This window comes from Syzygium oleosum, unplaced genomic scaffold, assembly GCF_021117445.2.
Source record: "Syzygium oleosum isolate NSW1041296 unplaced genomic scaffold, Sole_v2.1 Sole_v2.29, whole genome shotgun sequence".
In the NCBI taxonomy this organism is placed as follows: Eukaryota; Viridiplantae; Streptophyta; class Magnoliopsida; order Myrtales; family Myrtaceae; genus Syzygium; species Syzygium oleosum.
In genome coordinates, this window is record NW_026607513.1 from 796,865 (window position 1) to 859,797 (window position 62,933).

General features: G+C 41.8%; 4 protein-coding genes, 2 long non-coding RNA genes and 1 pseudogene across 6 annotated transcripts; 6 read left to right on the forward strand and 1 right to left on the reverse strand.

The window, feature by feature from the left end:
* The first annotated feature begins 8,980 nt into the window (after positions 1–8,980).
* Positions 8,981–9,522, forward strand: LOC130135218 (uncharacterized). The gene is made up of 2 exons (XR_008814668.1): positions 8,981–9,092; positions 9,232–9,522. It is a non-coding gene; the product is annotated as an uncharacterized LOC130135218 (long non-coding RNA).
* A 7,003-nt stretch (positions 9,523–16,525) lies between these two features.
* LOC130135194 (uncharacterized) lies at positions 16,526–17,014 on the forward strand. Its single transcript, XM_056303740.1, has 2 exons — positions 16,526–16,663; positions 16,718–17,014. Exons 1-2 carry the CDS (start codon positions 16,526–16,528, stop codon positions 17,012–17,014), a joined length of 435 nt encoding a protein of 144 aa, XP_056159715.1.
* Positions 17,015–29,982: 12,968 nt separating this feature from the next.
* Positions 29,983–30,395, forward strand: LOC130135195 (defensin-like protein 37). Its single transcript, XM_056303741.1, has 2 exons — positions 29,983–30,054; positions 30,288–30,395. The coding sequence occupies exons 1-2, from the start codon at positions 29,983–29,985 to the stop codon at positions 30,393–30,395; spliced, it is 180 nt and encodes a 59-aa protein (XP_056159716.1).
* A 6,154-nt stretch (positions 30,396–36,549) lies between these two features.
* LOC115677961 (uncharacterized) lies at positions 36,550–37,636 on the forward strand. Its single transcript, XM_030601215.2, has 3 exons — positions 36,550–36,931; positions 37,030–37,203; positions 37,336–37,636. The coding sequence occupies exons 1-3, from the start codon at positions 36,622–36,624 to the stop codon at positions 37,395–37,397; spliced, it is 546 nt and encodes a 181-aa protein (XP_030457075.2). The 5' UTR covers positions 36,550–36,621; the 3' UTR covers positions 37,398–37,636.
* Positions 37,637–38,549: 913 nt separating this feature from the next.
* Positions 38,550–40,471, forward strand: LOC130135220 (uncharacterized). The gene is made up of 2 exons (XR_008814669.1): positions 38,550–38,657; positions 39,486–40,471. It is a non-coding gene; the product is annotated as an uncharacterized LOC130135220 (long non-coding RNA).
* Positions 40,472–46,529: 6,058 nt separating this feature from the next.
* On the reverse strand, positions 46,530–46,992 carry LOC115677785 (transcription factor DYT1-like). Its single transcript, XM_030601005.2, has 3 exons — positions 46,868–46,992; positions 46,760–46,769; positions 46,530–46,709 (listed from the first exon to the last, which is right to left on the reverse strand). The coding sequence occupies exons 1-3, from the start codon at positions 46,990–46,992 to the stop codon at positions 46,530–46,532; spliced, it is 315 nt and encodes a 104-aa protein (XP_030456865.2).
* A 3,885-nt stretch (positions 46,993–50,877) lies between these two features.
* LOC115677913 (pentatricopeptide repeat-containing protein At3g13160, mitochondrial-like) lies at positions 50,878–52,236 on the forward strand (annotated as a pseudogene).
* Positions 52,237–62,933: the final 10,697 nt, after the last annotated feature.

Here is a 62,933-nt window from a genome sequence, read left to right on the forward strand (position 1 = left end):
TAGCACTGAAGTGATCCAAAAAAACTTATGACACTTAAGTGATCGTTTTTCCTCCGACTTGGCACCAAAGTGATCCGAAAAAAGTTATGGCACCAAAGTGATCTCCGTACACAAGTTATGGCACTTATAGTGTCCTTTTGCCTATTAGTTTCCTTAACTCTCCTATAAGAAAAGCTGAAGTGAAAAGTATGATATTCTTTTTGCAATTTGTTTGACCATTGACAGTTGTTGCAGATTTTGCACATGGATAATGCCAAGACGACCAAAAAGAATGTTCGGAATATTAACAAAGTGCAGAGTGGAGATCGACTAGCTTGACAATCAATTCATGAACTGCCGGAGCTATTGCTGTCCAGGGCGGTTTTTCTTATGGAAATAGCTTTTGCATATAAAGACTAGACATCATTACTTAGTGATCCAATTAACAATTCTGATGTGCATATGGGAAAAATTCATTGCCAATGAGAGCTTCAGTTCCGTCTTCTTGTGCTGGGTCGCTTTATCTTAGGAGACTGTAGGTGCTTCAGAAATCTCTGGGTCGCTTTTTCTTAAGAGAATTTTAGATGCTTCAGAAAGCTCGTTGGTCGAAACCTGACCACGGCCACACTCTATGCTTTTGAGTTCTGGTTTCCGACGGTTCCCCAACACGAAGTTACTCCTGAATTTCCTTGTTATGCTACGAGTGTATATACTCGACAGGAGCTAAACAGTCTTGGTGAGCCATTCACCAAATTGATCAGCCATCTACGCAGACATTGTAATGTTCTACCTTGTGCTGTAAGTTGCCTTCATCGTGCCTATCGTTCATGTTGCAGATCTCAAGCTAAGCGATTTTTGGGGAAACAACCAACCTAACCTGATTAGTTGTCTGATGATTCGGTTCTGTCTGTGCGCAAAAAAAAAACAAAAAACAAAACAAAACAAACTCGACCCGGCCCGATCCGGCCTAGCCCGGGCCTTGAGGTCTGTGGTGAACAGGGTCTCAGATGGGTCTGGGCGGGTCAAGCATGACCCTGTAGGTTTCAGGTTGGGTCGGGTATCAAGAAAGCCCGACCCGATCCGGCCCATTGACACCTCTACTCTATATGGTATGGCCACACCTTCTAAATGAGATGGGGGTTGTAGTGGTGATCGTACTACCTATATATATATGTAGGGATTTGGTTTAATTTCATACAACCAATTACACCATCTTATCATAGCTTAAAGAAAAGTGAGAAGAGAAGGTTAGAAACATGGCCTTAGGAAGAGTTTGTTTATCCGTAGGCATTCTTTGCCTGATATCTCTCTGCTTCGCAGGTATGCTTTAGTTTGAGGAAAAAAAAAACACACACCCACTAGTGTCATCACTTTTGTACTTTTGTACGGCGCTAATTTGAAAGCCATATTTTTTCGATTGGTCATTTGAATACTATAACTTTTACGAGGCGCTCACTTGGCACTTGTGATGAATATCTTTGACAAATTATGATATTTAAGGGATAAGTTATAGCATTCAAGTGAACGTCGTACAAAATTTATGACAATTTCGTTGTCCTTATCCTATTTAGTTTCAGAAGCCTTTATTGAGTAATTCAGTCAAATCCAGTTAGACTTTGCTATGAGAAAACCGAAAGGACACAAGGATAAATAGAAAGCAGAGTTTTTCAAATTCAAATTCAAAATTTATTTTACAGTCTTGTTGTTTGGGCAAATTGTATACAAGTGCTCCGCGATTGGGTAAATTATACCCACATTAGTTCATGTCGTGATTTATTTGTTCGAACAAATTACAAGAACAAGATGAAGTTATGAAATTATTTCGATTCCGATAAGGCTAATAGCTGGAATTTGCAAATTCATGTCCCTATCATTTTGCTATGACATACCTATATATTGATTGCTGAAATTTCTTAAATTCTTGTATATTAGGAAAGTCATTTTCGAGGGAGATCAAGAAAGAGACGATTGGGAATGCGGACACGGGGTCATGTGTGGGGTATATTCCGGGGCCGTGTGCGGAGTTCACAGACTGCAACGGGTTCTGCATCCAACAAGGTCATCCAAAGGGAGGGTACTGCAATAGGGTCGGCACGTGCATTTGTAAATGTGCTTAGATGAAGGATCCGTTTGTTTCCTAGAAAATTATTTGATTTTCTTATGTTTAATTGTCATGTGCAAAAATAATGGAAGCTATTTCCAATCATTATTTTATCGGAAACTTGAAATACAGTTTTGAGAAGAAAAAACTCGCATATGATACCAGTAGCCTGGTTTGGGCGCCCGAGTCCTGGGTTGAGTCTGCCAAGGTCCTGGCTTGTACACCAGATTAAAAAATCGACAGAGTTTACTCGGACCCAATCGAGCCCGAGGCTATTGATTAACCGACTGAATGAACTTTGCTAATCGTTTGCTTTGCTTGAGTGCATGTTATGAGTAGTTGTATGAATGAATGAATGGATTACAAAACCGACACCAAGATGGTGGTTAAGAACATTGGAAGTGGTGGCCGGGAGTCCCTCATGGCGGTCCAAGGAGTTGGTGGTCCTTGGTGATTAGTTTTAGATTCAATTACCCTAGTTTAACGTTAATTAGGCTAGTGTAGTTAATGATTTTAGGTTTTTTTTTTCTTTTATTTGTCATACTCTAACTCTCAACTCCCTTTCAAACTTTTGTCTTACCTTTTGCAGGGCATGGGAGTCGAAACCCACATCTAAAACTACACTTCCCCACCCCTATCCCCCCCCCCCCCCCCCCCCGAGAAGATGGGGAATCGAACTCCCCACCTCCCCATTCCTAAGTAGGAAGGGTGATAAAATAATTAGCTTAGATTCTATTCGATACAACCAAGTTAGACTTAGAATTACTTTTAAATGGTTAGGAAATCTTAGATTGTAAGCGATAACGTAATTCTTTTATGCGGAAAAATTTTGAAATTCAGAATCTTAGATCTTTATGATTTTTCACAATAAGAAGGATAAAGACATAACTTTGTCTATAGTAATGCCCTTTAAAGATAATTGTTGCAGAAAACGGAAGAAATAAAGAAATATGATTTCTTTCCCTTAATCCATTTTTCTCTTAATGTATCTTATTTGATGGAGGATAAAATAAAACTTTCGTTCTTATCTTTTTTGGGTGGAGAGAGGACCAAACTCTATTTATACAGGCTATCAATTGGTGCCTTCTATTAAAGCATATTCCATTTTGTAAGAGTCGCACCTCTTCAAAGTAACTATAATTTCTCAATAGATTTGCACATTTTCATCTTTTTCATTGCCAATACGTTTTAACACTTAATTTATTAACTTTACCAAAAAAAAACACTTAATTTATTAAACCTTTAATTAATAATATCACGTGGGCCACAATTATTCTTACATAGATTAGCTAAACCATCATAATATGATTACATTTAGACTCACCCTAGATATGATTAGTCTCTAATTTCAAGCTCATGGGGATTCATGTCCCAAGGCATTGTCTATTCTTTGCCCAACTTAATATCGAGTTCTCATTTGGCCTTGTAATATTGTTATCCTGACTCTTATTAGGTTTTCCTTTCCCCCATTTACTTTCAAGCCATTTCATTGCTTGGTTGTTTTTTTTACCGCATCACATTTTAATACATTGTTTGTTAGTTTCTTTTCTATTTAGGTTATGTCTTGTTAAGAATTAAATAATAAAACCCTCAAATGTAAGAGTTTTTCTGATGTGGGCTTTAATTGAGATTTTAATTAACCATTTTGTGGGCTTGGTCTAATAAGGTCAGATATAAAGTTTCTTAATTAGTCTAATATGGGACTGGCTAGTACGGGCCGGGTAAGGCTCGGCTCGTGATAAGAGGGCCAGGCATAAAACTCTATAAATAGTGCTCAAGTCCCTCCTCTAGCCCTAATGCACAATTTATCTCACATAAAGGGCAAATGCCAACTGTGAGAGGCACTCTTATTGAGCTAGTGATATAGACGGTAATAGAGGAGAAGAATTTGCGTTGATGATTATCGCTATTCCACATCAAGAACGATGGATTTTAAATTAGGTGTGCAAATTCCTTTTACTCGATTAATGTGTTCTATGTTCTAGCTATGGTGATCTTGGGTGTAGTTTATTGCGACCAACATCAAGAACATTTTCATGATCACTTAGTGGCATCGATACCTATAGAATCACAATTGATAAAAACCATGAATGACCATTTGCATAAAAACTTTTCAATTTAGTGGTACCGAAAGGGCACTAATAGTAACATCAGCGTAATCAATTGCGTAGAAAATTAGACGAACCTCTCGCATCTCATTTGGTTTCTAGCCGAACCCAAATGGCTAGTGGTGACTCCTAGAAATCCATAAGCTTAAAAAAACTAAAAAATAGAGATAATGGCCTGGGAGAGCCAACGCTCTTAAATGATGGACCATTTGGACCGTCTTATGGGTAACGCCTCTAAATCCCTCGAAGTGTCCCCAACCTTTGTGGTTGTTTAATGAGCTTTGGGGAGGTTGCGACAAACACAATGAGCAAGGACAAGTTTACTCTTGTCTAAGCTCACAAACAAGTCTTTCCATGCTTCACGTCGGAAGGACTATTCGCCTTCTAAACAACGATGCACGTCACTCAATGTTTGGAGCACCGCACCTTTCGTCTGCAAAAATAAATTTTGCTGCCATATAAATAGAAGTCAATGATTGGGAAAGTATTCGCAAGCGACAATCAGTGAGTAATTTATGGACAGATGTGACATTCTGAAATTTTACCGACTTGGGATTTATGAAATGGATGATTTTATGAACGTATTTGTAGTTAGATCTTGCCCGGAACTGATCATTCCTGGGATACTAATCGTTAGGGAAAGGCTAATTGGGGATTTAAATTCGCGAGGCCAAAGAAACTCGATCGTGAATTGACTTTTGATCATAGAATTGTCGAGGTGACATTTTGAGCCAATGCAGGCCGATCCAAGGATAGTTAGGGATCAATTCGCCGCTGTAATATTAGTGGATTGCGGGTGATTCCGCTTGACCACGAGATGAACTGACGAATGACCCTAAACCTATACCAAACGATCGTGCTCGTCGAAACTAGCGATCGATCCTCGCGATTAAGTGACCACCGAGGTCGTCACGACCCGAGTGAACTTGAACGTGGCTTGATTCAGTATCGGCCACGGGTCAAAAGTGCGAATTTCCCCAAAAGCCACCCATTAGTCTGAGATATGCTCAAGTTACGTTATTTAAAATTTAGTCATTAATTAGAGACCAAGTTGGGCATTGAAAATTTAGAAAGTCACAACAGAACATTTGGACGACGTTGTTATTAGCCTGATCAGCCTTAGAATTGTCCGAATCCTTCAGAAAAATCAAATTTCGGCGAGAAATGGAAAATGACCGTTTTACCCCTGGAAGTTTGTTGAGGCCAAGTGTAAATGGAGAAGGGCATTTTGGTAATTTTACCCTCACTTTAGAAATGATAATTTTTGGACAATTTTGCCCTTAGATTTTTGTGAAATTCTCATTTTACCCTTAGATATTTTTGGAAAAGATTCGATCTCGGCCGTTGATCTCAAGATAAGAACGAATCATGGCCGTAGACTAAAAAGTAGAGAGAGGGGCAAGATGGTCATTTGACCAAAAGGGGGACAATTATTGGAGTATATTAAGCCATTTTCTCTCTCTCTCTCTCTCTCTCTCCTCATTCTTTCCCCCTCTCACGGCTCACTCTCTCTCTCTCCCCTCCCCTACCGACCGACCGCCTCCTCTCCCCCTTGGCCGTGCCGCTGCCGTGCCGGCCACCGTCCGCCATCGCCGATCGCCGCTGTTCAGCCCGACGGCCGCTGCCACCGCGTGGCCACCAGCTCATCACTCTCTCTCTTTTACTTGGACGCGCTTAGGATTCCAAGTAAGTTACAATCTAAACCCTATTTAGAATATCGGGTATTAACGGACTAGTTTAGACACGGTTTAGTCGGTTTTAGGGGCTGATGGAAGTGATTATAGATGGATTAGAGGAGAGCTTGATCCCTTGTTGTGTTCATGGATGTTCATGTGGCTGTTGGATGATAGTTTGGACATGTTGGAATGAGTTTTGGCAGTTGAAATTCGGTAGAAATCAATTAGGGTTTGAATCCTTGAGGTTTGGTGTGATTCTCGAATTCGTGGTTACTGTACCCGTCCGGTTTTCCATTTTTGTGGAGAATTGTGTGGGCCGAATTTGAGAAAGTTTTATTCATGAAAGTTGCTCCCAACATCTTGAAGTACAACATATTTTAAATTTGGAATTTTTGGAGGCCATTTGGGTCGCACGAAAACCCATTTTCAAACCGTATTAAAACTGCCCGGAATACTATTCATCCCGACCTTCTTGTCTTGTCGAATTTTTATAAAATTTTCCAGATCTATTTTCAATAAAATTTCTTCACAAAAGTTGTTGGGGACTTTCTTTTCTATGACATATAAAAATTTCAAAGCTTTTCAAGGTGATTTTGGTGTTGAAAGCAATGTATTTTGTGGACAAAACAGTCTGTTAGAGCGAACTGATTCTGGTCTAGTTTCGAGGGACGAAAAAGCATGGTTACAGATTAAACTGGATTTCGTGTTCTTCATAAGAAATGTTTATCAAGATGTTTTTTTATGATATATCCAAAATTTAGAATTTTTAGAGTTCGTTTACTATTTATTTTGATGGGATTTCGGTCACTGTGTAAACTGTCCAGATTTACTCTGATTCTATGGATGTTCATTTTTATGAGCGGAATGGTGGGGGTGTCGAGGTTGAATAGTTGCTGCCCTCATGACTGGAATTGATGCTTGAATGTGTGTTTGTATGTTCTAGGGACTGAATTGAAATGGTTGAATTAGGTGCCTTTGGGTGCATTTAATTAATGTTCGAGTATGTGAACGTGTGAGATTTGAGGCTTGTGATGTGCGTGTGATCACTAAAAAGCCCTGAGGCGTGTTTACGCGGGGTATAGATAAAATATGGCGTGTTGGCATATTCGCGTGATCACTTAATCCCTGAGGCGTGTTTACACGGGGAATTGAACGGCCTGAGGCATGTTTACGCGGGTCGTGATACAAATGTGGGGACGGAGGCGTGTTTACACGGGCCGTGGAAAGAGATTGAAAGTGAAATGTGTGATGTGGCAAGTGAGAATGTGATCGGGCCTGAGGCGTGTTTACGCAGGTCGCGATAGGAACGTGTGATGTGGCAAGTGGAAAGTGAGATCGGGCCTGAGGCGTGTTTACGCGGGTCGCGATAGGAACGTGTGATGTGGCAAGTGGAAAGTGAGATCGGGCCTGAGGCGTGTTTACGTGGGCCGAGGAAAAAGATGGAAAATGAAATTGGTGTGTTAGTGCATGAATGAGTGTGAAATATGGGGTTCGGAATTGTTGTGTGTACGACGTGTACTTTTGGGCATGAGAATGGCTTGAAATGTGCATGTGGTTTGAAATTTGTGTATTTGAGACTAATGTGCAGGTTGAGCCCAGGTAAGTCCATTTGTGTGTGATACGTATGTATTGAGTGATTGTGTGTTTGGACCTGTCTGGAGATACGTGGTAGCTTAAGTGGGATTTAGGCTGTCAACTTATTGAGAGTTGTCTCATGGTTGCGTAACCAAATTATTTCAGAACCCCGTCCTGAGTCATGAATCTACCGCCGTTGCCGCAGCATTTTGGTATCCCAATGCACATCGACCATGCAGTAGTAGAATACCCTATAGATAATCCGATCGAGATTGAGGTAGATTTTGAGTCGTCAGAGGAGCAAGTGAATCAGGGGGAGTCAGATTCAAGTTCGGAGGAGACCGACTCGGAGTGGACATCATCTAGAGTTTGTAGGGGTTAGCTGAGGGTAGGGTGATCATTTTTGAAGTACCCTTTTTGGAGTTAGTTTGCACCCAGACTACTGGTCTCTTTTGATGTTAGCGGTGTAAATTTTAGAAGCCGGTATGCTTAATAGTTTTATTGTGAATGTGGTGGGTGTATGAAGTGGTTGGTTGTTGTATATGATGGATTGTATTGGATATTGTAAAAATATCACAGTGTAATATAGTGCTTGGCGGGTGGTGATTTGTCTTTCCCTATTACCCCATGATTTTATTGTCAGGGTTTATGTTCTCGTTTCCGCCTTGTTCGAACTCTGATGTGTTGGGTTAGATCGGCGATGTTCCTGGGACGTCGCATTATTCGACCGAAGAGAGATGTTGCGTGCTCGATGGGGTTCGGGGCGTGACAACGGAGGAATGTATCCAGTATGATTGGAGACTTTATTGCACAATGTCTTCAAAGTGTAACCAAGTCACGCGGCCGTGAGCTACGACCTTAACTATAAGACAGAGGGGGGGGGGAGCGCGGTGCGGGTGTTGGCGCGTGGGTGTTGCGGCATCGTCGATAATGAGGGGCATCGGCCACGAGGTGGCTCTACACCTGAACCCCCCAAAAAATGAAAAATGAAGAATTCTGGGAAAGTTTATAAAAGGCAATATTCCATAAAATACATATTCAATGGAAATTGATTTAAGAACTTTCCAAATGACATGGAGAAACGTATCCAAACGCAGGCAATTTATATGGAAATAGTCTTATGCCCTCAAAGAATTCTCTGTCGCGCATATCTGGAAGGTACATATTCTATGGAATTTGATTTAAGAACTTTCCAAATGACTTGGGAAATCTCATCCAAACGGAGGCAATTTATGGAAATAATCTTACGCCTTTAAAGAATTCTCTGTCGGGCTTATATGGTCCATAATTATTCAATGGAATTTGATTTATGAACTTTCCAAATGACATGGAAAAACTTATCCAAACGGAGGCAATTTATGGAAATAATCTTACGCCTTTAAAGAATTCTCTGTCGGGCTTATATGGTCCATAATTAATCAATGGAATTTGATTTATGAACTTTCCAAATGACATGGTTTAACTTATCCAAACGGAGGTAATTTCCAAATGATCGAATTGCTTATATATGGGATGGGATTTTGTGTAATTTTCCACAGCCAACTATACCATCATAACCTAAAGAAAAGTGAGAAAAGAAGGTCATCAGAATGGCTTCCGGAAGGGTTTGTTTGTTCATAGGTCTTCTCTGCTTCATTTCTCTGTACTTCGCAGGTAATGCTAGCTTCTGCTTCATAAGCCTTCATTCGTTCTGTTTCAGTTTAGACCTCGGTTGAGACACATAAAGCGAACTGTTTAACTACTTGTTTGGGGGATGTCTTACGTTGATTTCTTGCGTTCTTGTGTATCTCAGAAACTTCAGTTGCGAGGGAGGTCCCGGAGCCACCAATTGAGCATAAGAACATTGGGCCGTGTTCACAGTTCGTGGACGGCTGCTACAAGACTTGCGTGGGAAGGGGGTATTATCTTGGAGGGAATTGCGTGACTGGCGATTCGGGGTCGTTCTGCATTTGTAGTGGTTAGTAGATGAAATCGCGTAAGTCTAAGCCAAGTAAAACTATTTGTTCTCGTGGTTCAAATAGTTATGAATAAATTCCCATCCTCCATTCAACTTTCTTCAATTAATAATGTCTGTTTGGTGCAACTTGACTCATAGCTTCCCTTACACTCCTACGTTCATGTTTCTTCTTTTCTCTTTATTAGTTGATGAAGGTTTTTACAAACTTTGCAATCTTGCAATGTGTACATGATATTGCTACAATCTAATCTATAGTTGTAGACTTATATCTTAACTGTTGGGATCCTATAAGCTCTCCCTTCCCGCAATTTAATGCCTATTCTTGGTATTACTTCAAGAAAGATGAACTATATTGGAGGCACAAATTTTAGTTCAATCTTCACAAGATCAATTTTGAAATCAAGAAATTTTCAAGTACACGACCATTCATAAACTATGAAAATGTCAATGTTGTGAAACGCTGTTGCCATTTTGACACCTGCGCGACCTCAAATTACAATTGCTTGTAATAATTGTTGTCGTGGCGAAGTAGTCCAAGAAAAATCAGAATTTTGATGAACTAAGGCAAGTGTAATGTTTTATAGCAACACGGATAGTAAATCTTCTCGTTTTATAAGCAACGGATCTTCTCGATTTGTAACATCGGAAACTGCTTAGTCTTCTTAATTGCTTGTGGTAGCAGGAGTTGCTACTACAAGAGAGAACTAGAAACATAAATGGCACCAGATTTACGTGATTCGATCTGAGTGTCGTCACCTAATCGAGAAGATGCAATGCCTAGCTCCGTGTGTTTCTTGGAAATTTGTTTGATTTTCTTATGTTTAATTGTCATGTGCAAAGATAATGGAAGTTATTTAATGGAAGTTATTTTCGATATTTTCTTTTATCGGAAACTATGAATTACAATTTCGAGAAAAGACTCGGTTACGATATCGGCAGACTGGTTAGGGAGCCTTGTTGGGGCTGCGAAGGTCCCGGTTCAGAGTGTTAGGACCCAGGTATAAATGGACTGCCACATTAGCGATTGCTGGCCAAAATTAGTCAAGAGAACTAGATTACATTGTCAAATCGTCAAAATGTTTAGGACTAAATTGAGTCAATTGTAAAATTTAGAATTGAATTGGCATCCGTATTATAGGTTTTAGATTTTTTTTGTAGTTATCCCGAAACTAGAATTGCAAACGTTCGCCTCCATATAGTGTTAAGATGATATGTCACGAGATCCATTTGCAATGCCTTCATTGCCAAACATATTATTCACGCAATCATATTTGCAATCCATCTACACATTATTGCCCTTCAAGTTGTCCTTGCTAGATTCATTTGTAGCGTGACGGTCCACATGGACTGGGTTTGGACATTCCCAATGGAGTTTCAGAATTCTAAGAAGAAATTAATAAACTGTGTTGACTAACCAAAGCATTTACATCTTCCTCCCATGACACCTTCCTGGGAATCAAACGCAGTGAAAAATAAAGAAGGAATTGTAAAACGCGCTCGCTCTCTATTCCGAACATGATATTTTGCGGGCATAGTACATATACTAAATTGTGGGTCATCTGATCTGGCGGGACTCACGTAAAATCCAGTGTTTTCAAAACCGGACCGGTCCAGCTGACTCTACCGGGTGCCGGTTACACCAGCCGAAGTCAGTCAGGGCAGTGTTGCCCTTACGTTGAAAATTGGAATTTCTGACTTTGTAAAATAAAGAAGATATTGCGTGGACCATAGTTTCAAGCTCGTGCACGGATGGATGAAAGGCAATTTAGAAATCATACAGATATGAAGTCAATTTATTTCTCATTTTTAGAAAGATTTATGAAGTTAAAGGCCATTAAAAGCTATTATCAGCTTTGCTGTGCCACAACGCTGTTATTTATGTGCATTTTGTTATGAATATTGGCTATGATATAACTTTAGCTCACCTCTTGAAATGGTCGGTTTGAGTCGTTTTACCGGTTGAACTAGTCGAACCGCATACAGATCACCTCTTTGGAGAACACAACTCGAACACAACATCACTTTAGTGATAGAAATCCGAACGAGACACTACACGACTTAACTTGAAACTATATAATGACATTAACAATTTCTTTTTAGTACGTCATAATATTTTTCTACTTGTAATTATTTATATTTTGACATCAAATTTAGTTTTTCTTTCTTCATATTCAAGAAAATTGATTATGTGGGTCATTTTATGATTTTGTCTCTCAATTTGAGCTTTGCAATAGGGAAACATAGAAGTCAAAAAAAAAAAAGGAGAGAGAAAGGAAACATAGAGTAAAAATTGAAACTGATTGAGGAAGTTTGGTGGTTTCCTCGAAATAATTTTTGTGGCTGACCTTTTTGACCGTCACACCATCATTCTAAGACGGTCATGCTAGCTGCTACCTTTTTGTTTTATGGGGAAGTGCATCCCATTAAATATTCAATGGTATTCTCTTCTATCTTCCACATTAATATCATTCAAGGCGTGATTCTATTGTTTATAGGTTTTGCCATAAAAGGAACTCAATGAGATCCTATTATTATACAAGATCTGCAATACATGTGAGGTGGCTGTTAAGGTGATGCTCGAATTGCCTAGTTTGGATTCTGTGTAATTCTTCACGACCAATACAATTATAATCTAAATAAGTGTGAGAAGAGAAGATCATCGAAATGGCTTCAGGAAGCGTTTCTTTATTCATAGGCAAGCTTTGCCTCATTTCTCTTTGCTTTGCAGGTAATGCTATATTTTGTTTCTTAAGCCTTCGTCAAGTTTGTTCTGCTTTAGTTTTGACCATGCTCGGTACCCCTATATGATCCGAAGGCTCAAGGGACGCTTTCTAAAAGGTCCTAAACTTATTGTACTTTCGTCATTTTAGTCGTAAACCTTATAATTTTATCAGTTGAGTCCTAAACCTTTTAAAAATTTGTCAATATAGTCCATTCGACCAATTTTAACCAGAAATTACTGACATAGATATTCGCCGTCCTATGTGGCATGATCGGCGTTGATGTCGACTAATTTTAATAATTATTTTAAATATTTTTTAATTTATTATTAATTTCTTATACTTTTCTTTTCTTTCCTTTCTTTTTTTTTTTCTCCTTCTTCCATTGTTGATTGCCCAGCCTTGTGGAAGGTCCCTCGTCAGGATCTAGCCAAGAACCACCACACCAACCTTGGGCGAGGCTCACCCTCGCTAAATGCAGCAAGGTTGAGCCTTGATGAAGGCTAGCAAGGGTGAGGCTTGACCTCACGTGAAACAGGCGAGGGGCGACCTCGCCGACCTTGGGCGAGCCTCGCTCATGCCAGATCCGGTGAGGTCAAGCCTCGCCCAAAGCTAGCTAGGCCTACCTTTGCCGGATTGAGCCTTGCTCGGTGTTGGTGAGGGTGACCTCGCTAAGGCTGGCAAGGGCGAGCCTCGCTAGTCGTAGCCTCTGGCCAGTTGTTGGCTATTGTTGAGGCTGGGCAATCAACATAGGAAGGAGGAAAAAAATAAAAAATTAATAAAAAAAGTTGAAATTTTTTTAAACAATAATGAAAATTTCGACATCAATACCACCCATGTCACGCAAGATGGCTAGCATTCACATCAACAATTTTCCGGCCAAAATACAAATTTTTAAAAAGCTTAGGACTCAATTTGTTACACCTCGAAACCTACCAGATCGGGGATGACACAGCCATCTTTCTACCTAAAGGACACTGCCTGAAAACCAAAGAACAAACTCCCAAAAATCCCCATGATATCGCTCTCGCTTTATTAGCTACTAATCAAGAAACCTGAAAATATAAGAGAAAGAGGGGGGTGAGCAACCACAGCTCAGTAAGTAGTTCATATCTCTTCTAAGCAAATCGAGCAACTACTATGCATGTATACATAAAGCTATACCAAAAACTCATAATCCAACTCTTTAATATATGTATATCAAACAAAATACGAGTCGTTTTATTTCCTCAAAACTTTATATAAGCCAGAAATATTCATTTAATCACCATAACAAAACAACATCAATGGTCAAGTCCTTGATCAATCTCTATTAAAAACCATGTCGTTGATTCCATTGACTAATCTGAAATCACACATCAATGATTTATTCTATTGATAAATCACATAGGTCAATTCCGTCGACCAATCTATTGCTCAATATCAAACCATGGTTATGATACAACGCCTTGTAACAAGGCTATCAAAATTCCCTCCTTGGCAAGGTCTCCATCTATAATGTGATATTCTTAAATCCAACTCACTTGAGATTTATGAAGTGAATAGTTTATGGACGTGCTTGTAGTTAGATCTCGCCCGGAATTGATCACTTCGGGAATACTAACCGTTAGGGAAAGGCTAATTAGGGATTTAAATTCGCGCGACCAAAAAACTCGATCGTGAACCGACTTTCGACCATCAAAATTGTCGAGGTGACATTTTGAGCCAATGAAGGCCGATCCAAGGATAGTCAGGGATCAATTCGCTGCTGTCATATTAGTGGATCGCGGGTGATTCCGCTTGACCACGAAATAAATTGACGAATGACCCAAACCTATACCAAACGATCGTGCTAGTCGGATCTAGCGATCGATCCTCGCGATTAAGTGACAACCGAGGTCGTCACGACCCGAGTGAACTTGTACGTGTCTTGATTTAGCATCGGCCACAGGTCAATAACGCGAATTTCCCCAAAAGCCACCCGTTAGTACGAGATATGCGCAAGTTACGTTATTCAGAACTCATGCATTAATTAGAGACCAAGTTGGGCATTGGAAATTTGGAAAGTCACGACGGATCATTTGGACGATGTTGTCATTTGCTCGGTTAGCCTCGGATTTGTCCGAATCCTTCAGAAAAATTGAATTTCGGCGAGAAATGGAAAATGACCATTTTACCCCTGGAGATTTGTTAAGGCCAATGTAATTTGGGAAGGGCATTTTGGTAATTTCTCCCTAGCCTTAGAATTAGAGATTTTTGGACAATTTTGCCCTTCAACTTTTTGAGAAATTCCCAAATTGCCCTTGGATATTTTGGAAAAGATTTGATCTCGGCCGTCGATCCCAAGATAAGATCGAATCTAGGCCGTTGATTTGGATTGTGAGAGAGAGGCATGATAGTCTTTTGGTAATTCAATTATTGGCCTAGGACTATTTAGGCCAAATTTCTCTCTCTCCTCACTCTCTCACCTCCTCTCTCGGCTCACTCTCCCTCTCCCCCTCACCGACTGACCGCCCCTCCCCCTTGCTGCGCCGTCGCTCGCCAACCACCGTCCGTCCGCCGTGCCATTACCGTCCCATCACCGAACCGTGACACCACCACCCTCACGCTGTCCATCTCTCTCCCCTCCCGTGGCCGTGAGTGAACCGCGGCCAAGGACGCCGCTTGCCACCGCCTGCCGTCCAGCCAACCGCCGCCGTCGCTGAGCCGCTCACCGCCACTGTGTGCCGCCGTGAGCCGCCGATCAGTCGTTCCCCCTTCCCACTCTAGCCGAGCCAGTCTAGAGTTCGAGTAAGTCGTGCCCTAACTCTATTTAGGATGTCGGGTATCGATAGACGCAATTAGGGGTGGAATCGGACTTAATTAGATGCAGTTTTGGTTAAATTAGGGGCTGTTTTGGGAATTAATTTAGTGGATCGGTTTGAGGATTGGTATGGGCTGATTTGAGGTTGAAATTGTGACGTTTCAAGGCCGAATTGACGCCGAATTGAATGCTGGAAATTGGGACTCGTAATGACGAGTATTTGGCTCGATTTAAGGGCAAATAGTGTCGGTTTGGTGCACGGTACGGTGGCTGGAATGTGATGTTTGTTATGGCTTGAAATGTGTGTGGAAATGCTGAAATGGTGCTCATTATGTGGCTGTGTTTGTGGGCCTGTGAGTGGCCTTGTATGTTTGTTGTACCATGACTTGATTGTTTGAAATGTGCTTCGTTATGTGCACGCCTGGGCCGAATTGAAATTGACTGTCAATTGGTCGTGTTGGGGTTTTATTGAGCTTGAGAAATGCGTGGTTTGATGCGTGCACGGGCCAAGTGTGAATGGCCAATATGTTGGCATGTGGGTGTTGAACTTGTGAACTAGTGAGAAAGTGTGTGTTGTGCGGTACATGTGGTTACAAAAATCCCTGAGGCGGTATCATTACGCGGGGAATTGATCCGTCCTAAGGCGGTACGACTATGCGGGACGATGCCCGGTATTACCGGAGGACGGCCAACCTTAGGCGGTACCATTACGCGGATTGTGTAGTAGGTGGTGAGTGTTGAGCCTGAGGCGGTACCACTGCGTGGGCAAGATACACGGCCTGAGGCGGTACCATTACGCGGGCCCTGAAGTGTTGTTATGAGTTAGTCGTAGTGAACCTGAGGCGGTACTACTACGCGGGTCACTGGCGAGTTGAGCATGAGTTAGTCGCAGTGAACCTGAGGCGGTACTACTACGCGGGTCACTGGCGAGTTGAGCATTTGTTAGTCGCAGTGAACCTGAGGCGGTACTACTACGCGGGTCACTGGCGAGTTGAGCATTTGTTAGTCGCAGTGAACCTGAGGCGGTACTACTACGCGGGTCACTGGCGAGGCGAGTGTGGGATGGTCGCAGTGAACCTGAGGCAGTACCATTACGCGGGTCACTAGCGAGTTGTGTGGAAATAATGTGATTAGGCAGGAATGAGTGCGTGAAATGTAATTAGAACGTGCATGTGATTGGAAATTATACTACTGTGGCTAACGTGCAGGTCGCACGCAGGAAAGGCCCAGGTAAGTATAAATTGTGTGCCTGCGAATTACGTGATAGCATAGGTGGGGTTTAGGGTGTGTGCTTATTGAGATGTAATCTCATGGTTGTTCAACCAACAATTTCAGAACCCCGACCTGAGCAATGAATCCCCCATCGCCGCCACTTGAGCGTTTTGGAGTACCGATGCACATCAACCACAATGTTGTAGAGTACCCGATGGATGATAATATGGCCTGGGTTAAGCATACGACAATAGTTTGGGTAGACGTAGGGTTACCCCTTTGGCAGGTTTATACCTATACCGCTTGGTTCTTCCGGGACGGGGTATATGAGTTTGGCCCCATCCGTGGTTTCGATGTCCCCTTTGACGAAGTTGGGGACTGGGATCCATCAGCCATACCTCCTCCGGATGGCGAGATGACTAGTTTGGAGACTAGTCTAGTGCAGTCAGGACTTCAGCCTGCGCCTGCAGCACCTGAGCCCTTGGGGGCCGAGCATGACTCGGAGCCGGAAGAGTCCCAGGCGGGGTATGATCTAATGGACGTGGATCTTGAGGTGATCCCAGAGGAAGAACCATAAGAAGAAGAACCTGAGGCAGAACCTGAAGAGGCCCCAGAAGACGAGCTTGAAGAAGAACTGGAGGACATACCCGAGGACGAGCCATGGTACGAGCCAGAGTATGTCCCAGAGTACGATCCCGAGTTTGTGCCGGAGGACGAGTCAGATGATGAGCCAGTCGAGGAGGAGCGAGTCGAGGTTCCAGCGGAGTTGGGTGATATTAATAACCCAATTGAGATCGAGGCTGAGTCGGAGTCCTCAAAGGAGCCGACAGTTCAGAGGGACTCAGATTCAGAGGCCGAGGAGTCAGATTCTGAGTGGACACCAAGCAGAGGGCATAGGAGTTAGAGTAGGGATTTAGGTATAGGTTTTTGGAAGTGTACCATTTTTTATGATAGGATACCCAGGCTATCGATCCTTTTTGACGTTGGTGGTATATAGGGCAGAAGTTCGGTGTGCTTGTATATATTGTGGTTTGTAAATTGTGGATATTGTATAAATTTGAATCAGTAATGGATGTGGTTAATCTCCCATGTTTACCCCAGTTCTTATTCTCCGGGTATTGATTGTGGCTTTTGCTGATGGATATAAATCTCTGATAAGTTAAATTGGGTCGGCGATACCCTGGGATGTCGCATTATTCGACCAGAGAAGTGTGCCGCGTGCTCGATGGGGTTCGGGGCGTGACATATAAAGCCGATGGCTCAGCTTAGAAAGATATCCTAACTCAGTATGCATACCCCTAAACCCTTCAATGGGTTCACAGTGATATTGAGCACAAAACACACATCCTCCAGCAATCAAATCCACAATTAATATCACCAATTACTTTTACAAAACAAAGCACATAATCTTTGTCAATTTCGTTCATCAATTGGAATACACTTCACAAACCAAGTATGTGACATTTCACAACTCAACTCAACCACCAAAATCCTTTTCATAAAGTATTTCTCAAATCATTCGAGAACTCGTTTCTTAAACCATAATACATTTCACATACCCATTTCATAAACCAAGTTCACAAATCAATATATATACCTCGTTTTGCAACACCATTCCTAAAACATATCTTAAGCCATTTACAAATACCAAAATATAGTAAATGTCCGATCCATATTTTTATGCAACAAACAGCATTATAACAACTCATACGATACTCAAATCCTTATCACTTTCAAAATATGAGTTTATAAACTTAAAGAAAAGATAGCCCCACTCACCTGGGAATAGTTACAATTAAACAACAAAGATTACTTGAACCGTCAAAGTTGCAATCCTATCAAATAAGCGAGAAACAACATTAAAATCGAGTGAAACACTACCTCGACTACGACTCGGCTAAACTAGGCTTAGACGCTAACATAATGACTAAAAAGTGCCCACAAATCTCTTGTCCATAGCGATTATTCAAAACCGATCGCAACGTGGAGCTTGAGCGCAAAACTTGGTCATAGCTCTCTCCATCGAACCCCATTTCAAGCAAGCATATCGTCAAAACAAAGCCCATTCAAAGAACTACAATAACTCCAACTTGGCCAACCCAAACTCGGGCCAAAAGGCGATGAAAATTGGCATATAAAGCTGCTGTCGCACACTGTTCATCACTTGCGGCCAACTTCAAAAATTCATATCAGGCAAACTATAAGTCCAAATCGAGTTCCACAAAATCCCACGGCCCTACAACATCCTAAACTACAAATTCTATAAATATATATATATATATATATATATATATATATATTATATGCAGTTTATTGACTCAAAAATCGGATTACGCAGTTTGATGTTCACAAACTCCAAAATTGTGCCCTAATTCCAAAAAAATACTCCAATTGCACGAACAAGGGGTGCGAATACTTATCGGGCGTTGCAATATGAAGTAACACCAGCTTGGTGAGACTCCCGTGGTAAGTGCGTGCTCTTTTTCCTCTTCTTGCACAAGTGAGCTCTCAGCCACTCTCTTTCTCTCTCTTCCTTGCTTTTCCTTTTATAAAGCACTGTCCACTTTCTTTCTTTTGTTGAATTTTCAACCCCTTTTTATTTTTTTAGTCAAAATGTCCAAATATTATACAATTGGAAAAATTAAAAGGTTTAGGATAGAATTAGCAAATGTGTAATAGGTTCATTCTCCTTCAGTTTTGACTATGCTCAAGACCCGTATCTGATCCGAAGGCTCAGGGGACATTTTGTTCTATTCAAAACAATAGATGTTTTGTATTGTTTTGATTTTTAATGTTTCTTGAATTCATGTGTATCTCGGAAAGATTAGCTACGAGGGAGGTCAAGAAGGGAACGATTTGAAGAGCGGACATAGGGCCGTGTTCAAAGTTCACCTACTGCAACAAGGCTTGCATCGAGTGTAAGTTTCCTATGGGTGTGTCTTGCGAGAAGGCTTGTAGAGTTGGATCCAATGAGTGCTATTGCAAATATACTTAGAAGAAACTACATAACTTAGAGCGTAGGAAAACTGTTTTTCTTTTTCATCGTTTAGATCGTTGTTGTGAATAAAATTCCATCTTGAATGATGACTATTTGGTGCGACTTCACTCATCACCTCTCATATTTACACTCTTGACGCGGGAGCATTTGACTTGCGATGTTCATTCAAGTAAAGGTAGATTTCGGTCATAACATACTTCGGTGGATCATCAACAAAGGGACTTTCGACCGAGTTACCGATAAGGTTATCAGTACACCAATAATACTTGCTGAATGCAAAATTAATCAACAATATATCTATGAGAGTTATTTAAAGCAATTTCTTATGACATTTGCTAATTTATTAAAGTGACTATTGGTTGGTTAAAGATGGTGGAAAAATTTTGGAAGATAAACCACAAGGATCAAGATTTCAAGTTTCCATGCATTATCAATGTATTTCTAAGTTCCTAGGTCTCAACTGTTATGTGAGTGTCAAGAGTCAAAGTCCTTAGTTCAGAGGTATTTGAATGCTTCCTAGTTCCCAATTCCTCAAATGGTTGGATAGTCCCATGTCTCTTTAATGTTTGTTTATTTCCTGAGTCTTAGTTTCCTATAAATAGAGGAGAGTCCTCCGTTGTAATGCAGAAGACTTTGATAAATGAAAATATATGAGATTTTTCTCTGCGTGAGCGATTATCTTTGGAGAGTGGATGTAACGTCCCGGATACAACTAACAGGTTTCTTTAATCTTTTCTGAATTCTTACATCGCAAACGGAAGGTAGCGTGCGATTAAGGTCAGCACTTGTAGCTTGAATTAACATATTTACACAACACATTATATAAAGTGGAGAGGGAAGATCTTACTAATTCATTAAAACATTTAAGTAAAAGGGCGGAGACGGAACTAACGATTCACAAAAGACGGGAGGACTCAAAAAGGTACTGGCTCCCACTAGGATTAACAAAGATCCTACATAACAAATGCTACTGTCTCAAGTCCATCATCACGGTATACACAAAAAGAAGCCACCCCGATTCCCTAACAAGTCTTCCCACATCTATTGATCCTCCTTAGTCCACTATCGTACTAGGAATCTCTTCCGGGTCACTTTCCTCGGACGATACTTTGTTGAAAATGGGAAGTTGAGAGAAAGGAACACAAGAGAATACTTAGAATACTCTTTGATATTTTTGTGGCTTGGCTCTATAAAATGATTCAATCTCAAGCCCTTTTATAGGTACATAGAGACCCTTCGTACATTATATGCATTTAATAAGACCTCATAAAACTCCTAGAACTTTGTAGTACATGAATCTTGAAAATCTAAATGGACTAATTAAATGCATGACACATACATGAACTACATCAATGCACCTAGGAAGAAGTACACGGATAATACCAATCTTAGAATAATGCACCTAGATTCATGAATCAAGTTTAATTTTCAACATTCTCCCTTAAACTTGATTATATCTAGTGACTCCAATCGAAGCACGCAATCTTGCAAAATCTTCAAACTTCAATGCCTTAGTGAAGATGTCGGCAATTTGATCATTGGTCTTCACATATGCAAGCTTCACTTCTTTCTTCTCAATGCACTCTCTTATGAAGTGAAATTTTGTGTCTATGTGCTTGGTTCGATCATGAAAAATGGGATTCTTTCCCAAAGCAATAGCAGACTTGTTGTCAACATAAATTGTGGTAGCAACCTCTTCTGGCATGTGAAGCATCTTCAACAACTTTCTTAGCCATATTGCATGACATACACATGATGCAGCAGATACATACTCGGCTTTACAAGTTGAAAGAGTCACAATTTGCTGCTTTTTTGAACTCCAAGTAAATGCAGTATCACCCAAGAAAAATAAGAAACCGGTGGTGCTTTTTCGATCATCAACATCACCACCCCAATCACTATCACAATATCCATGAAGCTTGAAGTTTCTAGCAGGAGAATAAATTAAACCATAATCAAGAGTACCTTTTATGTATCGAAGTACCCTCTTGGCCATCTTCATGTGATTCTCGGTAGGTGCTTCCATGTATCGACTAACAAGACTAACACTATAGAGGATATCGGGTCTTGTGCAAGTTAAATACCTCAAACTTCCAATAAGGCTTCTATAAAGAGACGCATCCACCTTCTTACTTTCATCAAACCTTGACATCTTTGCTCCACATTCGATGGGAGTGCTCACCGGCTTACATTTCTCCATTTTGAATTTCTGAAGAATTTTCTTTGCATAAGCTTCTTGAGAAATGTAGATACCACCATCAACGTGCTTCACCTCAATTCCAAGATAGTACGACATAAGCCCAATATCGGTCATCTCGAACTCTTGAGCCATCACCTTCTTAAATTCTTCAAACATTTTTACATTGTTGCCGGTGAAGATCAAATCGTCGACATACAAACATACGAGCATAAAACCTCCAGCTTGATCTTCTTTGACATATAGAGCATACTCATGTGGACACTTGATGAATCCATGATCTTGAAAATATTTGTCAATGCGACTATACCAAGCCCTTGGTGCTTGCTTTAATCCATACAAAGCCTTCTTCAACTTCAAGACCTTATCTTCATGTCCTTTGACAACATAGCCCAAAGGTTGCTGAACATACACTTCTTCCTCAAGATAGCCATTCAAGAAAGCGGACTTAACATCCATTTGATAAATTTTCCATTTATTTTGAGCTGCCAAGGAAATAATCAAACGAATAGTTTCCAAACGAGCTACAGGAGCAAATACCTCATCATAGTCAATGCCATGCTTCTGACTGTAGCCTTTCGCAACGAGTCTTGCTTTGTTTCTTTCCACTTTTCCATCGGCATTTTTCTTCACTTTATACACCCATTTTACGCCAATTGCCTTTTGTCCTTTAGGAAGGGTTGCTACTTCCCATGTGCCATTCTTCTGAATTGCTTGAATCTCTTGCTCCATTGCATCTCTCCATTTTGCATCCTGCACCGCTTCTTCAAAGTTTAATGGTTCAATGTCAGCAAAGAAACAAAATAAACTTGGAGTATCAATAACTTCCGTTTCTTCATATATGTTGATAAGATTCCTTTTGCGCACCGGCTCTTCAGAGGAGCTATCATGGGAACCTTGAGAAGTAGGAGATGGAGGTGGAGTAATAACATCTTGATGTATTCTTTGGCTTGATTCTCCCTCTTGTAAAGGACAAATGACATATTCATCATTTTCAGCAACATTCCAAACCCATGAGGCATTTTCATCAAACTCTGCATCTCTTATAATCACGATCTTCCCATTGGAAGGATTGTAGAACTTGTAGCCTTTAGATTTAGGATCATAGCCGATGAAGACAAACTTCTCACTTTTTTCATCAAGCTTAGATCTCTTCTCATCTGGAATATGAATATAAGCAATACTTCCAAAAACACGTAAGTGAGAAACACTAGGTTTCTTACCACTCCATGCTTCTTGAGGTGTCATGCCACGAACACTTCTTGAAGAAGATAGGTTGGACAAATATACCGCACATGCAACGGCTTCGGCCCAAAATTCCTTTGGCATCTTTTTGCTTCTAAGCATGCTTCGAACCATGTTGAGAATGGTTCTGTTCTTCCGCTCTACGACACCATTTTGCTGTGGAGACCTTGGAACAGTCAAGAAATGACGAATCCCATTGGTGTCACAAAAGTTTCAAATTCCCCGAAGTGAATTCTCCACCTCGATCGGTCCTTAATGCTTTAATATAATAGCCACTTTCTTTCTCAACAAGGGTCTTGAATTTTTGGAATGCTCCAAAAACTTCATTTTTAGCTTTCAAAAAATAGACCCATGTTTTGCGAGAATAATCATCAATAAAGAGTAGGAAATAATTGGCTTTACCATGTGAGGATGGTTTGATGGGTCCGCACACATCGGCGTGAACAAGTTGGAGTGGCTTCGATGCTCTTGAAGTGGCCTCCCTAGGAAAACTTTTTCTAGCTTGTTTGCCAAAAAGACATCCTTCACACATTTGGTTGGGATGATTGATTTTGGGCAACCCATGCACCATATCTTCGTTCGCCAAAGTCTTCAAGCTACCAAAATTCAAATGGCCAAATCTCAAGTGCCAAAGCCAAGAAGTATCTTCAACACAACTCTTCAAGCACCTTGGATGATCAACTTGAACATTGAGTAAAAACATTCTATTTTTCTCCATAGGCACCTTTGCTATCAACTTATGAGAATCATCTCTCAAAAGAAGGCAACGATCTTTCAAGTGAATATCATATCCCATCTCAAGTAATTGTCCCAAACTTAGAATATTAGACTTCAAAGTAGGAACATAATAAACTTGAGATATCAAAAGATGACTTCCATTTTTAGCACGGATTAAGACATCACCTTTTCCTTTGATTGGGGCTTTAGTATTATCTCCAAAGATGATGTTGCCATTCACCGCCTCATTAAGAGTTGAGAATGACTCTATGTTGCCACTCATGTGATTTGCGGCACCGGTATCAAGATACCATGCTCCTTTCTCTCTTTCTTCATTTGTTGCCAATAACAACAGTGTTTCGTCTTCTTCTTCTTTAAGTTCAATATAATTGACCTTCACTTCATTGTTTGTAGTGGCACTCCTACATTCATTAGCATAGTGCCCAAATTTGTGACAGGAATAACATTGAATATTAGCTTTATCATACCTTCTCCTTTCACCTCTATTGTAGCCATAATTTCCACGTCCTCTTGTTTGAAAGCTTGACCTTTCATTGATGGAATGTTGATCTCCGCTCCTTCCACGACCACGACCACGACCAAAGTTTCCTCCACGGCCATGACCATGACCACGATCACGGCCACGATTTTGACCTCTCCCATGAGACAATTCTTGCTTTTTCATTTGATCTCTCAAAGAGACCTTAGTTTGGAGTACTTGGGTCGCCGTCTCTTCCTTCTTCTTTAATCTTTCTTCATATGCTTGCAATGACCCCATGAGCTGATCAAGGGTCATAGTCTCCAAGTCATTGGATTCCTCAATGGCAACACCAACAAGATCGAGCTTTGAGTCAAGCGATCTAAGAATCTTTTCAATAACACGAGCATCGTCAATATTTTCGCCATATTGCCTCATTTGATTGGTTACGGAGGATACTCTAGTGAAGAAATCAGAAACGGATTCGGACCCCGTCATATGTAGAGATTCGAACTCACCACGTAGAGATTGAAGACGTACCCTCTTCACCTTGTCAATTCCTTTGAAATTATTTTCTAAAATATCCCAGGCTTCTTTGGCCTTTGATGCGGAAGCAACTTTCTCGAACATGGCTTCATCCAAGCCCATGTGAATAATAGAGAGGGCATGTTGATCACCTTTACGAAGCTTGTTCAACGCGTTCTTTTGATTTTGATTCAAAGCCGCTTCATCCTCCGGTTCATCATAGCCTTTTTGAACAACTTCCCACACGTCTTGTGAGCCAAGCAATGCCTTCATGCGAATGCACCATTGCCCATAATTTTGTTTCGAAAGCTTGGGAATGGCATAAGGAAAAGAGCTATTCATCTTCAACCGTAGCTCTCGATACCACTTTGTTGAAAATGGGAAGTTGAGAGAAAGGAACACAAGAGAATACTTAGAATACTCTTTGATATTTTTGTGGCTTGGCTCTATAAAATGATTCAATCTCAAGCCCTTTTATAGGTACATAGAGACCCTTCGTACATTGTATGCATTTAATAAGACCTCATAAAACTCCTAGAACTTTGTAGTACATGAATCTTGAAAATCTAAATGGACTAATTAAATGCATGACACATACATGAACTACATCAATGCACCTAGGAAGAAGTACACGGATAATACCAATCTTAGAATAATGCACCTAGATTCATGAATCAAGTTTAATTTTCAACAACATCCACAATCCCTCTATCGCCTCCATTAACACCATTCGCTCCGCTAGTTCCATTGCCGCCGTCACCACCACTTCCACCATCGTCTCAAAAACACAAGGATTCTAACAACTCTCCATGTCGGTTCTCAAACCATGCTACAAATTTATAAGAAACATGAGGAAGCCTCCCCACATCTACCCAAACGATAATAACCTGACAAGTATATACAGTAGTAGACCTAGGAAAGATCACATCATCCCAAACAGTATCAACAAAGAAATATGTTCCATATCAAGTTGGAGGTTGGGCATTCATCTCAGCGATCTGAAAATGTTTAAATCAACAAGAGTGAGCTTTTGCCCAGCAGGAAAACAAGGCAATTTCTTAAACCCAAAGATCTAACCAATTCCAATTCCAGCACAATCAACATAGCATCAACAATAACACATGCTCCAAGAATAATCATGCAAACAGAATTAGCCGAATTAGCCAACAGAATAAGTCTCATAATCACCAAAATAAGATTCATAGTCATCACATGCATTTGTATCATATATTCCCATCATCATCATATCAGGTCCACCCCTATCTCACAGTTCAACTGGGGGCAAGCCAGTCCGTGCGGGTCACTTTCAGTCCACGGACCAGACTTCCACGGGTCGCTGGCCATGGGCTTTCACTCCGGGGCATCTGTGGGACGCTGGCCACAGGCATCTCCTCCCGACACCCTACCCAGTTGTCATCGGGAAACTCTCGGTTCGCTGACCAAGACTTAGCTGGCCACAGGCATCAACATCTACGGGTTGCCATCCGTAGGCATCTACGGGATGCTGGCTGTAGGCGGTGCTCAATATCTCAAATCCATACTCAATATGATAAGATCATATAATACTGATATCCATAAACTCACAATAACATATCACCACGACGTTATGATAGTATCACATATAAATCATTGCAATTTAATCACTCATCACTATCACCATAATTGCACCCACAAGGTCATCCCATTTCCTTATCCATTTCTCATCCAATTAAGGCCAACCATACTTCATTTGAAAGCTCATGATGTGCACATCACATTCTCAGAAGGCCTCGGACCACAATTCTCACGTTTTCAAGTAGAAAATAGGGAATTTTTACAACTGTACAGAATCAACTTGTTTTACACTCTCGACGAATTTGGGACACCAGCTATAGTAAGAAACCTCCAAAAATTATCTAATTTAAATATGTGTTAGGAGAGACCTAAATGAACAACTTTCATGGAGGACTTGAACACTAAAAACCTTGGTAAGTACTTTTTTTTTGTGGCTCAAGACAGGAACAAAACAAAACTTTTCACTAAAATAGAATTATTGTTTCTCAAAAATAACTCTCCAGGACCCAAATCACTTCTAAAAATTTTGGATTTAAAATATGTTGTAGAAGAGGATGTCTCCAAGAACTTTTATGAATGAAGTTTCTCAGAATCGTTCTAGAAAATTGTACAGAAAATTGAGAAGACAGAAAGGTCACTGAAATAGTGCAGAAAACATCTTGAGCATGGTGAGGAAAATAGACCATCGTCCTACCCAAATCACGTTGGAAAAACCTCAAATTAAACTATGTTATAAAGGGAAGGATTTCTAGCAACTTTTATGAAGGACTCAACTTAAGATTTTGACTCTTCAAGATGGAACAAAAAAAATGAAGAAAGAACGAAGCTCTGGGCGACCAGATCTACCCCTCCTAGGTCCTCATGTACTTTTCACCCATTTTGGTGTTGACAAAGCTCACGGATCTTCCTTCCCTTCCACAACAAACTATCAATCAACTATCAAACATATAGAAGTCATAAGTTCATTGCCTTTGCATATAACTTGGTTCGAGAGACTCAAAATCCACGTGCGAGGCTCACCGAGCTTAAATCTATGGCTAGAATGCCCTTGGGCTCTAGAATTACACATGCACCAGCACTACCATTCTCGGTTCCTTCCATGCAAGCTCAAATAGCAACTTTCATTCACATTTAAACCTTAAAACTCGAAGAAACACACATCCACACATACACAAGAGAGGTGCTAAGAATGGGCATAGATTGAAGGCCTTAAAATCAAGCCTAAGTTCCCTTGCCTTGATCTAGAGCTTTAGGGGATCCTTCAATAAGGTTAAATGCAACCTCCAGTGGCTGTTATTGGCGAGACGAGGGAGGAGATAAGGCGGTGAGGGCGATGGACAGCTGTTGGCCGGAGAGAAAAAGAAAGCGGCGTGAGAGAGAGAGAGAGAGAGAGAGAGAGAGAGAGAGAGAGAGAGAGAGAGAGAGAGATATGGGCGTGGGGGGAGGAAAGGACGCCGGTGAGGGGCCTAGGGGAGAAAGAGCTCATCATCTTGCATAAGGAAAAAGAGCTACAAGCTACCTTCTAAGTAATGATTAGAGTGGCTTTCTTGCAAGAATATTTCATGCAAGAACCCTTATTAGGCAAGGGTGGGCGGCACACTTGAGTGCCCAAGGTTACCCACTAATTTCCAAACTAATAAGACAAGAAAATGTGACAAATGTACAAGACAAAAAGCAATCTAGTGTTAAAAGGAAGAAAAAGGCCACTTCTCCCCCTCCGTGCAAGTTCTTGTTCGGCCATACATGGGGTGTTAGGGCACACTTTGTGCTCTAATACCTCTAATTAGATCATACCATAAAATTTCCACATTCATATCTTTTCATTTAAGCAATCTAATGACCCTTGTACGAGCGGTACATCAAGTATGCGCCAATTAAAATTCCTCCGAGTAATCCCACAAATTTAAATGACTTTGGTGCCTCACGGATCTTAAATCAAGGTCCCTCAATTAATCCAACTCGTCGAAACAATCGTACCTTGCTCATCACTAATTCCATTTCATATAGCACCTTAATCGATTAGATGAAATTTAGGATGTCACAATGGATAACTTCTATATCGGTTTCTTTATTCTTGGAGATTAAATTACTCATCGATGGTGAGCTAATAAGAACTTTATTCTCAGCTAGTAGTTTTCCTTTAGACCTTGGTGGTGAGCTTCTCCTATCACAAAGTCCTTTAACTTTGGCAAGTGGCTTGTCCATTAAGCCTTGGAAGTGAATTTCATTGATTGCGACCTTCATCCTCGGTTGGTGGAGTGTCCTTTATACCTTGGTAACGGTCTTAAACTATCTTTCGGTTACCTTTTTACCCTTTGGTAACTATTGTTGGGACTAACTTTGCAACCTAAAGGAGGTGAATAGGTTACTTTAGAGATTTTAAAAACTTTCACGGAAAAGATGTCATAAGTAAATATTGGGTTTCACTAGATATATGAGAAGCAATGATTCACTTATGTGCTAGAAATGATAAACAGAAGGATAAGCAGCTACACACAAGGATATATAGTGGTTCGGCTTTGATTCCAAGCCTACGTCCACTCTCACAACTAACAGCCAAAACTTGGGCTTGGTTGCACTAGTAAATTACTGAACAAGTTACGCTCAGCATACATCACTCTCATAAATTGATAGATCACATTATCAGGAATTGGGTGCAATTATTACTTGGTACAGTTCAACTTTAAACACAATCATAATCTAGTAAGTGCTATTATCAGACAGGAGTTTTTTGCTCAGTATACGGCGTGTAGCAATTTCTAGAATTTTATGAGCACTTTCTTTAACTTGTTGACTTCAAAAGACCCTTTCTATCATAGGCATCTTCAATATAATCATTGATGATGTCTTAGAGAAGCAAAATAGCCGTTGGTACTGCTGTCCTAGGAACTGACTGCCTATACAGCCTTTTTTGTAACTTCTACAGACTTTCCTAAAATAGCTTTTGCTGTTGTTCTGTAGTTGTGACTCTGACAAATTGTCAAACGACCTGTTCTCCTCTCTATCGGATCTTCTATTGTGCAAGTCCAGTCAACAACGGCTATAATAGTGAGAGAACGGTCATATTAAATGATCCGTTACCTAAATATTATCATTTACTTGATCTTTTCAGCTTCAATGAGACATCGTCATTTAGCTGATTTTTGTGATCGATGGTGTTGTTTGTATGATCCTTCAAGGACAGTCTTATGATCTTTTCTTCAATGAATTACACCATGAGTATCACTCAATCCGTTAAATATATCTACACTTAGATAACGTAGATATTATACAAAGGATAGTTTGAGTATCATCAAAATTTATTTGGAGATGTTTCTCCAACAAAGGTGTAGTAACTGCTCCTCGACAATATTCAACAATTATGCATCTTCAAAGAACTCCCGTTGACCTCATCTATACTCCTTTATTTCCACAAGCTTTACTCATCCACGTTCTTGAATAATTGCCTTCATCATGTGTGGATAGCTTCGTAGTCGTCGATTATCGTTCTATGACTAGTTTTCTAAATAGCAACAATTACCTCCACAATGTGCATCCTCAGTGCCAACCAACTTGATGATTTAAGTTTAAAGTGGTATTTGAAATACTTTTAATGAGAATTTACTATCGGCACCCATATTGGCAATTATCAACCCTCCGTTATCATATGTCAACAATCATACTCTTGGCATTAAAAAATATCGTCATCGATAGCCACATGTTAACTCCTGCGCTCATCGATAGATTAATACGTGTAAGATGGCGCTCATGTGATATGCACGTGAGTATTTGTATAACCATGACCTGATATTTTTTTGGTGTCAACAATAGTATATTTAAGTAAGGTATTTTTTGTTTATGGGAAAGTGCATATATCACAGCATCCCATTAAATATTCAATAGGATTCTATTCTATCTCTTCCACATTAATATCATTTAAGGTGGGATTCTATTCTATCTTCCACATTAATATCATTTAAGGCGGGATTCTATTGTCTATACATTTTTCCATAAAAGGGACTCAGTAGTAAATTATTATCCAAGATCTGCTAGCATTCAATACTCGTGGAGTGGTTGTTACGGTGGTGCTCCAATTGCCTATATATAGTTGCGATTGTGCATAATTATTCACGACCAATACAATCATAACCTAAAGAAGGAGAAGAGAAGGTCATCAAAATGGCTTCGGGAAGGGTTTGTTTATTCATCGGCATGCTTTGCCTTGTTTCTCTTTGCTGCGCAGGTAATGCTGTATTTTGTTTCGTAAGCCTTCGTCGAGTTCATTACGCTTCAATTTTGACCACCGTCAAAACCCATATCTAATCCAAAGGCTCGAGGGATGCTTTTATCTATTCAAAACAATAGATTTTATGTCTTGTGTTGATTGCTAACATTTCTTGAATTCACGTCTCTTAGAAAGATCAACTGCGAGGGAGGTCAAAAAAGTAACAATCTAGAAAGCGGACATAGGGCCGTGTTAAAAGTTCCCTGACTGCAACAAGGCTTGTATAGAGTATAAGTTTCCAATGGGAGGGGCCTGCGAGAAGGTCGGTAGAGTTGGATCCATTGAGTGCTATTGCAAATATACTTAGACAAAATTACATAACTTTGAGCCTAGGCGAACTGTTTTTTCTCATGGTTTAGATCGTTGCAAATAAAATTTCATCTTCCATTCAACATTCTTCAATGAATGACGACTATTTGGTTGCAACTTCACTCACTGCCTCTCATATTTACACTCCTGCTGTTCATGTTTCTTATACTTTCTTTTTACAATCAATGGACATTACAAGGTTCGCAAGCTTGCAATGTGTACATGATATTGCTATAATATGATCTTTCGAGATCGATTCCAAAATTGAGGAGTTTTAAAGTATATGACAATTCGTAATGCAGTGAACTGTTGTCACCAATCAACGCAAGCGTGACGTCAAATTACAATAGTTTGTAGTAGTTGATTTGGCGGTGAAGTAATCCAGGATGAATCAAAAGTTGCATAAATTAGGACAGTCTAATGTTTCTAACAACCTTACATTGGATAGCTCGGTTCCCAAATTTTCCTCCTGCCCGAGCAACTCAAACATTTCTATGTACTTTCTCTATGTGAGCCTAGCAGCGCATTAGACCTCATAGAGCCTAGCCTTAGCTCACACATTTTATGCATGTACCTTATGAATTTAATTTTTTGTATTTTGAAAATGTGATAAATATCACTATGATATGACTTGTGATTCTTATTGAAGGATAAATTAAAATCACGAATAATTTTTAATTACTTTCTAAAATATCAAAAATTTATAAAAAATTCAAAAAATTGAAAAGAAATGCAAAAACTATCCATGATAGAGCCGATCATGCTATGTAGGATGGCTAATAATCCTGTTAGCAATTGCCGGCTAAAATTGACCAGAAGGACTACGTTGGCAAATCGTTAAAAAATTTAGGATTAAATTGGCCAAATTGAAAAGTTTAAGACTAAATTGGCATCCGTACAGTAAGTTTAAAGCTCTTTTGGTGATTTTTTCTCTTCATAAACCAAGAAATGTTGTCCCTCTCTTTCAAACAACAATCCCGACTAACTCAATTTGCCAGGGCATCAATTAGCACCCCATGGATGCGACAGTTAATGAGAGTGAACATTACAATATTGTAGTAAGTACCTACCTATGTATGATGGTAGTTAAATAAAAGACAAAAGAGGACGTTTAGCCTAAGAATGATTACAAACGATGAAGTATGATTTACCTAACTGAGTAATATTATAAATCTTGGGTGTCACAACCTACCCCAGCGGTGCACCACCAAGAGGTTCGGCTAATGGATTATTATACCTATACTTAACTCGGGCTCTTCTAATCCCATACTAATTCGCAACTTAAGTGCAAGTTATTGAACATGCAAGCTCATTTCAATTAGGAGTCACCATTAATCTTTTATTCGGTGGGTCAATTAGAACCCCAAGTAAAGTATTGGGAGATTTACTTTACTTCTGCGAACTAAAGATTATGGATTTGGAGACTTTGTTATGCTAAATTACTCTAACACCCTTTCAATACCTTTCTCTCTTATTTCAGAAAAATGTTTGTTAGGCAACTTGGATTGATTTTAAACCTATTCACTAACATGCGAGGTGATCATACGGATACGCAACCATTGTTGTAACACCCAATAATCAGAGCAACAAATAAATTGCAAGATAGGAATGGTACACTTACCTCAAATGAACGAAAGTATCTGCAATGTTAGCTAGTAAATCACATCATCACCCTAAATATGAATTCTAAAAACACGCAATTCCACTCAAATTTTTTCTTAGGATTTTCTCTTATTTAGTGAAAACTAAACCATATGCAATGCATGCTACTAATTTAACATGACATGCGACATACAATTTACCCAAATGTCCTATTTCTAATGACAATTAAATGGACTATTCTAATATGATTGGCAAATATTTAACTACATGACTTCATTCTAGTGATGGACAAAAATCATTTCTAATATGACACGCATGGAATGTCTCTAAATGTATAATCACTAAATGACATGGCATAGCATGATAACATGGCAATGACGTGGCACACATGATGAGGTAGTATAGATGATGTAATCTAAACTATATGACACGCACATGGTATTTTTCTATTTTTTATTAAAGTTCATAATTAGAAAATAATGAAAATAAATTACCTAGATTAAGATATTATCCAATTCATTTTAGGAATTAAATAAGACAAATCCTAATTTAAGTCGGAATGTTATCCTAACTAGATAAACCCTGTCATGGCAAGCAGTTTTTATAGAAAGGAAAGATTATAACCTATATTCTAATTTATTTTGAAAGATTATCTAAAACCTATTTAACATGCAATGTTATCTATTAAAATTTACCTTGATCATATCTAATCTTTTTGGTATTTTTTTTTGTAACATAGAATCAAATCAAATTAAGATAAAGACCAAACCAAAATCAAATATAGCATCCAATCACCCAATAAATCATCCATACCCATTTAAATTTGGAAAATAAATCAACAAATTGTATCCCGGGCATGAGGATCGGATTGCCCAATTTTCCGTATCGTCACGAATCATATCTCAAGCATGAGATCAGGTTGACGACCAATTTTCTGTGCGATCGTGAATCGTATCTCGGGTATGAGATCAAATTGACGACCATAGCACGTTATGAAATTAGGAAATAATTTAAAGGTTATTCGAGAGTTTTCATGGAAATGACAATATCATTTAGAGATTCACCAAATCTCATCACGAACTATAATAAGAAAACAAAGTACTTGAAGATCAAATGAGATAAGATTTTTACCTAATTCCAATATTCACTTCCAAATTCGGACTCAACGGATTTTGGCTTCGGATCACTATCCTTTGCGGTGGCCGGCTCCCGGATGGCAGTGCCATGGTGGTGCTTCAACTCGATGATGGTGGCCTCGATGTGGCTGGCCGATGGGGTGGCTCTCGGTACTGGACCAGCGGAACTATTGATTTTGCTATTGAGGTCGTCCAGCACAGCTGGATGTTCAGCGAGGTGCAGGGACGAATGAGACCGTAGGACAATTACAAAACCACGCCAAAAGAAAACCTGCAAGAAAAATAAAGACCGGAACTTTGTAGGATGGATCTCGGCTGTGTGGGACCAGACACGTTGCTGCAGATTTAAGTGGCACGACCAAGGCTGGTCGTGGTGAGAAACTCGCTGGATAGACCTGCAAAAGACACCTAGCGCACAGAGATGTAATCTGAAATTTTTGGTGGCCCGTTGGTGTTGTTGGCAAGGTGATGAACGGCGGCTGGTATCAGGATGCTACACGGGGCTGAGATCTCGCCGGGAAGTGCTGGCTGGAAGCATCAGCCCTGCCATGACAATGCAGATGCTGCAGCGAACCGTTGAGGGCGTCGGTTGAGGCTGTTCTGGATCAGTGGGGCACGAGGGGCTGGTCAATGCAGCAGAGAAAAAGCCGGGGCTGCTAGATCTCTCGCTGGAACCTGTTCGAGCGAGGCCGATGATGACCTGATGCGGGCACGGCAGTGGCGCAGGGCAGCGGACGGGGCTGACGCACGTCGGGTGGCTGCAAAAGCTTCAGCGATGGTGGTGTGACGGAGGACGCGCACAGCAACGAGTTGGGCAACAAGTGTGATGGAGCGAGCAAGAGGTGGTAGCAGATATTCTTCCTTTGTATGGTGATTGTATATATCTTATTTTGACTATTTTTCCTCTTGACAGAATATTGCTTTCCATGTGGTGCCTCCTCTTCTTTTAAATCTTGCCGTGAACGAGGACATAAAGATATGCCACAATATTTCTTTCGGCCATAAAGATTTTTAATGGGCTTGGCCAAAATTATATGTTATCGTGGGCTCAGTCCAATTAGTTCAATTAAGTTCAAATTCATTCATTCCATTCATTATCGGTCCGATGCAAATATAACTATATAATTATATTATTTTTGCTAGGGGCTAAAGTTTAGCCCCTAATTTTGCCGTGTAATTATGAATGGTCAAAGTTTAGGTGTCAATGTTGGACAAAATAATCGGGCAAGCGTGAAGCATGAATCTAATGACTACATGTCATAAGAGAAAAAATATGAATAATGAAAGTTTATTTTATGATTAAGCGTTCAATCGTTACTGTCATCGATGTGACAACTAATTCATTGTTTACGATATGATGGAGTGAAGTATGAAAGTATGCTTCTTTATCGTATTTGATTTTGCTTGTAGTACCTCCAGAGAACGACGTCAAGCCGTATCTCCCAAAAATAACAAAAATATAAAAGAATAAAACGGATTGATAATCTTCAAAGATATGTGGACCTGCATTTAGTAAAACTAATTGATAGGCTACAAAATATGTGGACCTGAATATTCTTCTGCATAGAATTGGAGGAAGATAAGGAAAAGACTTCTCTGCAATAAATTTAAGAACTAGTACAATTTAAAATCCCAAAATGGTAGTCTTGAGGGCCATTTATCTCAAACTCATTTTCGTAAAATAAAAATTTCAAACCGGTATCCTCGATCCAAATCTACCACTATTAGCATTTTATCCAATGTTTTGTTAAAAAAACATACGTGTCAACGCATATGGAGTTTCATGTTGGATCCGTCTTGCAATCATTTATCACATGTGTTTTTCTTTTTGGTCGGCAAACCACGTGTATTGAAACGCATTGCCTTTTAATGTGATATCGGACGAAATGTTAATGAAGAGTAAATTTGAGCCTGGGGATCAATCCAAGATTTTTTTGGGGTCTTCCTTTTTCCACTCCTTCTTTCGCTAATACTCTTCCTTTTATAGCATTTTTTACCATTTTATCCTTGTGGGTTCCACTTTTTTGGCATCCAAAGGTTCAAATATGCCCCCCCTCATTTTATTTGGTTTCTTCCTCTTCTTTTCTCGCGGGTCCTATTCATTCTTCTCCTCTTTGTGCATAGCAGTGGCCCCTCTTTGGCGATTCTCAAGGCAACAGTAATGGCAATGGTAAACACTGACGACCGAGAAAAAGAAGACAATCCCACCGTATCGAACCAACAGGAGTATGAGTATCACCACCTCCGATCAATCAACGTCATCATTGCCGTCAACTAGCTTCCTTCCCAGGAACTCTCCTTCCAATTTGGCTCGTCTCTACCACTCTCCTCCACCTCCTCAACTCACGCCTCTCCCACCCCGAGGCTGGCCCCCTCTCCCCGATCCTCGCTGACCACCGTGAATGGTCGGCTCACGCGTGCTGGAGATGAAGGCGGACTCCAAGCCTGGGTATGGAGAGGCTTTCGCCATTAGGGTGGCTCCACGGGCTGGCCTCAATGGGAAGGGGAGCCTCATGCCTAATGTGCTGAGCTCCCACTTCAGACTTTGGAGCTCCGTCACCACTCCCAAACAACAATCCTCGCCATCACCATCAATGCAGTTATAGTACACTAATCCAATTCAGATTTTGACTATTTTGTTGTTATTCTTGTTGGTTTTTTTCAATTCATAGGTCATGCTGGGGGGCAGACAGAGAAGGAGGTGAAAACAGTGGAGGGGTGGTCTGCATCTGCCTCAGTACACTCAAGCCACCTAGCTACTCATCTCTTGGGTTGTACTTAAACTAAAACAGGGTGCAATGGATGATGGGATACCCAAAGTCTCATGTATTGCTCTCGGTGCATCCATTCAGTTTGTTTCTCATGGCTGCCAGCCAACAAGGAAAAGGACCGAGAATGCACGCAGAGAGAACATAGTGAAGTAACTAAGAAGAAGGGGTAGGATTCGGGACTGGGAAAAACGTCCCCTTTTTTTTTTATTGGGCAAAATTAATTTCAGATAAAAATATCGTGGAAATCAGTTTTGAGATTTTTAATGGCATTAATCCAAAATTTAATGCCAGTTCAAATCACCAAATCATTTACATGGACCTACTTATGGCTGTAACTGGTTTTTTTTAAAAGCTTTTTTAATTGGACTGTAATCAATGTGGCTTTTAGTAAAGGGCAGAAAGTGATGACCTTTTGGTCTTCCACTTCATTTTGTCTGGGAGGCTCTGTCCAGCACTAGGCCAGCGAAGAGAATATAATCATCATTTTTCTTGTTGAACGTTTGAACTTTGGGAGCAATTTGGTACATGAGAAAGATAAATAAATATATATTTGCCAGCCGATCATTTGAATAAAAAATTCAATTCTTGAATCTCATTCCATAATATTATAGTAAGACGGCGAAGGCACCATATGTTTTTTTCCTCTTTTTTGTTAAATTTATTTGCATATATTAACATGAAACCTGATTGAAACCTGAGCCAACACACCACACCAATGTCATCACCAGCCCAGACTCTCTTCCCATTCGCAAGAATGTCACTGACACACATATCTTTCCGCTTTCTCTTTCTCTCTCTCCTCATCGTCTTCCCTGAATCCGCTCTCTCTTCATCTTCCTCCTCCAACTCCATCCAAAACCTCCTCCAAAGCCAAGGCTTGCCCGGAGGGCTCTTCCCCCACGATGTCAAGTCGTTCACGCTCCACCCAGATGGCCTCCTGGAAGTTATCTTGGACCGTCCGTGCCTTGCCAAGTTCGACACCAGAGTCTACTTCGACAGTGTTGTGAGAGCCAACCTCACTTATGGTAGCACAAAACAACAGCCATAATTCAGCAAAACAATCTCTTTCTTGGGTTTTTCTCTGTTCTGATGGTTTTGGCTTTTGGGTTTTGATTGGTGTTAGGTAAGCTTATGGGAATGAAGGGTCTGTCTCAGAAAGAGCTGTTTCTGTGGCTTCCAGTGAAGGATATTATGGTGGACGATCCATCTTCTGGTGTCATAGTGTTTGATATTGGGGTTGCTCATAAGCAGCTCTCTCTTTCTCTCTTTGATGACCCTCCTGTGTGTAGGCCTCCAGGTCTCTCTCTCATCCTTTTATGTTTAAGGCAGAAAGATAAAGTTCGAACTTTTTAGTTTCTTGTGCTCTGTTGAGAACTGGAAACAGATTGTCGTTACTTTAATTATTTTACGTTTTGTACTGCTGTTGCAGATTTGGAGGTTCTGCAGCCAAATATTGGGAGGAAGAAAATCGGATTTGAAGCCCTGAGATGAAAGTCAGTTCCAATTTTGTTTGTCAGAGAACTTACAGTTCGTACAGCATCTTTTGGGAGTTTTGGGTGTTTGCTTTCACTTTTCTTCTTTCCCTTCTGAGGTTTGCTTGTAAAAATGCACGAGGAAATGAAGTTCGCAAATTAGATAGATGAAAATAGTAAACAGAGATATCAAAGTTGTATGTCGGGGATGAGTTTGTGAATCAAAGTTGGTGAAGCCCTCAAGCCATTTGGATTCAATCTTTTGATCCTGATTGGTTGTTCTTTATTATCTTGCATAAAGCACAAGAAAAAGAAAGAAAGAAAGAAATGTAACAGATTAATCTCACTTATCTCTCGTCTATTGGTCAAACCATTTCCATGGAATATGACTAAAGATTGATATCATGCAGGCATAGACCCTAGATTGTCGCCTGAGCATGAGGAAAAACCACATGATATTGTATCATAATTCTGCTTCTCATGTTCTCTGCTGCCAGAGTTTAATAGCTAACTTTTGTTATGTTATACGAATGCCAGTGAAGACACATGACAGATTGAGCGGACATACGAGGCCGCACATATGAAAGTAACAAAACAATTTAAAGGGTCTAAGAAATCATTGAAAAGACGGATATCATATGGAATCGACATCTTGTTGAATTCGAAGATTATACTTGAAGAATGCGTCATGCTGATTAATCGGGCATGTTCGGGAAGACGATGAGACTACACAATGTGTCAGGAATAGTCAAGTGCTTAATAAGGTCCAACTTTCGCAGAAAAGATGTAACTCGCAATATGTTTTCCAGAATCACAGTTCATACTTAATTCAAATCTTTTGGCATGAATAGGCAAGGCAAGAAATCAAATTCAATGCTGTTATTCATTCTACAATGTAATACTTTATTGAGCATGCATGACCACGGAGTTTCCAAGAAGTTGGATTTTCAAGACTATTGACTAGGGCAATCAAAACTGGAGAAATCTCGTTCTTTGGTTGGACTTGGGAGGCATAGTGTAAACGGTGCCTAGTCAAAGCAAGGGACAAAACAAAATAAACGTAAGCTTTGAGGTGCTCTGCTTTTCCATATGTCTGCATCGCTCATAACAGCTCATATCTTTCTTGCACTGCATCGCTCATGACCTCTCTGTTCACCAGAGCTCTGCTTTAATTTTATATCATTCTTAAAAATTTTCAATCTCCAGCAACCGGCACTCGATTCTTTTAGCCATTTGTTCACTACTTCACTCAATACTTTACTCAAACCATGCTTCCATGGTAAGATTTTATTTTCGTAGTGTTTTCAGGTGCCTTTGCTTGTGTTGTGTATTAGCTATAACTTCTTCGCTTTTCCTTCTTTTTTTCTTTCTTTCTTTAGGGTGCTTACTCAAGCCTAAGGTGTTTTAGGTGCACATAAAGCACGTATACTTCCAATCTCCCTCACCTTCTCCACTCAATCCGTTTGTAGTGTACCACTTAATTGGATACTTCCAGTGTTTGATTACCAAGTTGATAGTGATGGTTAGTAAGTATTCCTTGATAACTTTCTGGACTAATTGTCATCTGTAACTGTAATTCTTGGATTGTGATATCGTGTCTCAGAGTATGTTTGAATTGCATCCCATATAGTAAAGAGATTTAGGCTGTTCATATGATTTTCCTAATATCCCATTGGATAAATCTGTCGGTGCGTTGATGAATTGTGATTATCCGTAATGCCTGACCAAGGCAACAAACTTACTGCATGTCAACAACCAATCTGGACTTGAGACCAGGAGAGCAAAATGTGAAAGTGCATCACCTCATGACTATACATAAAGATATCAACGCGGTTGTAGTATTATGGAGTCGTTACTTGATCTGATCATTCTAAACTAAACCCTCAATCAATATAACGTACAAATTACCTCTTTTCTATTTACAAATGCACTAAAAGTTCTTCTATTACGATGCACTAATACCATCCTTGCAGACACCTTCTGATGCCCATTTCATATACTAATCAAAATCGCTGGGCTAGAATAAACATCAGATGTGAATGACTCAAAACTTTGAGATTCTCAGACCTGATCGGTCTCTTTGCTCTTTCTTGTAACCCGTATGTAGCACAAGACTACTACAACCAAGGCCATCACAAATCCTCCCAGGATCACATCCCCACCTGCCGCCCCAGAGGAATGATGCCTTTGTACTCTTCTCGTGGCTCTCATCACTGGAGCTTCTGCCATCATGCTTGATCGGATCCCACCTTCAGATGGAGCCGGGCTCAGAGCAGGCGGATATAAACTTCTCTCTGTCGGTAATCCTGACATGCCCGAATCATCATTTGCCCATGTCTCAGCCACGAACATGAAAAACATGGCTATTGCAAAATACATGACTGGATGCAGCCAAGCCATGTAATTGCTGCCTCGAAGGATTCTTGGACCAAGATGCAGAGCAATGCAAATGTATGAGAAAAGAGAGGTTTATATATAAGGGAACGGGTAGGATTGAATTGATCCCTTCTTTGTAAAGTAATCTCGAAAAAGCTGGTACGACCATGGTCTAAAGACTAAAAATCAATGAGAGAATGGAGAAAAACTTAGGCAGATACTTTAGCATTTATCAGGGGAGGTTGTGTTTGGATAGGCTTGATCTGGGGAAACATCTTAGGACCATGTATTGAGACTTTTAAGTCATTATTTTTATATGCAGTCAGAGAAGAAGATGGATTGTCAGCTTACATAAGACAAGCAAGAACAACTGTCTTTATAACGCAGTCTCAGGATCGTTCAGCACTCTTGTGAAGAAGAATAGTATTAAATTAGATGCTTTCTTCCCTTTTGCAGGGAATACCTCTCTGTCTTGTTGGATATGTAATGCTCTATTACGATGGGACAAGCGTGCACCGACTGTAAACAAATCAGTGAATCGGAATATGATAAATCTCAGCTGCAAAATCATAGTCACATGGAAATGAACAGATTGGGAAGTTTGTATCGTGATGTAAAATACGAAAAGAGTTTTGAGTGAGTCCGTCCTGAGGCAAGAGTCAGATCACATTATAAAACTCTGTTTGGTATCTCATGTTCCTGATTTCTTTTATTGCCTCTCTTGACAGGCATGATAAACTGAAGACAGCTTACTACTTCAATGACTAGCTTCTTGAGGGTCACTTATTATCACACACTATGCACTAAAAATGAATCATTTGTCAAATTTGTTCCGCCTGTTCATGGGGATCTTTGATTCCACAGTAGATCAATCATCCTATTGTTACGTGTCAAAAATGTAACTCATTTTTATGCATGGATTTCAAGCTTTAATCCGACTCTGCAAATGCTGAATTTAAGGAATTAATTTCACTACTCTTTACATAAATCATAACTGCATAGGATAATGTATTTCAGGCAAAAGAACAGAAAATAGGACATGTGTCCCTCATTTTATAATGCCTGAAAATGTTTCCTTATTATAGAAGTTTATGGCTGATTAAATGCCTTTGATGATCTCTTGGACCAAGTCTTTGGTCCGTGAAGCCTTAAGCATTTCGGCAGAAGTCGCCTGAAAACAAACCACATAACTCCTAATCACATATCATTGATCAACCATGTTCAATTGCCAAAGGTCATTTGCTCTTATTGAGCATACCTCCATACATGACGATATGAGCATTGCGCCTTTAAATGCCGTGACGCTGGTATCGGTCAGTTCAAAACCGCAAATGTTCAGCGTCTCCAACAACTTGGTGAATCGGCTCCTTCTCTTCGGGATTATGATCTTGTAATTTGGTAAAAGAGTTCTACTTTATTATTGTGACATTCCGGATTTTGGCCCATTTTTGGGATTTATAAACGTGTAATTCGTCGTGCGCTTATAATAAAATCTCGCCCGGAATCGATCACTCCTGGGTTATTGTTTTTAAAATTAGAGATTTCGCTAGAATCGCACTTGATCGAATTTGGCCGTTATTTAGATCCCAAACTTGGCAGTCGATTTTCGGGAGTTTCGGAAGAATTTAATTGGATAGTGTCGATATTATTGTGGACCTCGAGATTGCCGGGAATAGTGGAAAAGTGAAATTTTGGACCGGGTGCGAATTTGGACTGGTAGACCTCCCTCGTAGTGTGTTTCGAGTTATTTTATTTTGGCCCGTTGTCTTATATTATTGTTTGGGATTTTTCGGGACAGTTAGATCTTTTCCGGGTTTGAATCGCGATGAGTTAGAATAATATTTAGTTTGAACCGTGTCTCGTTGGTTCGCGCTCGAGGATAAATATTAGCTTTTTCTTTCTCTCTCTCTCCTTTCTCCTCTGCGCCGCGCCACCCACCCCCCGTGCAACGTCCCCTCCTGCGCACGTCTCTCTCTCTCTCTTTCTCTCTCTCCCTCCGCCCTCTGCCGCGCTGAGCACGTCCCCTCCGCGCACGTTCACCCCCCCTCCATCATCACGTCTGTTCTCTCTCTCTCTCTCCTTCTTTCCCTCTCTCTTTCCTCCTCTGCGCGCACGTCTTCCCCATGCAGACCAACCCCCCCGACACACTTCTTCTCTCTCCTCCCTTCTCTCTTCCTTCTTCTCTTTTCCTCTTCTTTCTTTTCCTTGTTCTTCGCCGGCTGCGGTTCCGCTTCGCCCCGCTCCTCGCTCGCCAGCCGACCGCCGCCCGAGCCCGCCCTCGACCGCCGAGCGCCGCCGCGCCGTCTTCCTCGCGCCGCCGTGTCGCCCGATAGCCCCGCCCGACGCCGCCTCCCTTCCTTCCCAGCGCGCGAGCTCGGCCGCCGCCAGCTGCGTTTTGTCTCGGCCGCTGCCGCAGCTGAGCCGCCTTGCTCCGCTCTCGCCATCCATCCGCCGCCGCGGAGCTCGGCCCGTCGCCTTCGCCGCTCGCTTGTTCGTGCACTTGGGAGCTCGCCGATCGAGCTCGACCGTCCCGGTGCCGTCCACCGCCGGCTGGCTAGTCGCTGCCGAGTCGCCGCAGCATTGTCCCCGTCGTTGCGCTCGCGGCCGGCTCCTCCATCTGCTCGCGCCTCGGCCGGCTCACCGCCGGTCCGCCATCTCTCCCCCTCGGCCCGATCCCTCTCTCCCTCACCCTCACCCCCGGCTCACTCTCTTTCTCCCTGTTCAGCTCGTCGCCGCCGCGTCGCTGCGTCGCGGCCGCTGCTCCCGACCAGCCCGACCAGGCCAGCCCGGCCAGCCGTAGCGTGGCCTTCGTCGCCCACGCGACCAAGCCGCGCGCCCGTCGCCGTGCCCGTTCCGCGCCCGTGCCCGTGCTTGTGCCCGTGGCCGAGGGCTCGTGCCCATGGCCGAGCGCCGTGGCCGAGCTCGCCCGCGCCGTGCCCGTCCGACCAGTGTGCGTCGCCGTCCGCTAGGGCGCGTCGCCCGTCCGTTCGCCCGTGCGCCCCTTGGCACGCCGCACGGCCATCGCGCCAGCGCGGGGCACGCCGATCGGCCATTGTGCCCGCATTGGCCGGCCACCGCGCCTGTTGGCCCGCGCCCGCGCCCGATCCGGTCTTGTTCACCCGGGCCATTTTGGGCCCGAGCCGACTTTTCCGGGCCAAACTTAGGTAAGTGACTTCCTAAACCTTACCTAGTACTTTGGGTATTTTTAGACTTGTTTAGGGTGAAATTTAGTGCGGCTTAGGACTCTAATTAGGCGTGGGCTAATTAGGCGATTGTGCTTAATTGGTGAATTATTATGGCGATAATTGTGCGGCTGATTTAGTGATTGATCGAGATAAATATGCACTGATCTGAATTGTCGTGGCGCTTGTGGGTGAATTGGATTAATTGAATGTGCCGACTTGAATGTCGGGTCGGTGGGCCGATGTCGAGAGCATGAATTGAGTTGACTGATGTGGCGTGCTAGATTGACATTGGTGAATGGGTGGTGATTGAAATTGATTTATATGACCAAGAGCATGGTGAATTTTGTATTGTGGTGCATGTGCATGAGAAAAGCCCGGATCGATCGGAGGCCGAGCGAGGCGTGTTTACGCGGCCGTGAAAGGTGAGTTAGACCCGAGGCGTAGGTTACGCGGGTCATTGGAAAGGGAAAAATGTCCGAGGCGTGGTTACGCGGGACGAAGCCCGGCTTGATCTCGAGGGCGGACGAGGCGCAGCGCGGGTCGTGGGAAAGTGTGAAATGTCCAGTGAGGGACGGAGCCCGGCTTGATCTCGAGGGGCGACCCGAGGCGCAGAGCGCGGGTCGTGAGAATGGGCCCGAGGCGCGGTGGCGCGGGCAAGTGTGAAAGGACACGGGAGGTCGTGAGAAAGTTGGCTGGACCACGCATGTTGCATAGTGTTTGATTATGAGGTGAATCTCGCTAGGCATGATATGGGACGTGCCCAAGTGGTTTTACTTTATAATCGAGACACGCGCGAGTGTTATTGTATGATGCATGGAAAATTTCCTTGTGTGATCTCGAATATGAGCTCTGCTGGATGCACTAATGTGATTTGACTAATGTACAGTGTGGGCATGTGATTGGATGGCGAGGTAAGTCCATTGATGTGAATTATATATAAGTTATCGGTTAGATTGCATGTTACAACTTGTGCGGTACGCATTGGCCTATGTGGGGTATAGGAGATTGCTTATTGAGACTCGTTCTCACGGTTATTATATAACCATTTTCAGATCTATGACCGTGATTGATTGGAGACGCCACCGGGGTATCTCGGGGATGGAGGACGGGTCAAGTTACCCCATATTTTGTGTGCCCCTCTTTTGTATAGCGAAGTAGGATACCCCACCACTATTCCCTTTTGATGTTGTGTATTTGGAATTATTGTTTTGTGCTATCCCTTTGTCATATTTTATTGTGCAGGTCGTTTTAATTTCGCTTCCGCTTGCCTTTATCGTTGGGTGTTTCGTTTGGGTCGGCGACGTGCCCTGGGACGTCGCGTTTAATACGACCGTTGAAGGGGTGTCGCGAGCCCGTTGGGGTCCGGGCGTGACAATTATTGAGATAAACCAAGTATATATAGGCTTAGGTTAAGCCTTGATACAAAGACCTAAATACCCTTTCCTAAAATAAACCCAACTTGCTAATTATCTAATAATAAAACTAACACTCCCCTCAAGTTGGGGCATACATATCAAAAAGACCTAACTTGCTGCAAATATATGAAACTCGTCCACGCCGTAGAGGTTTCGTGAAAATGTCTGCTAATTGCTCCTCGGACCGTGTATGTACCATTGTATATCACCACAATTCACCTTTTCCCGAACAAAGTGACAATCAATCTCTATATGCTTAGTTCGCTCATGAAACACTGGATTACTAGCAATATGAATGGCGATTGATTGTCACAATGGAGAGTAGACGATCCTGCCATATGTAATCCAATCTCGATCCAACAACATACGAATCCACCGAAGCTCACTTGTAACGTTAGCCATAACACGATATTTCGCTTCGCACTAGATCGAGAAACAATCGATTGTTTCTTACTCTTCCACGACACAAGATTACCTCCAAGGAATACACAGACTCGATATAGACCGGCGATCTACGGGACAACCAGCCCATCTGGATGAGCTAAAGCTTCCCGCACACTATTGGGCACGCATACGATGCGAGAGACGACACAAATGATGACATTTGAGGAGATAAATTATGATAAGACACAAAATGAGCAAGAGGATACCGAGATCGAGTACGGTGTGCAACAGGAGAGTCAAGCGGAGGTGATGGAAGAGGATCGAAGCCGGGGCCGGAGATAGTGGTGAGGCGTCCGATGGAGAGTCATGATTCCAAGCACGGCGAGGACCACGTGTATAGACACTGTAGTGGTGAGATGAACTTGGATTTGATGGAACAACAGAAGAGACATATGGTGATTCGCTGGAGATATAGGTAGGGGAACTAACAATGTTTGAGAAGGTGAGGAAGACAAGGTGCGGGACAAGAAACATTACCAAAAAATGTCCGATCCTCGAAGAAGGTAACATCAGCGAGACGTACTCTCGACGAGAAGTAGGATTATAACAAACATAACCCTTTTGGGTACGAGAGTAACCAACGAAGACACATTTTTCAGCACGGGGAGATAATTTGTCTAGGCCGGAGACAACCGATGGACAAAACAGGACACAACCAAAAATACGAGGACGAATAGACCATAAAGGTTGATTAGGATGAAGAAGAGTAAAAGGAACAGCTCCCTTTAACACAGAAGATGGAAGACGATTAATAAGATGACATGCTTTGTACGAATAGCATAGCTCCAGTAAGATTTAGGTACATGTGTATGAAGAAGAAGACACCGGGCAACATCGAGTAAATGACGATTCTTACGTTCAGCAACTCCATTTTGTTGTGGAGTGTGAGCGCAAGAACTCGATGTAAAATACCACGAGATTCAAGGAAAGGAAGAAAGGTGGAAGAAGAAAAATACTCACGAGCATTATCTGTACGTAAGCATTTAACAGGATATCCATACTAAGGAGTTTAATACTAAAGACTTAGGTCTACTTCGATATTTTCTCGGTATCGAAGTTGCATATACTGGTGATAGTATTGCTCTTTCTCGAGAAAGTACGCCATTGATATTCTTAAGGAGGTGGGCTTGCACGATGCTAAGCCTGGTGATACACCTATGGACCCTGGGGTGAAGCTTGATAACGAACACGGGGAGCTTCTTCATGATCCAGAAAAATATCGTCGGTTGGTAGGCAAGTTGAATTATCTTACCATTACTCGTCCAGATATCTCATTTGCTGTTAGTGTGGTGAGTCGGTTCATGAGCTCTCCTCGTACTACTCACCGGCAAGCTGTCTTACATATTATACGATATTTGAAGGGAGCCCGGTCAAGGGCTTGTATTCCATAATCGGGGTCATCTTAATGTAGCTGGTTATTCTGAGCCAGACTCTTTGGAGGTGACAGGATGCTCTGATACCATGTAATTTGGTAAAAGAGTTCTACTTTATTATTGAGATAAACCAAGTATATATAGGCTTAGGGTTAAGCCTTGATACAAAGACCTAAATACCCTTTCCTAAAATAAACCCAACTTGCTAATTATCTAATAATAAAACTAACAGATCTTAATCCACAGCTTATGTTCGTCGATGCTGGTTACCCAAACATCTGGCTGCGCACTCACTAACAAAGAGTTAGACCAATCAGTTTCAAAAGTCAGCATCAAAAGACAATGCAAGGTCGAATTTCTAAACCTTAATCCCATTTGCTTCCATATCTTGCGCTGCGTCAATCTCATCGACCAATGCCTTTGGCCCGTCTTCACATGGTGCCTCTGTTTCGAGAAGTTGGTCACTCAGGGCCTTCACATTCTTCTGCAGCTCCACTATGTAACTCACCGCATCATCTAAAATTGTTGCCATATTCATCTGACACAGACACAAAAGCACAATAAAATTCAAGGGGTCAGAATCTATACTCGTATATGTCTGCTCAAAAATGATCAGTCGGTTCGTGGGTATCTGCATTTGTGATTTTCGGGACTAATGAGCGTAGCTTCAGGAGCCTCTGGTTCAGCTTTAATCACCTCCTCCTCTCAGCTTCCAGGTTCTTGGATTTGTATTGAGTGTCGTCGTCGTCATCCTCGAGCTGCCCTTGGCCAATCCTTCCATTCTCGTAACCTCCAATTTCACTTAAGCACAGTCCATCCATGGCACAAATCAAGGATGGACTGAAGTTCAAGTGAGTGACCAATTGGGATAAATCTTGCTGAGGAGGAGGCATTGAGAATGAGAAGTACTCGGAATGGGAGTTTGTCCTGGATTGGTTATATAAAGCTCAGCCTCACCAGAGTAGCATGCCATGTAGGAGAGAGATTCTGTTGTTTGCTGTGAGTTCTCATCTTACTGCTGCAAATATGTTGGGTAGTTCAGTCCAGTTGTTCATTCCATTCTGTTGGGCAATCTCAATTATGACAAAACCCCAAAAGCCAAAAAGAGAGAAAAATATTATTCATATTAGCTTCTTGTAGGATATTCAAGGGATGAGTAATTACTGAGTAGAATGATGGGAATCATGCACACTTCCAGTAGATAGACAAAGGGTTTCCCTGATCATTGTACACAACAGGGCTTATTGATCAGTATGGGGAAGTGTGATCAATGTTAGGTTTTATATGAGCAGTTGATCATATTTGACTGAAAAGAACGAACGAGCCTCAGTCATAGACGCCTAGTTCATGTGCTCTCCAAGACGTGAGGCAATGGAAAAGTTGTGTACTCGACTTACCAAAACAGTAACAGAATGCATCATCATTCTTTTGGAACTTGGAAACGCTTTCTTTAATATATATATACACACACATATATATGTAACTAAAATTTTACATATATCGAAATATACGTATGTTTTTAATTAATGAAGCCTCCGTTTTAATTTTCAATATCGTTCTTGACTATGGTGAATGTTATTAGAAGTTTCAAAATGCCGAGTGCTTATTCGTAATTCTCGTCATTTTTCCTTTTGTGAAAGATGTATCAAGAGTATAGATAAATTATAATATATGAACACTTAAGTATAAAGAACTGAGGATCGGCAATGAAAATATAGATCTCCATAATAAGATCACCACATAATTTAGGTACCCAATTGCCCTAACAGTTCACATATAAGGATGAAAAGGATACTTTGGACACAGAACTACAAACAACTGCCTACCAAAGGGTTATACATATGATTCATAGATCTCTTTGTTCAATTTTATATTTATTTCTTGGCTTGGCTCTTTTCTACTCTTTTCTTAACTAAATTTTTTTAATATTTTTGATGCAATTTTTCTAAATTTCTTTTTACTCAGTTTCCCATTTCCCATACATATATTGTCCATTAGGATTTTATACTCTTTTTGCATATAGTCATCATTTATCCTCCTCAGCATAATCTCTCATATGACCTGCTAGTTATTTCCCTTTTCCCTTTTGATAAATTCTGTTTGTGCGTCTAAAATTTATTCTTTTATACTAAATGTGTTAGAAAATTGTGGTTGAAGAGGAAATACAAAAAAAAAATGAGGTTTTGTTCTTGAGTAAATACCGTCCTTAGTGTGTAATTCCCCAAGGAAAAATGTCGCAGTGTCCAGAGGAATACACTTCCCGGATTAGCAATATCACAAGAAGTTTGAGATAACAAATTTTTAAACTTCTTCTAATAGTGAGAAGAAAAGTTATTGTCAGATGTTCATATGCACAAAATAAATAAATAAAAATTTAAAACTAGAGAAGAATGCGAAAAGACATGTTCGACTATTTTGGGAAAATTATAAAAAAAAATCATAAATCTATTGCAATTGTGCCAATTCAGCTGTTTTTTTTTCAATGGAAATATCTGACATGGATGCCGACCATCCTACGTCGTACAACCAGCACTAACATAGATAATTTTTAATAATATATTTTTCAAAATTTTTAATTATTTTTTCTTTTTCGTTTTCTTCTCTTGTTCTTTTTCCTCTAGCCGGTCGTTGGACCTCGACAACTTGCCAAAGGCAAGGGCAGCGAGATTGACCTTGCTTGCCTCGGGCGAGCCTCGCCCAAGTCACTCACTAGGTTGGGGAGGCTTTTCCTCGCCGAATCTGGCAAGGGTCGAGCCTTGTTGGCCATGCATGAGGCCCGACCTTGCCAGATTTGACGAGGTCATGCCTCACCTAGCCACTAGCAAGGCTCGAGCCCTTGCTAGAGGCCGCAAGGTCACTTAGTGTTGGCGTCAAGGCAACATGCCAGTGCAATCGCTCGTGGAGGAACTCCTTTTGTCTTGCTCGGTGTTGGTGTCAAGGCAACACCCTAGTGTAGTCCTAAGAATGCTAATGACTACTTGCTTGGATGCATTTTTGAGAGCGAAACCTGTGGCAGGCAACCCCCTACGCTTTAAGCCCTCAAAGGATGCCATGGATCCATTCTTCTTAAGCCACGGCTGATCACAGGTGATTACAGATCCATGGTCGGTGAGGCTTGACCCTCACTAGCCCAGCGAGTGGCCATGGATGGCCCGCTAGAGCCCTTGCTAGGGGCGGACAAGGCTTGCCTAAGGCCCTTGCCTCTGGCCAGTCATCAGATCTTGCCCACCGGCTAGAGGATGAAGAAGAAAAAGGGAAGGAAAAAAAAAGAAAAAGAAAGAAAAGAAAGAACAACAAATTTTAAAAAAATACAAAAAAATTAAAAATATTATTAAAAATTATCTACATTAGCACTGCTAGTGCCACGTCTAATGGGCAGTATTCATATTAGCGATGTCTGATTAAAATTGGCCGGATGGACTGAATTGGCATAAATGCAAAATATTTATGATTTAGTTGGCCAAAAAAATGTTTATAATAAAATTGACACAATTACAATATGTTTATGACTTTTTTGATAATTTTCCCGTGATATAATCAAATTGAAACTGCGAAGCTCAATCTTAACTTGACTTGCATATTCGATGTTTGGAACTTGATTTTAACTCGATTGGGTATTATCTTTCTTGCTTGAGCTCAACTCGAGTAGAGGACCGAGGTATCCAAAGCTCAAACTCGTAAATGAACTTGGCCTTGGGTTTAATAAACTCAAACACTTAGTTCGTTTTTGAAATTTTTTTGTGGATTTTGATGTTTACCTTCATTATATCAGTATAATTATTTGCGTAAGTGTGTTGCGTTCAGCAGTAACAAGTTCAAACTCGATTTGATAAGATACTCAAATAACTCGGAGTGCTTTCAAGCGAACCGATCTCAAATAATCTTTAAGCCAAAGCTCGAACTAGTTGGACATAGCTTTAAACTTGGTTTTGACCCTTTGGAAGGGTTAATACCACAAAAAATCACAAAATAGTATGTTTGTGACAAATTTACCCTAAATTGATTTTTTGACAACAGAAAATTTCAAACTGATACACCTATGATAAATTTGCCCTAAACTAATTTTTTGACTACTAAAAATCCCAAACTTGTGCATTTTTAACAAATTTACTCTTCGTTAAATTGGAAAAATACCACGAAAAATCACAAACTGGTATACCTGTGAGAAATGGAGGGTAAAATCCAAACTAATACACCAGTCAACTGTTATATGTTATCAACTCAGAATTTTGACAGTAAAATTTAACAAAAACTAATGGAGGATAAAATTGTCACGGCATACTAGTTTTGAATTTTTCGTTGTATTAACCCTTTTTGGAAGGGATAATGACACGAACATTCCTTGAACTTTGGCTTAATGTGCAAAGTCCCTAAACTTTTAATTTGTTTAATGTATTCCTAAACTTTAGCCTATTGTTCAATGTGATCCCTGAACTTTTGGTATATATTCAATTTAGTCCATGAACTATATAAAAATACACAATATAGTCCCTGAACTTAAATTAATAGAAGGACTATATTAAATATTTTTATAAAGTACAAAGACTATATTGAATATGTACCAAAAGTTTAGGGACCACATTTAATAAATTGAAAGTTCAGGGACCACATTGAATATTGGGTTAAAGTTCGTTGACTACATTAAATAAATTTAAAGTTTAGGGACCAAATTATATATTGAGTAAAAGTTCATGGAACTACTCGGATCGTTCTAAAAACCGTTCTATGAAGTTCTGAACCCTTTGTGCATGGAATCCCAGCCCTATGTCTTCAGTACTTCGTAGCCTCGGTCGCCTCTTCGCCAAACCACCGTCCCGCGCTCGCATAGACCATCTCAGCGGACGACACGACCTCGAGAAGGTGGTCGCCAAGTTCAAGAAACTCTCCCGGTCGACCCACTTTCGTCGTAACAACGTCCCGTACGAGAAGACCGTCCGACGCCTCGCCTCTCACCAGCAGTTCGTTTTGATCGAAGACCTCCTCAAGCACCAGAAGCAGTACGTGGCGCGCTCGAGCGACAAGTTCGCGGCCCGCCTGATCGGCCTTTATGGGAAAGCGGGCATTTTCGAGCACGCCCGGAAGCTGTTCGACGGCCCTCGCTGGTACACCTTAATGCCCTTTTGGCCGCCTGCGTTGATTCCAAGAAGTTTGATGAGGTCGACGAGATATTCCGGCTGTTGCCGGAGAAACTGCCTCTGGAGATTGATGTCTGCACTTACAATACAGTTATTAAGGGCTACTGCGTGATGGGTGATCTTGATTCTGCTCTCTCGTTGCTTGACGAGATGGAGAACAAAGGGATTAAGCCTAATTTGATATCGTGGAATACCGTGCTTGAGGCTTCTTATGGAAACGGCAGGTTATCGGAGAGAGAGAAGATATGGAATTTAATGGTGAGCAAGAATGTTACTCCTAGCGTCAGGAGTTACAATCCAAGACTTCGTGGAGTACTTCTGCAGAACAGAGTCGCGGATGCTGTTAAGCTGTTAGATGAAATGTGGGATAACGGAATCGAGGCTGATACACACAGCTACAATGCTTTCATCGTTGGGTGTTACCGAAATGGAAACTTGGACGAAGCCAAGAATTGGTATTGGCGGCTCAAGGAGAGTAAGTGCAATGCTGATCGGGTGACGGTATGCGCTCTCGTCCCTTTGCTTTGTGAAAAGGGTGACTATGAATTGGCCCATAGGTTTTGCATCAAGGCCATGGATCAGAAGTTACTTCGCTGAACAGATACTCTGCAGAATGTTGTAGATTTCTTGGTTCGGGAATCAAAGGTTGAATTGGCAACAGATATTGTGGAACATGGCAAGGCCCAGAAGACACCGTATAATCTAAAATTGCCTTGAGCAGCGTAATGGTTTTTCTTGTGTTATGTAACAAAAAAATGTTATGTTGTATGGTTACTACTAGTCATACTTCATTTCCCCAATGGTCTTCGCTGAGCTCAATCCTTGAAAGACGATATTGTGCATGCCATTTTATCAATCAACTAGGCCACGGTGAACTAGGGGAAAGCATGAAACAGGTTCCTGTTATTGGAGAAATACCTTTTCCTTTCATTGTTTCCACTGTTTTTGTGGTTGTTGTGGAGCTACATATCGGTATTGATGCTGTTCATAGGACTGTAGAGTCTTGACTTCCTGGGTTTTGAACTCTCCGGCATAACTGTAACTGAAGCATCATTAGGTTTTTTTCCATAAAAAACAAACTCAAAAAAAAATTAAAAATAATAAAAATAAAAATAAAAATAGGGGGAGGGTTGGCCCTCCCCCTCCTGTAGCTGTTGCCCCATCGTCGATGGTGTAGTGTCCATGGCCGGTAGGGTTGCCATTGCTTCAGTGAGGGTCGGCGACCCTTCCCGACCAAAGGCGAGGGTGACGCAGCGTTCAGTGAACAATTCAAGCAAAACCTTACTTAGAGAAAGAAATCTCGAAATTCAATATTGATGATAATGTTCTGTTCTTCAAAAAGAACCCTAAAACAAGTTTATATATCCCTAAACCAAAACCTACTAGGATTATAAATCATAAAATATAAAAATTACAAAACTGCTCTTAAAATTAAAACCCATAAAAAAATTAAAATAATAGAAAAACCCATGTAAACGATCCCAAATCGCTAAAATCCATCGTTAGTCATAGCCAAAGGCAGTGAGTTTTGTTCAGAACGCCGTTTCGCTTCAAACGACCGAATTGGAGCCCAATCCGATGTCGTCAACCGGGTCCGCGTGTTCTAGTCGCATCACAGTTTCGCTTTCCATTTGGATTTCTGCCTGTCCAACCGGTCCAAGAAAGCACCACTAATAGATTATGCATCATTCTCCTCCAATTGAAAGGAACTCGTCCTCGAGTTAAAATCAGGATCTGGATATAACGGCTTTGCGGACTCATGAAATGGTGATAAATCAGCAACATTGAAAGTGTTAGATATGCCCATACTATATGGAAGGTCAATAACATAAGCATTATCGTTGATCTTCTTGCTGACAGTGTAAGGCCCATACTTCTTTTGTTACAATTTGCTATAAGATCCAACTGATAAGCGCTCTTTATGAAGAAAAACTATGACCTAATCACCTACCGCAAACACCTGCTTCCGCCTGTGCTTATCTACTGCAGCTTTATACTTCTGATTAGCTTCCTCTAACTTTTGTTGGACTTTATGATGCACTTCCACAATCTGTTTAGCCATATGATCCGCTGCTACACTCTTATCCGCTTGCTTAGGCAACCGTACTAAATCCAGAGTATGCTGAGGCGCCTTTGTATAAACAACAGAAAAAGGTGACTTGCCAATAGAACTATGAACTGCATTATTATAAGCAAATTCTGCCTGTGATAAAGCAACATCCCACTGCTTCGGCTTATCTCCATAAATGCTTCGAATCAAGTTTCCCAGAGTTCTATTCACCACCTCTGTTTGCCCATCAGTCTGCGGGTGAGCAGTGCTATTGAAATTCAAACATGAATCAAACAGTTTCCATAAAGTCAGCCAAAAATACCCTAGAAATTTGCTGTCCCTATCAGAGATAATAGACTTAGGAACAACATGCAAACGAACCATCTCCTTAAAGAATAACTTGGCTACACTTACTGCATCAGAAGTCTTTCTACAAGGAATGAAGTGCGCCATCTTGGAAAATCTGTCAACTACAACAAAAACAGAATCCACACCTCTTTGTGTTTGTGGCAAACCAAGCACAAAATCCATGGACAGATCTTTCCATATATTGTCAGGAACAGGTAATGGCATATACATGTTGACACCTATTTTTGATTTGCCCAAAAATTAATTACACAAAATTTAGGAATTAATTTTCTTTAATTCCTAAAATAAAAAAAATATTTTTATTTAAATGCATTGCATATAGAAATTAGGCACATTTGTATTAATAGGGTATTTAGAACTTTAAAAAAACAAAATCGAACCGGGCCGGGTCGGGGCTGGGCCGACCCGGCCCTTTTCTTTTTTCCTTTTCTTCTCCTCCCCGCACGGGCCCCCGGCCCTTTCTCTTTTCCTTTTATTTTTCCCCCGCGCGGCCCAGCCTGTTTTTCTTTTTCTTTTTCTTTCTTTTCCTCCGCGCGGCTGGGCTTGGCCCGGCCCAGCCCTTCTCCTTTCTTCTCCCCCCACGCCCGTTGCTCTCGCTGCCCTATTGTCCCCTGTGCCCGACGGCAGCGTGACGCATGGCGGCGCCGCTCCTCGCCGTCGCTATCCGGCCAGAGGAAGGCCGAAGGGGCACGCCGACGAGACTGGCATTAATTGCCAGTCCCGTCCTCCCCATTTTCCTGGCTTCCCCTTATCTCCTCCTCTCTCTCGGCTCTCTGTTCCTCTTTGCCCGTCTCAAACCAGCTCCCCCCTGCTCTGCACTGGCCTACAATGGCCACAAAAGTCTTCGAGCGGCGTAGGCCGGTGCAGGCCGTCGTCACGCGGACGCAACGGAGCAGAGAGACGCGTTGTCGCCGGCTATATATAGCCAGAAAGAGAGAGAGAGGCGGTCGGCCATTAGAGAGAGAAACAGGACAGAGAGAGAAACGAGAGAGAAAGAGTGAGATTAGAGCGTACCGAGGTCACGCCGGAGTGTGGAGGAGAACCAGCAGCGTCGCCGTCGCCCTCCCGACCAGCCAGAAGCCCCCCGGACGCGCCGTTGACCGCTGAGCCCCTCGACCGAGAAGCTCCCCTCTTTTACCCTGTTTTTCTGTGCGGTTTGGCCGGGACTCGCGCCGGCCGTTTCGCACGAGTCTCGGCCCATACCGCCGTCCCCCACCGCTCATGCATCGTCGCCAAAGGTAGGTATGGGTCCCCCGAGGATGGAGGGGCCTCGAAATAGGTCGAAATCCCTTTACTTTTGCTGTGCTCCTCATCTGTTTGATAAAATGCTTCAAAGAGGCCTTTTTTTTATAGAGTCGCCGGCCGGCGAGCGACGGTCGGACGGCGACCCAGTGGGCGGCGAGGCTTGGTGGAGGTCCCAAGGGCCTGATTTTGGTCGCGTAGCCGGTGCGGGTCGGCGGCGAGAGGCCGATTTCGGCTTCAGCGGCGTGCGCTCCACACGGGTTCGGCTGACCGGTTCAGTAGGCGACCCAAGTCAACGGCAAGATTCGGATTCGTTGACTCGGGTCGGTCCGATCGACCCGGTTCAGCTGATCCGACCAGGGTCAACGCCCCGAGTCGGATCTGTTGACCCGGGTCGGTTCCGACCCGGTCCGGATCCACCAACCCGTTTTATTTTAAAAATAAAAATAATAAAAAAATATATTTAAAAAAAATTTAAAAAAAATTAAAAAATTTTTATTTTATTTTATTTTCTCTTTTTCCCTTCCTGTTTTTTTTATTATTTTTTTTAAAAAAATTCGTATTTATTTTATTTTATCCTTTTTAAAAAAATTATGTTATATTTGTTATTTTAATTTATTGTGATATTATTATGTAAGTTTTTGTCTTGTTTAAATTAAAACAAACCTAAGGTTGCGCAGTAGCGTTTTGCATGTTTTTTTTATTACCGTTGTATTATTATGCATATTTTTAATACAATTACATGAGTTGTTGTGTTTTGAATGTCATTTGACTTAACTAGGAATAGAACCTTAGACTGCATATCTATCTTGCCTGTTGATCGTTTATGATTGTGCGCTCGTTTGATCATCTCACATGTTTGGAGAAAGGTCCTAAAATCAATCCAAATTAGCTGACAAATGAACATGGTAAAAAGGTACCGAAAGGGCATTAGTTATTCAACTAGTGTAACCAAGTCCCCGAATTCAGTTAATCTCTGGTTCGCAGGATAGGGTGATTCTCCCATCACCTTATTTGGGTTTCTAATCAACCCACCCCAAATCGATTAGTGGCGACTCTTTAGTGTAAACCACTTGCATGTTAAAAACCTTAAACCCTAAGTCGCAGTATGGTATGGGCTTGGGAGGCCAGAGTTAAAATCCCGAACCTAGACTTAGCACGTATCTGGCGGGCCCCTCCTTCTTTTTGCACGCATGTTAAAAAAGAAAAGCTCGGGAGTGGCGGTCGCGAGGGAGTGGCGGTCGCGACAGACTGGCGACTCCACTGGGGACTTGTTTCTTTTAAAAAAAGTGGACTTAGGCCAAAAAATTTTATCCTGTTCAAAATAATTTTTGTTTGGCAGCAAAGACTCCAGGTATAATCCTGACATTAAGGTGTTATTTGTCATGCAGGTTCGAATTGATTGTTTATAAATTGTTGTGCGTGCTTTAATGATTTAGCACTACACTATTGCACACACAACCACGCTGCCGGACCTGGGCCGCAATAGGGCATTTTATGATGGTGTTAAGAAAGATACGACCTCGAACGCGAGCCCGTGATGTAGAGGTTGCTTTTCTTTTCCCCGAAATTTATTTCTAAAAATCGTAAAGAAATATCTTTAGCCGCTATTCGCGTGACTATAAGATATTCCTTTCGATTTGGTCGAGGTTAAAAGGACTTGACACCAACGCGAGACTGCGACAGTCAGGCACCCTTTTAATTTCATTTTGCTGAGCCAGTCTAGATAGGAATCGAACCTCACTCCTCATGTGCATGTTGTTGTGATTGCCATGGTTCAAGGAAAGGTATATATTCTATCTCTTCTCATTTTATTATGCAGCCTACTTATTCATTTGATTTCTTATTGATAGGCCACCCATTGATTGCATTTTATATACGATGGGAAGAGCTGATGTCCAATTCGTCCCCACTCCTAAAAAAGAGCTTCTGGCATGGTAGGACCAACTCGATCAAAATGGCCAACAGTATGTCAAAGCAAGAATTGGTCGCCTACTCCCCTTGCTCAAAATCAGCATCCATTCTGGCATGATGCAAGCATTAGCACATTTCTGGTGCCCACAAACATCCACTTTCATATTTGGTAAGTTTGAGATGACCCCGACCCTGGAAAAGTATAGTGTTGTCATTGGAAAGCCTTTGGGATCTGAGCTCATCAAACCACTTTTGGGTGTGTCCCCTCTACCCGAATTATCCCAGTTTTTGCGAACCGATAGCAATACCGTGAAAAGAGTCGTTAAAGCTCATTGCAATGCCTGCCCTGGTTTTTCTTAAATGAGCGTTTTGAAAGTCAACCCATGGGCCAAAAAGTTAAAATTTTTATCCTTGCTTTTGTTGGGTGTATCATTTTCCCACATCGCAGGAATTCAATAAACCCCTCAATTGCGTATGTGGCCAAACAAATTTGCACCGGCTTGAGTTATGTTAATTCAGTTCTGGCTCAAACATTTCTGTCTTTAAACCGTTTTAAACAAAATAATGACAAAATCATGCGGGCCGCCCCAGAAATTTTGCAAATCTGGTTTTTATCCCATTTAAGAGGATTTGGGCACCTCATGCAGCTTTTTGAGGTCGATGACCTCATGCAGCCAATACAAAGGTTTGAGGTTTTAAAAAATAATTCCCCTCATAAGGATTACTCTACCTGGATAGATTTTTTGAAAGACCCCGATCCCAAAGCTTTCTTATGACATGCTAAATGGTTCCATGAGGGTCAGGCTCGGTATGCTCACCAGTTTCACAACCCTGTCCCATTGCTCGGTTTATCTGGCGTCACTTCATACTACCCCTACCGGGTATCCCGTCAGTACAGGGCCCTCCAGGAGATCCCGCCACCTCTCAAGACAAACCTGTTCCGAGTCCGATTCACCCGCTCGAACTACAACTACACCGGCGAAATTCGTGCCATCCAGAGGATGTGGACCGAGTGTCAGCTTGAGAACATTCTTGTGCCTAGACTATTGAAAGGACAAGAAAAGGCTCACCATGCCTCTCTGTTCTATATCGTACATCACCAAATCCCGGCCGATCTCCAGCCAAAAGTCCTGGATGTAACCAACAAGCCCAGTCGCCAAACACAGATTGACAATCTCGAAAGGACTGTGGGGACGAGGGATACGCTTATTGCGGAGCTTGTCCATGAAAATAAGCAGCTCCAAGAGACTGTAGCTTCCCCATCGTTTATAGAATGAGCATTCGGGAAGGGCGCCTTTTTGTTAAAAGCCCCTGTATTTTACATTTTTTCTTGTATTTATGTTTAGGGGTTTTGGTTTTCATCTTTGAAGCTGTTTATAGGTTGTACTAATGTTAATATAACTCGGGCCGTTTTTTATGCTTTAAATAATTTTTTTTGCCCCTTAATGACACCACCGCGGCCTTCGGCCCAGTGGTATCCGGGGATGAGGTGTAACGGTCCGAGGCGACCGGGGTTCGAACCCCGAGGACGCCGCCTGTAATGTTGATATTAATAAAAAAACTTTTTTTCTCATTTTTTTCTTCTTTTTCTTTGCAAATAAGTAAATTATGCAATAATAATATGACTAGGTCATAGAATTATTCTTTATTGGGCATTATACTCATTTATTTCAACGTTTTCCCAGGTAGTTACAGAAAATGGCCGAAGAAAATGCCCGCCTCAATAACATGGAAGACGAGATGAAATTGGTCCTCAATGCAATCTAAAATCTCACAAAACAAGTGGAATCCATTCAGGGCAAGCTCACGCCCACGCTTGCAGCAATCGAAGTGATGTTACCACCACCGTCTACTAGAAAAGACAAAGCCTCCGCCAGCGACAGCAAAATGCCCCCGCTAGAGGACGATCCACTTCCTCTTGCTGTAAGGAAGCCTGAACTTGAAACTGTACCGATGACAGAGCATGACAAATGCCTTGCAAAAGTCGAGGAGATGCTGAAACAGCTACAAGGCCCGCAGAATGCTGTACCACTTGACCTGTCTATATACAAACGGGTTAAAGTACCAGAAAAGTTCAAGATGTCGGATTTCGAGAAGTATGATAGTACCTCATGCCCCAGACACCATTTGCACATGTATCATGTGCGGATGACCCAGTACGTTGAGAATGAACCCCTCATGATTCAAACCTTTCAAGCGAGTTTGACGGGGCCAGTCTTAACATGGTATATGTCGAAGAACGTGGATGCTTTTAAGTCCTGGGATGATGTCGCTAATGCATTCCTTAAGCAATATCAATTCAACCTCGACGTCACCTTTACTCGTGACGATCTGGAACGCACTGAAAAGAAGAAGAGTGAGTCCTTCAAGGAGTATGCCACCAGATGGAGAAACTTGGCCGCCCAGGTTACCCCGCAACTCACTGATCATGAACAAGTGAAGTTGTTCATAAAGTCGCTTCCGTACGAATACAAACATCGCCTGGTTGGTGCCACTGCTGAATCTCTTAATCGCCTAGTTCCTGTGGGCGAACGAATTGAAATGGGATTGCGTGACGGATGGTTTACAGACTCCTCTTCCACGAGCAAAAGACTCAGCACCCGAAAAGAGAAAGAGCCCCTGACGGATGGGAACATTGCATACACCCAAACCGTTCATCCTCCCCGGACAGTCTAGGTGAATAGTGAGCAGCAGCAGACTTCAAGTCGCCAGCCTCCGAGGTGATATAAGAAAAGGCAATTCACTCCGTTGCCTGGATCCCCTTCTCAAGTCCTGGCCATACTTCGGAAGAAAAACCTGCTTTCTACCGAACCAAAACGGCCCAACTCAAAAAGCTTTTCGAATTATGATCCATCCAAAAAATGTGATTATCACATGGACGAGGTAGGACATTCGACAGACGATTGCTATACCCTCAAACACCGAATCCAAAACTTGCTCGACACCAAGGCCTTTTCTTTTCAGACATCTAAACCAAATGTCCAAAACAACCCGCTACCCGAACATGAAAACAAAATCAATGCCATATCCACTTTTCACACCGGTCGAATCAAGAGTGAGAGGGTATACACTGCAGATGTTTATAACGCCCTAGTGAAAGCGGGGTACTATCCTACTAGTAAAGTACTGCCCTTGTCCCTAATGAAAGAAAGGGTTGCCAGCATGGCGAAAGCAGGTTTGATTGTATATGCCAACTGTATCGGCATAGTGGCCACCGTTACTAAGGTTATCATCGACTAGGATAGAATTCTCAGCACTGAATGCTGAAACAAGTGAATTCACCCCTACACTTGTGAACGGACCTTTGTCTGACAGCCCAGACAAGGATGAGGAGCTGACGATTGAGGTACCCCTACCCGCATAGCACATAGTGATCGAAATACCTCAGCCCTACCGGTATGAAAATGACAACGCAGTCCCATGGTCCTACCAATTGGATGTTGACCTAATCACCAGGTCAGGACGAACGTATGCCCAAGCTGACGCTCAACCTCCGAAACTTGTTACCGACGAGGAAGCCAAAGAATTCCTGGCCATCGTCAAGACCAGTGAATACAATGTCGTGGATCAACTACGTAAATTGCCTGCCCAGATTTCCCTGTTAGAACTGCTCCAAACGTACGTGAAACATCAGAAAGCTCTGATGAAGGTACTCAGCGAAGTAAACATACCAGAAACAATTGAGCATGACAAGCTAGAAGCATTTGTGGGGTCTATCCTTTTGAAGGATCAGATAACATTCTCGGAAGATGAGTTTCCCGCTGAAGGAAAGGGACACACTAAAGGCCTCTACATTTCCGTTAAATGTAGAAACGCCCACGTAGCTCGAGTTCTGATAGACAATGGGTCTACGTTGAATATCTGCCCGCTAGCAACCTTACACCATCTTAATGTGGACACGTCTAAACTCCGCGCCTCCAAGACATTCGTTCGAGCGTTCAATGGAATGAAGAAAGACACTATGGGTGAAATTGACCTTGATGTCCAAATTGGCCCAACAATATTCAATATCCTGTTTCAAGTGATGGACATCCCCACTGCCTTTAGCTTTCTGTTGGGCCATCCCTGGATTCACTCCGCTGGAGCTATACCTTCAAGCATTCACCAAAGCGTGAAGTTTGTAGCCCAAGGGAAGCTGATCACAGTCCTTGGAGAGGAAGATCATCGGATCTACCAAGAGACCGCCATCCCATATGTTGAACCAAGTGGCAAGGTAGAATCTAGTTATCAGTCCATCGAACTTGTTTCAACTATGCATGGATATCGAGGGACTTCTCCCCCCGTCCCTTATATGTCCAAAGCCTCAATCATGGTAAGGAAGGTCATGGTTGGGAATGGCTTCACCCCAGGTCAGGGACTCGGCAGAGGAGGCCGGGGCATCCGAGAGCCTATCCAGGCTGCCAAAAATCACCGTACCGCTGGTCTAGGATATCGCGGAGGGAACCCATAGGCCAACAAGGGGCACATGACAGGTCAAGTTGGTTTGCCACTTCCCCATATCCGGGAAACTTTTTCGCCACCTGCTAAATTGTTGCAGGATGAAAAAATTTACCTTGACCTCTCAGGACAATCCAGTGATGGGTTCAAGCATCTTGCTGAATGTTCAAGTCAACCAAGTTCCTCGATGCTTCCCGTAAATGTTGCTGTTGACCGACATCAGAACCCAGACAAGCTACCAACTGAGGAAGATTGTGGATGAGAAGAAACGCTGGATAGTGTGGTCACCCTATTTGACGACATCTTCATAAGGGCCATACACGAAGACTCGACTTCAGAAACGAGTGCAAACCCGCCTGATTTGCTTGCACGTTTGAAATATCAGTTAGACGAGCTACTAGATTTGCTTGCGTCCTTAATGGATACCATTGCCCAAATCTCGGGCGTGTCATTGCCGTTTCCCGATCAAGAGCAGGTGACCCAAGTAAATCGGCCCGAAGAAAACCCACCGTCGGGAGCCCTTCCTGACATGACTTGGCGAGATGTCCAACTCTTACAGTGGCAGGGCAATGTACGACGATACTCGCCAGTTCCCAAATCCATGGATGTGATATTCCCTATCCTTTTGCAAAAGGGGCTGATCACAAGAAGGCCGAAACACCCTACTCCTAATTACTTCATTAACTACGATCCCTCCAAATCTTGTGACTTTCACTCAGGAGAGGTCGGGCACTCGCTGGATGATTGTGATGCTTTGAAGAACAGAATTCAAGACCTACTAGACACCAGGGCATTTACTTTTTATGCCCCATGGCTGTGTCATGGTGAAGATGACCTCTTGGTGGTACCTAGCCTTCGTGATGCTGCCCCTGAGCTTTCTGATAAGGCACGCAAGGGAAAGGCAATACCCTGGGCCAGCCTAGTGGTAAGTTTGACTATTATGTTGACTACCAGATGCCATCAAGTTTTTACAAAGACCAGCAGAATAGCATTCCTAGTGGATGGAACGACATGGAAAAGCTGACACCAGTAAAGTGAAGAGCCGATGAGCTGGATTCTTGGAATGATGATTTCGAAGATTTCTTCGTCGGCGCAATAGATGAAGGACCGGTGGAGGGAATGGGTGCAAGCCCGCTTGAGTAGAATTTCTCTTCTCCTTTCTGCATGAATCCCTGGAAAAGGGGCTATCCTTGTGTTTTGCTTTTTATTGTCATTTCTGCCAGAAGAAATGTCTTTTTGAACTCCCCCTCTTTTAAGGTTGTAAATCCATGTATTGTAAATAAATAATGTTTTGAAGGCATGAGGTAGTATACCAAACCGGCCCGTTGATGATATCCTGCCACGAAAAGGAAAGTATTCTGAGGCCCGGGCTATCTCATGCTTCCTCGTTTCTAAAAATTTTCGAAAATCAAAGACATTTCACTATTTCTTCAAAAGAAAAAAGTTTTAAGAGGAAAAGAACAATGAAAAAAATCCATATCCCCATTTGCTTTTATGATCAATTTATCCTGTGTTTCAGACATAATCTCGCGACTTGCGAGGGAGTTAGTACGGTCTAGCCTGATGATGTAGATACTGACAGCAGCGATTCTGACAATTCAAGCGATGACTCCGC

Coding starts and splice junctions, on each gene's coding strand:
- LOC115677961 (XM_030601215.2), top strand. CDS start 36,622: ATGTCATCACCAGCCCAGACTCTCTTCCCATTCGCAAGAATGTCACTG. Junction 36,932..37,029: donor GAGAGCCAACCTCACTTATG/GTAGCACAAAAC, acceptor GATTGGTGTTAG/GTAAGCTTATGGGAATGAAG. Junction 37,204..37,335: donor TCCTGTGTGTAGGCCTCCAG/GTCTCTCTCTCA, acceptor CTGCTGTTGCAG/ATTTGGAGGTTCTGCAGCCA.
- LOC130135195 (XM_056303741.1), top strand. CDS start 29,983: ATGGCTTCGGGAAGGGTTTGTTTATTCATCGGCATGCTTTGCCTTGTT. Junction 30,055..30,287: donor TTTGCTGCGCAGGTAATGCT/GTATTTTGTTTC, acceptor CCGTGTTAAAAG/TTCCCTGACTGCAACAAGGC.
- LOC130135194 (XM_056303740.1), top strand. CDS start 16,526: ATGACTAGTTTGGAGACTAGTCTAGTGCAGTCAGGACTTCAGCCTGCG. Junction 16,664..16,717: donor TAATGGACGTGGATCTTGAG/GTGATCCCAGAG, acceptor GAACCTGAAGAG/GCCCCAGAAGACGAGCTTGA.
- LOC115677785 (XM_030601005.2), bottom strand. CDS start 46,992: ATGGATGGACTGTGCTTAAGTGAAATTGGAGGTTACGAGAATGGAAGG.